The sequence below is a fragment of the Vicia villosa genome, unplaced genomic scaffold (assembly GCF_029867415.1).
Source record: "Vicia villosa cultivar HV-30 ecotype Madison, WI unplaced genomic scaffold, Vvil1.0 ctg.000015F_1_1_5, whole genome shotgun sequence".
Lineage (NCBI taxonomy): Eukaryota > Viridiplantae > Streptophyta > Magnoliopsida > Fabales > Fabaceae > Vicia > Vicia villosa.
In genome coordinates this window covers 442142-514230 of record NW_026704948.1, presented here as the reverse complement: position 1 = coordinate 514230, position 72089 = coordinate 442142, and positions in this window count along the sequence as shown.

The window sequence follows — 72089 nt, the reverse complement described above, 5'->3', positions numbered from 1 at the left end:
AAAATCGGGAATTTTGACTGTATTTTGATCATAATTGACTTATAGGTCAAAGATAGTCGACTGTTGATCATTTGGCGTTTGAGTGAGAAATCCTGTGGATCAAGGCTTGAGATTTGTCATGAGGGTCCTTTGAGGCGTATGAGAGGCCATGGTGCCTATTTGGAGTCTCAGCCTTTGATTATCCTTGAGAAAAAATCAAACCCTGGTTCTGACCTTCATTGCTTAGGAGGAGAGTGAGCCTGTGGAGATTAACTGAGCTCAATTATCTTGAAATGTAATGGGCAAATTTTGGGGTATGACACAGTGCCCCAATCTTGACTTTCTTCCTATCCTCTTCAGAACCCAAGTTAATGACTTCTAACGGATCTTTATATGGTTAAATGGTGTCTTACTCGTGCTCAAGCAGTCGGGAAATCTCATCAGGAATACATTCATCACTTTCTTCTTCTGCCTCATACACAGGATGCTCAAAGTTAGGAGAGGGTGCAGGGTCATTACTTTCAATGGTTTTATTAATTAATCTGCACAAGTGATTATTATTTCAGGAAAAAGAAAGATGTATGCAAACATGTAATTGTGCAGATTATGGCAAATGAAAACATATTTTTAAGGTTTTTTGTGTTACCACTTTCCAGAAAAAGCAAAAAGATATAAAGCATGTATATGCAGAAACAAAATGACTTTTATTGATGATTTTAATGTTTAAAACAAACAGGAAAAAGCCCCAACAACTTCACTTTCATCTTGGGCAGAATGAAAGGATTTTGAAAAACATAAAAGCAAATTACTTTGAAGCATGAGTACAATCAGGAACATCAATGGTGATAAAGTTCTTAATCATCTTTCCATGGGTCACAAATTTTGGCATTCCCGGCTCTGGTTCATCTTCAATGATAGCGTCCACCTCTGGAGGAGTCGGATGTAGAAACCCAGCACTATAGAACATCTCCTGATAAGGACGAAAAGCAGATTCTAGTTTCATCACAGACTTGTCTGAAGCAGAAAATCCCAGACCAGCTCTATGCTTGTTCTCTTGTAGACTCACCACTTGTCCCCACACTCCTGAATGTCCGTTGTGAACTACCAGCTGAGCATCTTTGAAGGAGGCAATGGAAGCTTCATCCTTTTGGAATTCATCATTAACAGACATGGCTTGGAATGCAGTTCCAATGACTACTTCATCAGCCTCTATGGTTCAGAACGAAGAAAGATGACTAATCAGCAAAGCTTGTTCTCCATTCACAACGACCATTTTTCCATCTTTCACAAATTTCAACTTCTGGTGAAGAGTCGAAGTAACTGCCCCAGCTTCATGGATACATGGGCGTCCCAATAAGCAACTGTATGCAGGGAAGATGTCCATCACTTGAAAAGTAATCTTGAAGACAAACGGTCAAATACTAATAGGCAAATCAACCTTTCCAACCACTAATTTCTTCGATCCATCAAAAGCCTTGACAATCACATTGCTAAATCTCATTGGTGTGCCACCATAAGACATCTTAGCAAGAGTGGATTTCAGAATGACATTCAGCGATGAGCCAGTATCGATCAACATATTAGACATTGAGTCCTCTTTGTAACTGACAGAGATGTGCAAAGCCAAATTATGATTTCTTCCTTCCTCAGGCAAATCTTCATCACTGAAGCTCAAATTTTTACACGCAGTAATATTACTCACAACCCCATTAAACTGATCCAGCATCACATCATGATCCACAAAGGCTTGATCAAGTATCTTCATCAAAGAATCCCTATGAGCAGGAGAACTCATCAGCAGCTCCATTATAGAGATCTTGTATGGAGTACGATGCAACTGATCCACAATCTTATAATCACTCATCTTGATAAGCTTCAAAATCTCATCCATCTCCTTTCCTGAAGATGACCCATCATTCACATTTTTCTCATCATTATTGTTCACAGGCACTTGAGTAGAATTCCTCTGGACATCCACAACTTCTCGGGGTTGAGTAAAAACTCGTCCACTTCTAGTCACTCTACTGACATCTGCTATATTCTCCACAAAAGACAGAGGCTTAATCTTGATTTCTTTTCCAGCTTCCAGCATGGTGGCATGGTATCTGTAGGGTACAACTTTATCAGAACTATAAGGTACAGATCCAGGCAAACATATCACAAGAGGTTCTACAGCAGCTTTCCCATAATAACCAATCTCTACACATTCCGGAATTTCAAAGCACGGCTCAATTACATTGACATCATCTTCATCTCTGTCTCTCAGAATCTCAATGAGCCCTTGATCCATCATCTCTTGTAAATCTCTTCTCACAATATAACACCCTCGAGGATTGACCGAACAAATCCTACAAGCAGCGTGATTATGCTCATAATGACTATACTCACACAGAGTGGCATGCATATCTACCAAGGATCCTCTGATGTGTTCCACACGATAAACCTTATTCTTTCCAAGGCACCCATACACCATATTTACAGCAGACGTTTCATGAGTTGGTAATGGATTGTTCTGCACATTTGGGCCAAATATCACGGAAGGAAAGCATACCAGAACGAACCAACCTCTGAACTTCATTCTTTAGAGACCAACAATTCTCTAAATCATGCCCAGGAGCATTCTGATGAAAAGCACAAGTGGCATTAGCTTTGTACCACCAAGGGAGTTTCTCTGGAACAGGGGGTGGTTGTCATACCCCAATTTTGACCTAAGATACCACCTCATATCATCTGCATATGCATCATTTGGATCTCTAACAAATTGCATAGCTTGTGTTTGCTACTTGTGCTCAGCAGGGTTTAATCAAGAAACACTCATCAGTACAAGCAACAACTAATTAGGGTTTTGTTCTCCCTTCATATCAAATGAACCATCTTCATCAACAATCAACATTTGGTCCTCAAAGATTCATTTCAACAAGCTCAAAAGCTTTGAATCAACCAAATTAGGGTTTTGACTGAAGACAACATACTCTTGACTTTTGCTCAGAATTTGACCTAATGGCTTGGGACATGACTTCAAGACCCAAAGTGAATCATCTTGACCTAATCTTTTGGCTCAAGACATCTCTCACACAAGGATTGATCAACAGTGAAAATTCAAGTCATCAGACTAGGGTTTTGAACTATCAGGGACTGAAATCAGGGATCAAATTTGGGAAACCATAAAAAGCTCCAGGGCATCAATCAAAGTTTTCAATCATCTTCAAATAATCCCTATGACAATATCCAATGGAAATTGTATCTCAATTCAAGATCCACAGTCATCAATTTCATCTGGTCGACAATTAGGGTTTTTGACCTAATTCATCTGAACAACTGACTTTTTAATCAGGACATGGTGCCACAACTTAAACCATGGCTCAAGGTCCTCCACTAACTCAATGTGATCCATTCATACCATTCATTTGGTGAAGATAGCTTGGTTCATTTGAAATCTCCAGAAACGCGATTCGTTTGAAAAAGTCAACTATCCAAGATCACTATTGACTTTTTGGAAATTTTGGTCAACCATGACTTTTGAAGTTTTAAATCATCAATATATGATATTTGAAGTCATTTGATCAAGTAAAATCAAGAAAATCAATCAAGAATCAAAAAGTCATAGTTTGACTTTTCATACTTAGAAATATTTCTAAGTGTTTTCAAGTGATTTTTTCCAAACTTTGGAAAGGAATATCTCATAATTTCTCCTACAAACTGAAAATTACTTCAAAAATGAAAGTTGTAGATTTTGATCCAATGAACAACTTTGTCACATATAATTTTTTTCCATAAGATCAACCATTTAAGAGATATGGAGCTTCAAAGTTGGTATCTTTTGAAACTTTCACTTAAAACTTCATTTTCTTCAAAGTTCATGGATCTTTTTCACCCATTTCCTTAAAGATCTTGAAGAAACTTTCAACTAGGGTTTTGAAGTACATAACAAGATCTATCCAAAATGTCCAAGAGCATGAAAAAATATGGAGCATAGCTATGGTTTTGAATTTTGCCATTAGTGATCATTTCACTTGAAATTTCAAGTCATTTTTACAAAGTTATGAACTATTTTACCTTATGATGCAAGCAATGACATAAACAAGAAATAATTGGAAGATATTTGTGGTTTGTGATCATAATAGAAAGAGATAAGAAGCATAGAATATTTTAACCATTTGCATTTAATGCAAAAGATGCTATTCTATCTCTTAATGCCAAATCACCATTTTAAGATCAACTTGTATAGTCTTGAGTTCAGAATCCTTGGCCTATAAATAGAGGTCATTTCCTCATTCATTCTCACACCAAAACCTCAAAAATCATAGGTTTTCTCTTTCTTTTTTAGAATGCAAGTTTCATGAGTTTCAAAGAGGAAGAATTGCAATTTCTATCTCTTGCAATTTCTGAGCAAAGTGTTGCTTCAAACACTTCCTAAATATCATATGGAAGTTGTTTGATCCACTAACACACCCCAAAAACACCTAAAACTCAGAATCATCATCTCACCTCCATGTTTGCCTAAAATGAGCCTTATCATGCCAAATTCAATTCAAGCTCATTTCTGTCCAAGCTAATCATCCAAGCACATTCCATATACCATATATGAACTATCCCAATCATCATCCATGACCTGAAACACCTCCATCATCAAATTCGATTCAAACTTGGCTCTACTGCAGATCAGATATCACCAGTTGATCCAGAGGTTTTCAATTCACTCCAAGCATCCAAACATGTTCCATAAGGTCCATTGAAGTTGTCCAGATCAAGAAACAACATCTGGAACCTCTCATTTGTAGAATTTGATTCTCAATTTTTCCATTTTTAAGGTAAGCGCTCTTGAACTTCAAACTCCATCATACATGCATCATAAATGAAAAATTGATTTGCCATCTTGTTTCTGCACTATCACTAATCATTAACCCTCAATCAATTGCATCATATCATGATCATACATGATTTCACAATGATTTCTCATATTAGGGTTCTTCACGATTTCCAGAAAATTAATGGTCTTAGAGCAAAAATAAATGAAATTAAATGGTACCATCATGTTCCTTGTGAAAAATCGAACAAGTTAGGCAATTCACTTGATCAAATTGATTCAGTTTTTAGAATTTTCAAATTCAAATGGGGATGGTGTTCTTGGCGCCATTTTCTGTTCAGAAATTTCAAACATTCGTTTTTTAATATAATCAATTCAGCGTGTTATAATAACAAGCTGCGCGCGCATCTTAGTTGGCAAGTATTTTGGTTGGTAACCTCAAGGTCACGAGTTCAACACTCATAGGGACCAAACCTTCTTTTTTAACACTTGTTTTTCTTCATTTTCTTTACAACTTCAATCAATTAATTCACCAATCAAAACTCATCATTTTAACTTCATTTTTTTTACACTTCTCATTTAATATATATATATTTTATGAATATCCAAAAAAATCACAAAAAAAAAATATTTATTTGATGCATTTTTATTAAGTTTAAAATGACTTGTTTTAAATGTTTTTAATACTTTAAAAATAGTTTTTTCACTTGATTTTCAAAACTTAATCTCTTGTAAATATTTTGTGATCAAACCCTAATCACTTAGGTCTTAATTAGGCATAAGCTTTTTCTTTATCTTAATTAAGTTGATTTTTCGTCAAAATTCAAACTGTTTTTCAACAAACGATCAAAGTTTTTTCAAAATAATAAACCTCGCGTTTTTTAAGAAAACAATCAACCATGTTTTATAAAATAAAACATGGGCATCCCTTATGGTATAAGTCTCATTCCTTTGTATAAAATTAGGTTTTTTCATTGTATATACGCCTATGTTTTTATACCTCGATCGATTTAATTTAAAACCTCGAAAAACAAATCAAATTAAGGTTTTCTTCAAAATCTTTTCAAAACTTCATGGGCCTCCCTTAAGGTATAAGTCCCAAGCCCTTTTGTAAATATTTGTTTACATAAGCCACGAATAAACTCAATGGGCCTCTCCCCGAGTATAAGTCCCGAGCCCCGTGTACATAAACTGATCATCCTTAAAAGTATATTTCCTTCATAAACTCCATTGTACACACACACCTTGTCATATATAATTGTTCATACTTGTTCATATTTGTCCATGTACTTGTTCATATTTGTTCGTACTTGTTCATATTTGTTTGTTCATATTATATATGCTTGTTCAACTTAGTACAACACTAGGTTCCCCATAGCCTCCTATTGGGCTTCGTGCAAAGAATCTCCTTTAGTTTAGGTTAGGACATAAAGTATGATTTCCCGATGAAATCGCTCTAAGAGCTCAAACCAACTATACCATGCCTCCTCTTGGGCTTACAATGCAAGGACCCTCGATAGTCCCTCCCATAGCCTCCTCTTAGGCTTACAATGCAAGGACCCTCGGATAGCCTCCTCTTGGGCTTTGTACAAGGACCCACGGCCTTCTTATAAGCATCCCCATAATCCAAATCAAATACCCTAGGAGATTAGACAAATATCATCTCTATGATAGGAGTATCTCTTCTATATCATCACAATCAATCAATTAAACTTCTTTTTTTGCCACAAGGCTGGCTAATCAATCAAACCTTTTACCACAAGGCTGGCTGATTAATCAAAGTTTTTTGCCACAAGGCTGGCTTCGTCAAAACTGTTGCCACAAGGCTGGCTGATTAATCAAAACTTTTTGTCACAAGGCTGACTTATCAAAAGTTTTTGCCACAAGGCTGGTTAATCAAACTTGTTTTTGCCACAAGGCTGGCTAGACAAAAATCATCTTTATCATTCTAAGCACCATAAGTGGCACAACCTAGGGCTTATAATGAAAAGATTTCATACAAAAAAAATAGATGTATATGATGATATAGATTAGATACATCGAGCATTAAGATGACATTTGTCTCTTATCCTTTACTTCTACTAGCATAAATGGGAACTACGATTGCTCTGACTTTCTCAACATCCCTTTGAGAATACGTAGGCACAAGGTCTTATTCCTTGGCGAGCAAAACTTCTTCCTCAAACCACTCAAACCCTAGCACCCGTAGACCCCGAGCTACAGATGTTCTGATTCCCTCTAAGGGATATGTATGTAGAAGATTGCGATGATCTTTGCGAGCATAATCAAACAAACACCTTAGTTTCCCACCTATCTCACAACAAAACCTCCCTAATAGCATAGAATGAAATACACAGATGAACATAACAAAGAAACCTATAGAGTACTATAGATATGTTGGGTGCTAATACCTTCCCTTCGTATAACCAACCCTCTTACCCAAGATCTCTCCCCCACTTTTGCATTGCTTTTAATTTTGTGTTATTTGCTTTGCATATCTTTTAAGGTTATTGCAACTTTTTTCCTTTTCCTACTTTGGAAACAATAAAAAGTTTGGTCGTGACAAAAAAACAAAAATCATTTTCTTGAGCCCGAGCCCAAAGAAGGCATCCGGTGTCTCATCCCGATTTTTTTCACGCGACAGAAAAATGGCGACTTCACTGGGGAATATCTTTTTATTGTTACATGTGTGGTTCTGTTACATCTGTGGTTCTATTACAAGTGATACATTATGGACAAATCCTAACCCGGATTAAGTACACATAAGAATTAGGTGGAGGGTATAGTCATGTATGGCATACAAGGAGTTCAGTCCTTAAAAAGCTGGCATGAGAATCCTTCCGCTCAGTGGAGGTTCCTTGTTGGTAGTATATGTTTAGCAAGTTCAGTTGCGAAGACATTATTTCTTTCATTGAACTGTAGAAGCTGAGTTGGTTGTAGAACCCATAACCCATCCTGGCCTTATTAGGTTGTGGCGTAGAAACTATTCAGGTGAAGACTTGGATTAGTTGTCATGCGGAGAGCCACACTCAGACGAGTTTTTCTTGAGAATATTTCTAGCTCATAAGTTCAGTTGTGCAAGTCGGTAATATCCGAAAGAAAAATGTAGACTCTGACGTATCAGTAGAACATGTTGTGCAGGTGATTAACCCCTAGTACTATCCCATGTTTGGTTCTCTAAGCTCATGCTCGTGACGCTGGACCTTTGAACCTATGTGTACCATGTTTGAATTACCATGTTTGTAGTACCATGTTTGCATTACCATGTTTTCATTATCGTGTTTGCTTCACCATGTTTGAATATGTGGCATTCATGCATCCATGCATTCATACATTCATTAAAAATTCATCTTTTTCCATAAAAACATGATTTTTCCAAAAATTTAGAGAATTTTCTTTGCAAACATTTTAGGATTAAGTTATGGAGTGGGTAAAGAGGCATACCAAAAAGTACGGTTTCAAAGTGCCTAATGTGGAAAGACTGAGAGAGTTGATATCTTCTGTACAAGATCCTTCCGATTTTAGGAAAATCCATGGAAAGCTTTTGCCTATCTTGAACACTCATGTTGATGAAGGACTTCTCAAAACTCTGGTTCAGTTCTATGATCCCGTCTACCGGTGTTTCACCTTTCCAGACTACCAGTTGGTACCAACCTTGGAAGAATATGCCAATCTTTTGGGTATTCCTGTGTCTGACAAAATACCATTCAATGGTTTGGAAGCCATTCCTAAATCACAAGTCATTGCAGCAAGTATTCACTTGAAGAAATCTGAAGTAGACAGTAATTGGACTACCAAAGGAAACCTCCTGTGTTTGACTTCGCAGTTCCTAATGAAGAAAGCCTTTGATTTCGTTGAAACTGGTAGTATGATAGCTTTTGAAGCTATACTAGCCTTGCTCATCTATGGGTTGGTTCTCTTTCCCAACGTCAACGACTTTGTTGATATCAACGCCATAAAAATCTTTCTGATTGGAAATCCTGTTCTGACTTTTCTTGGTGACATGTATTTCTCTATCCATCATAGAAATTGCCAAGGCGAAGGGATCATTGTATGTTGTGCACCTCTGTTGTTCAAATGGATTGTTTCACACTTACCTAAGTCTCCTATTTTCACGGAAAACCGAGAAGGCTTGCGTTGGCCTCGAAGACTAATGTCTCTTACTAATAATGATAGTCATTGGTATACCTTGGCTCGCTGTGGTATAGAAACCATAGATAGTTGTGGAGAATTCGCCAACGTACCCCTCATTGGTACACAAGGAGGAATTAACTACAATCCGATCTTAGCCCGACGACAACTCGGGTATGCAAATTCAGCTAAACCTATTGGTCTCACAGTGGAAAGCTACTTCTACCAAGAAGGGGAGGATCCTCAAGGGTTGAAGACAAGAATGGTGAGAGTTTGGTATGACATCCGAAGGAAAGAAAAAGGTGGGGTAAGGAATTGCATTGCCACGGACGCCTACACCTGTTGTGTGAAGAAAAGAGCAAGGGAGTTTCGAATGCCTTATGATTATGAAAAACCCATGTTCCCTGTGGTATCTCAACTACCCAACATTCCCATTGACACTATGGAAGAATACCAAGAGACTTTGGCCAAGATAAGGTTAGAGAAAGACACTTGGGAAGAAAAGTTTCGTAAGACTGATGTGGAAAACAGAAAGTTGAAGAAACGAGTGAAAGATCACGAAGAAACCCTCTACTGTCAAGATGGATGGCTCATGAGTAAAGATGAAAAGATCCGTCGGAAAGATGCTGCAATCCGGAGGTACATCAAAGAAAGCAAGAAAAAGCTTGAAGGCTCAACAAGCAACGCTCCAATTCCTGACGACTGGAAGAATGTTGTTGTCAAGCTAAGGACCAAAAAGGCCGAGTTGAAAGCTTACTATGGGAAAGAAATCATGAAGCTCAAGCTGCACAATGCATTTGGTTCTTCATCTGATGAGGATGCTTAGGATTGTTTAGCTTTATTTATCATTTGCTTTTGTAGGAGCTACGCTCCAATGTTGTAACATTTCCCAATATTTCAATAAAATGATAGTTTGTGTTCAAATGTTTGCAAGAAAATAATCTTTAAAATATTTGGAAAAATCATAAAAAAAATTTTTGCATGCATCATTCTACATATCAAGTCTGTTGTCTTGAGTCTGATCTTTTGGATTTTCCTCCATTAGATCGTCAAGCTGTCGCGTCTCAAAGTTTCTCGACCACGCTCGCAATCAGATCACAGATACAATACTCGTTCAAGCAAAAGAAGAGTGATGGAAAGCTCTGAACAAGAGAATATTGAGCTACGTGGTACAGTGACCACCCTTCAAGAAAAGTTGGAAAGTCTCACTACTCTGGTTGACTCCTTAATGGCCGCGCATAATCAGCCGCCTCCACCCAACAGTCAAGCAAAAGTGATATCAGAGATCACTACTCTAGTCTCTACAGTTGCATTCAGCATTCCATCTTTCTCCATGCCAGAAGGTTGGGGAACGCCTTTCAGCTTCGGTACAGGTTTTTGCCATAATTTCTCTGGGATTCCAACATCTACAACTGAAGCGCCTGCTGCACAAAGTTAAGTGTTCACTCCAAATCAGGGGGTAACCTTCTCTCAAGTCACTATGTCGGTTTCTTAACCCATTATGACGGTTGCTACTCCTATGGTTCACACTGTTCCTTATGAGGGAAACGAGATTTATCATGACCAAGGTGATAGCACAAATCAGCGAAACCTCATGGAAGATCTCCAAGAGCAGTTCAACAAGATTCAGCTAGAAGTCAAAGCTATTCGTGGGAAAGACTTGTTCGGGAAAAATGCCCAGGAACTCTGCTTAGTTCCTAGTGTACAAATACCAGCTAAATTCAAGGTCCCTGACTTTGAGAAGTACAAAGGTATTTCTTGTCCACAAATCCATCTTGTGATGTATGCCAGGAAGATGTCTACTTATGCAGATAATCATCAGTTGCTCATCCATTACTTTCAAGACAGTTTGACTGGTGCCGCACTGACGTGGTACACAGGATTGGATAGCACTAACATTCGGACTTTCAATGACCTAGGCGAGGACTTTGTATGACAATACAAATACAACTCGGATATGGCTCCAGACAGAAATCAGCTTTGATTGATGGCTCAAAAAGACCATGAAGCTTTCAAAGAATATGCCAAACGATGGAGAGAAACTGCTGCTCAGATTAATCCACCGTTAAAAGAGAAAGAGATGACGAAGATCTTCTTGAATACTCTCGGTCCATTTTACTATGAACGCATGATTGCTAGCGCTCCACGTGATTTTACCGAAATGGTGAACATGGGGATGCGTTTAGAAGAAGGAGTCCGAATGGGACGTCTGACTAAGGAAAGTGGATCTTCAAGCGGAACCAAAAAGTTTGGAAGTGGTTTCCCAAAGAAGAAAGAACAAAGTGTTGACATGGTATCCCAAGGGAAGCCAAGAGGAAATGTCAATCGTCAACGACAGATTGCTGCTATCGCACCAGCCGTTAATGCAGCACCGAATCCGGGATTTACCTCGCAGTTTCAATAACAACAGCCTCGGCAACAGGCTCATAAGTTTAATAATAATCAGAATCGTGTGCAAAGAGCTCCACAGTTCAATCTGATTCCAATGATCTAAACAGAGTTGTATCCTGCTTTGATTGAAAGAGGTCTTGTTCAAACTAAAGCACCACCACCAGTACCTGAGAAACTACCATGGTGGTACATGTCATACCCCAAAATTTGCCCGATCAATTCATGTCTTTTAATTCATCAAGGGTCCAAATTAAGAGTCATACGGTTTGACATTCCTATTGTCAAACCCACCCTCTTATAAAATACCCTGAGTTAAAACGGGGTGAAATTAACAAGTATCTTGGGTCCAAACATTTGGCACATCTGTCTCAGGCTAGGATCATGTTTGGGGATATTCCGATGGGTTTTATTTTCAAAAAAATATATTTAATTGGTAAGGTATTGATTTAGTTCTATTAGTATTTAATTTTGCTAAATGTTTATTATTAATATCATTACTAATATTAGGATTATCATTTGGGTTTTTATTACGATCAAATTATTATTTGTTTAATTATTTATAAGTATTATTAATTATCAGGATTAGGATTTATTATTATTATTATTAGAATTATTATTATTGTTGTTCTGGACTGGCCCAAAGGTTGGGCCCAACATGGTTTCGGCCCAGCGAAACCCCAAGAGTCCAATAACCATCCATGGCCCAATCTCATGCCCGAGATGCCCGTCTAAGGCACGCTCGGCAAGATGTCATCCTCGGTTAGGTCACATGGCATCCAGCAAGGTCACACGTTCCCCGTACAAGTAGACGCTCGGATACGGCGTTAGTCCCGAGCGTCGCTCACGGCCGAGGACCCCGCTCCGCGCAGGGCTCCTTCATATCCAACCCTCCGAACAGCACGGATCCCACGTGGCTCCTAAAAGACCGCGTCTCCCTTGAACTTCGGAGCGGTTAACCAGGACAGAGGGCATACACGCACCTCCGATATTTCCGCTCAGGAAACCTGGCAGTCTCCTAGTTGGGCTTCGGAATCCAACCCAATAGCGAGATCATGGCCCAGCGCTGGGGGCTATAAATACCCTCTTTGACTAGAGGGTCAGGTATTCAATTCTTACTCACTCTTAGCTAAGTACTTGCGCTCCTTTGCTCGTCAACTTACTTTGGCATCGGAGTACCTTGCAGGTACACCCCCCCCCTCCTCCTTCCTAGAAGATCCAGTCCGAGCAGCCTACGACGATTCTTCTGATCAGGTACGATCAGTGGCGCCGTCTGTGGGAAACTTGCTTCCCCATCTTTAAAGAACAAAGATCAAAGCTAATCATCTCCAATCGTCATGGCTGACAACAACAACATCCCAAGCGCTGACCCTTTCCTCCTTCACGAGCTGATCGAGGAATCCTCCCGCGAGCTAGCCAATCGTCGTCGGGGGGATCGTCGGCGACAAAGGTCCGGGCATGAAACCCAGGACACCCAGCTGTTGCAGGTCCTACAACAGGTCCAGAATGTTGACCATGTTCCTCCAGAAGGGCACGTTCAGAACGGCGAGCAGATCAGAACGACCAACGTGCCGGAACATGCCCAGAATGTGAATGAGACCGACCCCCGAGACGGGCAACATGCTTCCTCATTCACCCACACCTCCGAGAGGCGGAGAGCCCGTCATGGGGAAGAAGAGGAACCGCTCAACATTCCCGAGGATGCTGACCCCATCACCGTCCGCTTGCTCAAAGAAATACAATTGACGAACAGCCTCCTCAGAATTCAGGATGACCGAATTCACGAACTGGAAAGACAGCGGCGACGTCGCTCTTCTCCACGGAGGCGTTACAGGTCACGCTCCTATTCCTCCTCACGCTCACCGCCGAGAAGATACCGTCGGCGTTCCCCGTCCTCTTCAAGGTCTCCCCCGAGAAGACATCGCCGCCGGAGGACTCGTTCCCGTTCTCCACACAGAAAGAACAGGAAGAACCAGAAACCTGAAACCGCTGAACAAAGAAGCCCCTCCCCCGAACAGGGCCGTCGGGGCCCCTCCAAAGCTGCGACGGGTAACAACCAAGAGGATCCCCGACGAAACAGGCACTACAATTCACCAGGACCGAGCGACGAGGAGGACTTCCGCAGCCCCTTGTCCGCCAGTATCCGGAGAGCCCGCCTCCCTCGGGGGATGGAAAAACCGCCAGTGTTGGACCAATACGACGGAACCACTGACCCCGACGACCATATCCGGAGCATCGAAGCGGTCATGGACTATCACGTCGTCAGAGGCTCGATCAAGTGCCGCATTTTCCCGACTACCCTCAGGAAGGGAGCGATGAATTGGTACAGGAACCTCCCTTCGAACTCCATCCATTCTTGGACCGAGCTCAAAGAACTCTTCTTGAGCCACTTCACAGCCTCCCGACGGCAACCGAAATCGGAAGCCAATCTCGAGGCCGTAGTACAAGGACCCAACGAACCTCTTCGAGATTACCTTGAAAGATTCAACAAGGAGGCCGTCCAAGTGCCGAGAAAGCTGTAAAAGACCTCCTAGAGGCAAATTTTATTTCCGAGGCCAAGTATTCAACTTGGCTCTCAAATGTTGTACTTGTTAAAAAATCTAATGGAAAATGGAGAATGTGCGTTGATTATACTGATGTTAACCGGGCATGTCCAAAGGACGCCTACCCTTTACCTAATATTGATAGACTGGTCGACAACTCGGCCGGCTATAAACTGTTGTCCTTCATGGACGCTTATTCTGGTTACAACCAGATTCCCATGGCGAAATGCGACAAGCAATGCACGGCTTTCATGACCGAATCGGGCAATTATTACTACAACGTAATGCCCTTCGGACTCAAAAACGCCGGAGCCACTTACCAGCGGATGATGAACAAGGTCTTCCGAGGAGAAATCGGCGACACACTCGAGGTGTATATGGACGACATGATCGTCAAATCTCGAGAAGACTCCGACCACACGCTACACCTCGAGCGGGTCTTCGAGCAGGCCAGGTCCTGCAAGATGTGCTTCAATCCAGAGAAATGCACCTTCGGAGTGCGGGCGGGCAAATTCCTCGGTTTCTACTTAACAGAACGAGGAATAGAAGCCAACCCTGATAAATGCCGAGCATTCTCAGACCTACCTACTCCCACCAACAAAAAATCCATCCAGGTACTAAACGGAATGCTCACGGCATTATCCCGCTTCGTCGCGAAATCCGCCCAGCATGCACTCCCATTCTTTAAGCTTCTTCGGAAGGAAGCAGCTTTCGAGTGGTCCGAGGAATGCGAACAAGCATTATCCCACCTCAAACAGGTGCTCTCCAAACCCCCGGTGCTATCCCGACCAGACAGCAACGAGGTTCTCTATCTCTACTTGGCCGTATCTGGCGAAGCGGCCAGCGCGGCCCTGATCCGAGAAACGGAAGACGGGCAGAAGCCAGTGTACTTCACTAGCAAAGCCCTACAAGGGCCCGAGGTCCGCTATCAACAGATAGAAAAAATCGCGCTGGCCCTAATAACGGCCGCCAGAAGACTGAGGTACTACTTCCTCGCCCACACTATTATCGTCCGGACAGACCAACCGATCAAACAGCTTCTCAGCCGACCAGACATGGCCGGAAGAATGCTGAGATGGTCCCTCGAACTGTCCGAGTTCGACATACAATACGAGGGCAGGAAAGCGCTAAAAGCCCAAGCACTCGCCGACTTCGTGGCCGAGATGACGACGATCTCCAACTCCCCAACACCCACCGAGAATAGGTGGACCATCTACGTTGATGGCGCCTCAAGCCACGCGGGCAGCGGAGCCGGTATCATCTTGGAGAACTACGAGGGGCTCGTCATCGAAGTATCTTTAGTCCTCTCCTTCACCACATCGAACAACCAGGCCGAGTACGAAGCCCTCCTAGCGGGCCTACGCCTTGCCGAGGACGTAGGCGCTCGGGAAGTCATGATTTATACCGATTCACAACTAGTCGCGTCGCAAGTTAGCGGCGACTACCAGGCCAAAAACGACACACTAGCCGAGTATCTATCGCTCGTCAAAGAAAAGATGAAAGGATTCGCAAAGGCAGACGTCGCGCACATCCCTCGGGAACACAACTCGAGGGCCGACCTCTTATCCAAGCTCGCAAGCACGAGAAAGAAGGGAGGGAACAAGTCGGTGATACAAGAAATTTTGTCCGACCCGAGCGTAGGCAAAAACGCGCAGGCCATACAAGTGTTTGCCATCGGAGACGACCATTGCTGGATGACTCCGGTATACAATTACCTCATGAACGACGAGCTCCCCGATGATCCAAAGGAAGCTTCAGCCATTAAAAGGAGAGCCTGCTCGTACACAGTCATCGAAAATAAACTCTATCGGCGCGGCTTCTCCATTCCCCTTCTTAAATGCATCGACGACTCACAGGCAATGGAAGTACTGCAGGAGCTTCACGAGGGGATTAATAGCCAGCATCTCGGTGGCCGGTCGCTGGCGAGGAAAGCCCTCAGAGCCGGCTACTATTGGCCGACTATGCAGCAGGACGCCAAAGAGCATGTTCAGAAATGCGACAAATGTCAGCGACATGCCGACATGCACCTAGCTCCCCCCAACGAGCTCAAATCCCTCTCCTCTCCTTGGCCTTTTTCAACCTGGGGAATGGACCTCCTCGGACCGTTCCCGGTCGGCTCGTACCAAAATAAATATCTCGTGGTCGCCGTCGATTACTTCACGAAGTGGATAGAGGCCAAGGCCCTTGCCAAGATCACATCTCAAAACGTGCTCCGTTTCTACAAACGAAACATACTCGCCCAGTTCGGGGTTCCTCAGGCCTTAATCACCGACAATGGCACCCAGTTCACTGACAAGAAATTCCAAGAGTTTGTGGCCAAACTCGGCACGAAACAACACTTCACCTCAGTCGAGCACCCTCAGACGAACGGGCAGGCCGAGGCAGCCAACCGAGTCATCCTCCGAGGACTAAAGAGAAGGCTCGGCGAAGCCAAAAAAGCTTGGGTCGAAGAACTACATAGTGTACTTTGGGCATATCGGACGACACCCCATTCGAGCACAGGCGAGACTCCTTTCAGATTAACCTACGGCACCGAGGCCGTAATTCCCGTAGAAATCCGAGAACCTTCTCGGCGCACCGAATCTCCCCTCGAGGAAGAACTTAACGACGAGGCCATGAGGGAAGAACTCGACATGGTAGAAGAGATCCGAGCAGGGTCAGCCCTCCGAGAAGCTAAACTAAAACAGCAAATAGCTCTTCGCCATAACGCCAAAGTCATAAAGCGCGAATTTGAAATCGGCGCCCTAGTGCTCCGCAGAAACATGAAAGACTCTCGCGAGGGCAAACTAGCCCCAAACTGGGAAGGCCCGTACCGAGTTTATGACAAAACCAAGAACGGCGCCTACTACCTCGAGAATCTTCTCGGTGAAAAACTTGCTCGACCCTGGAACGCTGAAAAACTCAGACGTTATTACAGTTAAACATAAGCTGAAACGCCCGGCCTCCAACCCAAACTCAGGTAACAGGCGGGCACGGATCCACGTCGTCGGTACGGACGTGAGTATTCCACGACAGCAACGATCGATTCCTCTCGTCGGATAGATGGACCGATCCCTCGGCGGATTCTACACCTAGACCCTCCGAGGAAGTACCTGCATGGCAGAACCCCAGCTCGCGATGGGACCGTTCACGCCGCGAACGCTTGGCCGCAACCGCGGTCTCGCGCTCGCTTAAAGCGCATACCTGCTCTGCGCACCCGGCCCGTACTCAACACGCCCGGGCAATCAATCTAGGCCGAGCATAGCCCACAAAACCAATAATATCACAAGTATACAGGTGACTCTCCGGCATTTCCGAGAATAAGTCATCAGTTACCTAGAACAATCGCAAAATACTCTAAGTATAGAGGAAATACCTCGTCATACAAGCACAGCAGGAAAGTTATCAAAAAGAACAAGCATACAATGATAACGCCGAAAGTGAAAACAAACAGATATAAGCAAGCAAAATTGTAAAACATTAAAATTGCCGACCAACTTGGCCGGCGATGTCAAAAGTTACAATCATTGCCGGGCACGCAGGCCCCAAAAATTATCCGGGCATAGCCCAACAAAAAGAATGGCACGCAGGCCAGGAAAGACGGACACGCAGGCCCGGAACTACACCTTCTACTCTTCGCTCCCCGGGGACTCAGGCACCAACACGCCATCCACGATCCTCGAAGAGAGCCCGACATTATCCTCCTTCAAACCAGGGTTCAGAAGCCTCAGCTGGTTAAGAGCACGCTCGAAACCGACGTCGGCCATGTCGGCCAGGCTTATCTTCAGGCTTTCTATCTTCTCCACAAACTCGGCCCTGGACTTTAGAGCTGCCACATCCGGCGACTCGTCAGCCGAGGGAGCCCATTCAAGTCGAAGGTCAGCCAGCTTCTTCTTCTCAGCCGCAACCTCCGCGTCTTTCTGCTTCAGGGCCGCGTCGACCTTCTTCCTCAACTCCTTGCGCTCGGTCTCCATGGCCTTCACCTTGTCCTCGGCCGCCTTCTTAGCCGCCTCGGCCTCCTTCAGGGCCTCGGTCGAGCCCGAACCTCCACTGGCCAACACTTGGGCCATCTCCAAGACCCTCACCACGGCGGCACTGTCGCACGCCAACTGTTTTTGAAGGGACGGGGAGTCCATATCACTGATCCGACGAGCTTCGTCCGGTGAGGTAACCAAGGGGAACTTCTCGAAGTAGCCTCCATCCTTGTAGCAAGAAGGCAACACGAAGGCACGCCCGGGACCTAGGTTCGACTGATCTGGACGTCCCCCCTCGGAAGGACGAGATCTCTTGGGTAACCTCTCGTCGACATGAATCTTGTGAGGAGAGCCTGCCGAGCCTGAATTCTCTCCAGCTCCGGCTCCCTGGTTCTTCTTCTTCTGATTCTTCCTCGCATCCAATGCCTGTTTCAGGATATTATCCTCCTTCTCCGGCATAGCCTCTGCAAAGAAAAAATAAACAAGTTAGCAAAATACCGGACAGAGATCACAAAGCAAGGGAAATGGACACAACCTAACAACGTCCAGGTCTCCTCGGGAGTCCGACAAGCTAGCAAAGCCTTGGTATTAATAGGCCGCTGCTCCGTGATCGGCACCCCGTCCTCGTTCAATATGGGATCTCCATTCCTCGTCACCCAACGAGACAGGGTAAAGCTATCTACGTATTTGCAGAGGACCGAGTATGACTCCCGGTCTTGATCATCCAAATCATCGTCCTCCCAAGCGTAGTATTTCGGAGGAGACGCAAAATGACCCTTCCACCAGAAAAACGGAAACGTCGTGCAGAACTCCCTTACTTCCTGCCCATATTCATCCCTCACTATCTCCCCCTCGGCATCCCGCTCGGCCACCATATCCGACACCGAAGAGTAGGCCGTTGGACTTAGGGGGCGGACAACGAAGTATCGATCCTTAAAACCCTTCACGGAATCAGTATACATTCCGAAGAGTTTACGCTCGGCGTTCCTGAACGAAACCCAGCTGTACCGCCCGTTTGACGCCTGCCGTTGAACACGAAAACATCTTCCGAACAACGCAGACGTTGCGCCTATACCCAAATAATCACAAACAATCTCGAATGCCCGCATAAAAGCAAAAGCATTCGGATGAATTTGGGACGGCGCCAGAGATAGAAACGCCATAACTGAAACCTGAAAATCAGAGAAAGGTAACCGGAAGCCGAGCTCCCTAAACACGTAATCGTACATCGCAAATCCGTCCCCGGCAAACCGAGAGCATATGCGTTCGTCCGGAGACGGGCAACCTATCTGATAATTGGGCGGATCTCCTTCCCCCAGAACCTCAATTTCGGTAAACGCCCCATCCAGAGACGCGGTGTACCGGGAAACAACGGATAGAGCCTCCTCGGCTATCCAATCAGGCGCAACGATATGTTCATAACTGAATAACGGCATAGGGGGAACCCCTCCCTCGGCATCCGAACCAGGGGATCCCGTATGAGCACCTTCGGCCGAGGGAGTGCCGTCTCCCTCAATAATTTCGACGTCGGAACTAGTTGCCGTCGAGCTGTCGGAGTCACTGGTCGTCGAGTCGGTGTCCGAGCCGGATCTCGAGGTAGCACTCGAATCTGATTCACCTGCACGCAGAAGGGAGAAGTGAATTCGATAGTCCATCAAATCCACCCTTCCACCGCAAGGCAAGCGAAAGGGTAGAGCAGGAGCAGCAGAGCCCCCGGCTAAACCCCCATCGAGGAAATACATTCGTCAGCCGAGGACTCTCGACAGCAGTAAAAAGCACGATGTATAAATTTCAGACGAACGCAGTGATCCGACACAGACGATAGCTAACCCGCCGGCCGTCGCATCCCCCGGGCATCGCCTAGATAACCCGAGGGAAGCGCCGACCGCGCGCCTGGCCCAACCGACACGGATAGCTATCGGTAACGGGAACCGCAAGAGTAATCCCATCGAACACTACAAGAAGATAATAAGCTAGGAGGGAAACGTGAACTTACTTGCAGACATGGTGACAGCAACTGGGAAGATCCCTTCGGCGGAAGTGACGGTCGGAGCGACGAACAAGAATGCTAGGCAGCTTAGAAATTGTTCCCTTGATCGTCCACCTAAAGCCGAGCAAATAAACAGACAGAGGAAAATTCCCAAATGAACGTTTTCACCCCCTTTTATAGGAAAGAAGCTCGGAAGGCGAAACGTCGCACCTTCTGACAAGCGCCGTTTCCTATACCCTAGGCCATCATTGCCTATGCCACGTCAGCGCGTGTATCCCACGCGCGACGCCTCAAGCTAGGGAAGGATCCTCGGGGAACAATGAGCAGCCGAGCACCGCCTAGGTCGCGAAATCCGAACACCATCAAAGTCACAGCTTCTTGACCAGAGAGCTCCGACTTGGGGGGCTCCTGTTCTGGACTGGCCCAAAGGTTGGGCCCAACATGGTTTCGGCCCAGCGAAACCCCAAGAGTCCAATAACCATCCATGGCCCAATCTCATGCCCGAGATGCCCGTCTAAGGCACGCTCGGCAAGATGTCATCCTCGGTTAGGTCACATGGCATCCAGCAAGGTCACACGTTCCCCGTACAAGTAGACGCTCGGATACGGCGTTAGTCCCGAGCGTCGCTCACGGCCGAGGACCCCGCTCCGCGCAGGGCTCCTTCATATCCAACCCTCCGAACAGCACGGATCCCACGTGGCTCCTAAAAGACCGCGTCTCCCTTGAACTTCGGAGCGGTTAACCAGGACAGAGGGCATACACGCACCTCCGATATTTCCGCTCAGGAAACCTGGCAGTCTCCTAGTTGGGCTTCGGAATCCAACCCAATAGCGAGATCATGGCCCAGCGCTGGGGGCTATAAATACCCTCTTTGACTAGAGGGTCAGGTATTCAATTCTTACTCACTCTTAGCTAAGTACTTGCGCTCCTTTGCTCGTCAACTTACTTTGGCATCGGAGTACCTTGCAGGTACACCCCCCCTCCTCCTTCCTAGAAGATCCAGTCCGAGCAGCCTACGACGATTCTTCTGATCAGGTACGATCAATTGTAATTTTTCATTATTATTTTTTATCATTTGATTTCTTTTAGTTAAATAAAAAATATATATTAGTATTTTAATGCTATTTTATTGCTACTATTAAGTATTATCATTAGGTTATTAAAATAAATAAAAAAAAGAAGAAAGAAACAAACCAAATTGGCCATGCTGTACAAGCTGTTCACGTTTTCACAGGAAAAAGGACCATATTTGCAAGCCTTCCAATATCACTCCAAATCTTCAACAAATATTGCAACAAATCCCAATCATCCTTAACCTCACTCAATCAACATTTAATCTAATTTAAATCAAGAATTATTTGTCAAAACCTAGACTGATGCCATATATAGAGAGATAAGGATTGTAGGTGAAGGGGGGTGGAAATCGGCAAGGAAGACCCGAAACCGAGACAATTTTTCGTGAAAAAAACAATTTCGTGCTTATAGCTTGGGACGAATTCAGGGACTTTTGAAGGTTTAAAATACGATCTTGGATCTTGCCTGAAGATATACAACCTGTCACAAGGCTCCAGCACCTCCAGAATCGCGTCGTTGGCATTCATAATTTGGACGAGTTCTTTAAGCTTCGATTTCATGCACACACGTATTGTTGATACAATTTGATTATATATCTGTGCTAGTGATGATATTCTAATGCTAGCTGTATAGTTTAATTGAGCTTTTGCTGCAGTTTGAACCATCCACCATTATTAGGGTTCATAACCTTCAAAAGGGGTTTTTTGAAGAGAAGCGATTTCACGCTAAATTAATGTGGCCAATGGATTCGTGAAGATATGTTTATATATTCTGGGTTATTTTCTTGCATTTTTTGACAATGATTTACAGGTTTTTTTGAGAAGGGAGGTCTACGGCAACGGTTAAAACCGTGGGCATATGTCTGTAACTTTTTCCAGAAATTCAACGGGTTAAAGACAAAGCTGGGCGCGCAGCTTTTCATTTAAAATTTTAAACAAAGTCTATTTCTTATATTGGATACGCTTCCACATCAGCGTGAAGTACTTGGCCAGATTGGTTGAAGTGCCTTGGTGATACCTAAAAGGACCTGGGTTCGATCCCAGGTCAGGTGTTTTCTTTTCCTTTTTATTCTTAACTTATTTTGTTATAATCAATTGGTAAATCCTATGCTGCGCATCCGCTACGGACCATCGTGCGTCCCTACACGGAGACCACAGGATCACACCTGTATTCAGATCAAAGGGATAAGAAGACAGAGGTCTACCATGGAGCTTCAAAAGGCTGTAACACAGGATTTCTGCCCAGGTTTCTATATTATTATTATTTATTTATTTATTTATTTATTTGTTTTGTCTAATTATTTAAATTGAATTAATTATGTTTAGTTTAATTAATTAATTAGAATTAGGATTAGAAAAAATTAGGATTAGGCTAGTATTTAGGATTATCCCGATTATCTTTCCGGTTATTTCCTTGATTAATTCGAGTTAATTAATTTTAATCAACTGTAATTATAAAACAATAAAAAACTCTAAAGAAAAAGGTTATATGCATTAGGGTTTGCCCGATCCCATTTCCCATTTGGAGAAACATTAATCTTCGATTAATTCTCTCCTGACCCGACTAAATCTATTAGTCGCATTAGACGAGAGATAAAAATATATATAATTTAAAATACATTTAATTTGCTGCCCACGACGATCGAATCTATCTATCAGAGTAACCATCAATGCCCCTTTAATCCGTTGACTATAATGATCAAACCTATTGATCATCGCAACTAACGGTGACATATTAAACCAGGGTTGTACGCCCAAATCTAAAACACACTAAACCACGCCACTACGGATTTTCATCCCTTCAACATTGCGATGTTCACAACTACGATAAGGTAATTCAAAATACCTTCGAACTTCGCATTTCAAAAAACTACGACAGGCCATTCAAAAAGCCTTCAAACAACCTCATACTAATTCAAAGGCGTACAACCCTGTGCCCGAACTACGTTGACTCTGATTCTCCATAAGGAGATACGTAGGCACTTGGATAACCAAGGCGAGTCCCCCTCCCTAAAATCTCAATTTTCCCCTATTCAATTCTTTAGCTATTAAACCTCAATATTTTAGCCATAAACCTTTACTTTAGATTCAAAGCCAATAGGAAAGGGTTGAGGGTGCCTAACACCTTCCCTCGACCTGATTATAATAATCTTACCCCGAATCTCATATCTGTGTAGGGTTTCCTATTCGCCTTTCAGAATAGGTGGCGACTCTAAACCTTAATTTTTAGGGCAGGTTGCTACAGTACAAAGCTGAGGTCTCATGCCCTTATCATCAAGGAGCACCTGGCCATGATCTCGAGCATTGCATAGCTTTGAAATATGAAGTTCAGAGGTTGGTTAGATCAAATCTTCTCTCCTTCAGAAATTTGAATCCAAATGTGCAAGAAAATCCGCTACCCAATCATGGAGGGCATGCTATAAACCTGGTACAAGAAGGCCCTGGCCAATACCGAATCTATAACATAAACTTATCAAGAGCAGATTTGGTACAAATGCACGCTACTCTCTGTCAAAGGCGGGATTTTCGCCGACATCACTATGGTTCCTGTAGCATATGTAGCATAGATCCTCATGGATGTTCGATTGTGAGAAGATATCTTCAAGTTTTGTTAGATGATGGTACTATTCAAATCTTCAGAAATAGGAATGAAGATGAAGTTAACATGATAGGATGTTATCCGCATGAGCATTTAGTCTCAGATATCAACTCGGAAATGCATAAAGTTAACGTCATTGTTCCTCATTTCAACATGCCTGAGCGCATAGAAGTTACTTACAACAAGCCAAGGGTTCCTATTGCTCCTTTGATCATTTGTCTACATGGACCTGTTCCTTATGACTCTGACATGGCAGTTCCCTACAACTACAACGCAACAATGATAAAGAATGGACAAGAAGTTCCTATACCTACTCTTTCATTTGTCGTGAACATCGCTGATGTGAGTCGAGTTACAAGAAGTGGACGTGTGTACACTCCACTACCTCCAAAGCAGCCAGTTGCTCCTGCAACCAGGCAAAATCCTGTTGATACACCAGTAGGGAATCCTGAGGAAACTCCTATCAGTAATACAAGCACTGATGTTGGCCAATCCAGTGGAACTAATGTCAATCCTGACTTTGATGAAATCTAGAAACTTATCAAAAGAATTGAATATAAAATTGTGGATCAGCTTATGCAGACTCCTTCAAAGATATCAATACTTTCATTGCTTTTAAACTCTGAAGCTCATAGGGAAGCCCTGATGAGAGTTTTGGATCAAGCTTTTGTAGATCATGATGTGACTATTGACCATTTTGAAGGGATAATAGCTTGCGTAACAGCTTGCAACAATTTAAGCTTCTGTGATGAAGAACTTCCTGAGGAGAGTAGAAATCACAATCTTACTCTGCACATTTCTATGAACTGCCAGTCAGACTCTTTGTCTAACGTGCTGGTAGACACTGGATCTTCCTTGAATGTGATGCCAAAGACTACTCTTGCTCGCTTGTCTTACCAAGGAATGCCTATGAAGTTCAGTGGTGTAGTAGTCAAAGCATTTGATGGATCGCAAAAATCTGTTATCGGCGAAGTCAATCTTCCCATGACAATTGGTCCACAAACATTTCAAATCACCTTCCAGGTCATGGACATTCAAGCTGCTTATAGCTGTTTGTTAGGACGACCATGGATCCATGAAGCAGGGGCAGTAACTTCTACACTCCAACAAAAGTTAAAATTTGTAACAAATGGAAAATTGGTGACAATAAGTGGGGAGCAAGCTTTGATGGTGAGCCATTTATCCAATTTCTCTTTCATTACTGCTGACAATGTGGAAGGAACGCAGTTCCAAGGTCTCTCTTTAGAATACGAATCTTCCAAAAAGAAAGCATCAATCTCTTCATACAAAGAGGCAGTAAAGGTAGTAAAAGATGGTACTACCACTGGCTGGGGGCAAGTTGTGATCCCTACCAACAATGAAACCAGAGCAGGACTCGGATGTTCACTGATGTTCTCAAACTGCACCAAGAAGGATGAAACTCTTCGTCCGATCAAAGAAACATTCCTTAGTGGAGGGTTCCTTAACCCAATTCCTCAAGAGGTTAATGTCCTTATCGAAGAATGTATCGAAGAAGGTCTACTCGATCCTGAAGAAGAATGGAAAGGTTATCTCAATGACTCGGGATACATATCTCAGGAAGAACCATATGCACCGTTCTATCCTCCTTCAGAGAAACCCAGAGGCAAAGTCAAAAACAAGTGCTAATGAAACTCCGCCTGTTCCTGCAGAGATTTGGGACACCTTGGGACAACCAAGTGGCAAGTTTGATTATATGTTGAAATATACTGCACCTGAAAGTTCAAAGATTGCGATTGAAGACATCCAACCAACTGGATGGGGAGATCCCTTTGAATATAACTGTCAACCAGAAGAGGCCTACAAATACTCTCAATTTTCACAACAACCTGAAATTACTGAAGATTTTAGCTTCAACGCATCTACAAAAAATTGATAACTCTGAAGACGTTTATTATCACATAAATGCCATTTTTGAAGATAATGGGGAAGATGGCCCCGCAGTTGACTTGGAAAGTGTCTCTGACAATGAGTCTCTTCATCCCGAAGATTGGGAATTACATCCTAGAGATCCTGAAGATTGTAACTCATCTTATGCACTTCAAGAAGCAGAAGAAAACCGTCTCAGCTCTACCAAGAACAAGGTTGACAAACCATGACCTTCAAATCCTGCTCGACCAGCGGTCAATGTCATCACTGAAGAAGATTCTGAGAAAAGTCTGCCTGAATACATAATACACAGAGGAGTTTGTTGCTACTGGAAAGCTGTCGAAGTTCCGAATGTTGTTCGCCGCTCAAAGTAATCACCTCGCTGTTATTTTGACCTCCTGTCTGGCCCAAAGCAGAAAGATGTTTTACAGGGCTTTGCTTTTAAATGTTTTTGTCCTGCCCAAATAACTTTGTGTATAGGGCTTTGTTTTTAAAAGTTTCCCTCTTTGTCCCGCCCAAGGCAAATGAGTTTATGTTTAGAGCTTTATTTCAAAAATGAATCATAAATAAAGTGTCATTTTGAATTCCCTACACTATGTGTTTTTATTTTTTTATTTTTTTTTCTTTTTTTCTAGAAATGGTAATCCTAAAAAACCAAAAAAAAACTTTTCAAAAAAAATCTGCATACACTATTGCATTCATAAATTTTCTAAAACAAGCATAAATCATCTGTGCAGATTTACTATTGATAAACCCATTGAATGCAATAACCCTATGCCCTCTCCCAACTTTGAGTTTCCTGTGTTCGAAGCCGAAGAAGAGGAAGAAGAAGAGATCCCGGACGAGATCTCTCAATTACTTAAGCACGAGGAAAGAGCCATTCTGGCTCACAAAGAGCCTTTAGAAAGAATCAACTTGGGTTCTGAAGAAGACAAAAAAGAAGTGACCATTGGGTCGCTGCTTGATGCTGATATCAAGAGTAAATTGATAGATCTTCTCAAATAATATGTTGACGTGTTTGCTTGGTCCTACCAAGACATGCCTGGGTTGGATACCAATATTGTTCAGCATTACTTGCCATTGAAGCCAGAATGTCCGCCAGTCAAGCAGAAATTGCGAAGGACTCACCCTAATATGGCTAACAAGATTAAAATGGAAGTTCAAAAACAGCTCGACGCAGGTTTTCTTGCCACCTCCGAGTATCCTCAATGGTTGGCCAACATAGTGCTAGTTCCGAAGAAAGATGGCAAAGTCAGAATGTGTGTTGAATACCGTGACTTGAACAAGGCTAGTCCAAAAGATGACTTTCCATTACCACATATCGACATGCTAGTCGATAACACCGCTAAGTTCAACGTCTTTTCCTTCATGGACGGGTTCTCCGGTTATAATCAGATCAAGATGGCTCCCGAAGACATGGAAAAGACATCTTTCATCACCCCATGGGGTACCTTTTGCTACAAAGTGATGCTGTTTGGATTAAAGAATGCAGGCGCAACTTACCAAAGGGCAATGACTACTCTCTTTCATAACATGATGCACAAAGAAATTGAAGTTTATGTGGATGACATGATAGCCAAGTCCAGCACAGAAGAAGAACATATTGAATACCTTTTGAAGTTATTTCAACGACTAAGGAAATATCAGCTTCGTTTGAATCCTAACAAATGTACTTTTGGGGTTAGATCTGGAAAATTTTTAGGTTTCATTGTCAGCCAAAGAGGTATTGAAGTAGATCCCGACAAAGTCAGAGCTATTCAAGAGATTCCTGCACCAAAAACTGAAAAGCAAGTAAGAGGATTTCTTGGACGATTGAACTATATCTCCAGATTTATCTCTCAAATGACTGCTACTTGTGGTCCAATTTTCAAGCTTCTCCGCAAAGATCAAGGGGTTATATGGACTGAAGATTGCCAGAAAGCGTTCGACGGTATCAAGGAATACCTGTTAGAACCACCAATATTGATTCCTCCAGTTGAAGGAAGACCACTAATCATGTACCTTACCGTGTTAGAAGAATCCATGGGTTATGTGCTTGGACAGCAAGATGAAACCGGTAAGAAGGAGCATGTCATCTATTACCTGAGTAAGAAATTCACAGATTGTGAGTCTCGTTACTCCATGCTCGAAAAAACATGTTGTGCTTTGGCTTGGGCTTCAAAACGTCTCCGCCAATACATGATCAACAATACTACTTGGTTAATCTCCAAAATTGATCTGATCAAGTATGTCTTTGAAAAGCCTGCCTTAACAGGAAGGATTTCCCGATGGCAAATGTTGTTATCCGAATATGACATCAAGTACCGTGTTCAAAAAGCGGTCAAAGGAAGCATTCTCGCCGATCATTTGGCGCATCAGCCAATTAATGAATATCAATCTCTCAAGTTTGACTTTCCTGACGAAGATGTCATGTACTTGAAGATGAAATATTGTGACGAACCATTACCTGAAGAAGGTCCTGATCTTGGATCAAGATGGGGCCTAATATTCGATGGAGCAGTTAATGCTTTTGGTAATAGAATTGGGGCAGTTATCATCGCTCCCAAGGGTACTCATATCCCATTCTCCGCCAGATTGCTATTTGATTGCACCAACAACGTCGCAGAATATGAAGCTTGTATCATGGGTCTCGAAGAAGCCATTGACTTAAGGATCAAAATCCTCGACATATATGGAGATTCAGCCCTTGTGATCAACCAAATCAAAAACAAGTGGGAAACGTACCACCCTGGCTTGATTCCTTACAGAGATTATGCAAGACGTTTGTTGACTTTCTTCAACAAGGTGGAATTGCATCATATACCTCGAGATCAGAATCGAATGGCAGACGCCTTGGCTACTCTATCTTCCATGTTCAGAGTCAGTCATTGGAACGATATGCCTAAAGTCAGAATTATGCGCCTTGAAAGGCCCGCTTATGTGTTTGCAACTGAAGCAGTCATCAATGATAAACTGTGGTTTCACGACATCAAACGCTTCCTTCAAACTCAAGAGTACCCGCTTGGGGCATCAAACAAAGATATGAAAACTCTAAGGAGGCTTTCTGGCAGTTTCTTCCTGAACGGAGATGTGCTATACAAAAGAAACTTCGACATGGTTTTGCTCAGATGCGTGGACAGACACGAAGCAGACATGTTAATGCATGAAGTGCATGAAGGGTCCTTTGGAACCCATTCAAATGGGCATGCAATGTCCAAGAAAATGTTAAGAGCATGATACTATTGGTTGACAATGGAATCTGATTGTTATAAACACGTGAAGAGATGTCACAAGTGCCAGATCTATGCAGATAAGATCCATGTGCCACCGACTCTACTCAACGTTCTCTCATCTCCATGGCCTTTCTCCATGTGGGGTATTGACATGATTGGAATGATCGAACCGAAAGCTTCAAACGGTCATCGTTTCATCTTAGTGGCTATTGATTACTTCACCAAATGGGTCGAAGCAGCATCTTACGCCAACGTTACAAGACAAGTGGTTGTAAGGTTCATTAAGAACAATCTTATTTGCCGATATGGTGTTCCAAGCAAGATCATTACTGACAATGGTTCGAATTTGAACAACAAAATGATGAAATAATTGTGTGAGGAATTCAAGATTGAGCATCATAACTCTTCTCCTTACAGACCAAAAATGAATGGCGCCGTTGAAGCCGCTAACAAGAACATTAAGAAGATCGTCCAGAAAATGGTCGTCACTTACAAAGAATGGCACGAAATGTTGCCATTTGCTTTACATGGGTACCGTACTTCAGTGCGTACTTCAACAGGGGCAACTCCCTTTTCTCTAGTATACGGCATGGAAGCTGTGCTCCCCGTAGAAGTTGAAATCCCATCAATGAGAGTCCTCATGGAGACTAAGTTATCAGAGGCTGAATGGTGTCAAAGCAGATACGATCAGTTGAACTTAATCGAAGAAAAACGTATGACTGCTCTATGCCATGGACGGTTATACCAAGCAAGGATGAAACAAGCCTTCAACAAAAAGGTTCGACCTCGTGAATTTCAAGAAGGTGACCTTGTGCTTAAAAAGATCTTGTCTTTTCAACCAGATTCTAGGGGCAAATGGTCTCCTAATTATGAAGGCCCGTATGTTGTCAAAAGAACATTTTCTGGCGGCGCCATGACTCTTGCAACCATGGATGGTGATGAACTCCCACATCCTGTGAATGTTGATGCAGTCAAGAAATACTTTGTCTAAAAAGACAAATGAACAGCTCGGTAAGTCGAAAACCCGCAAAGGGCGACTTAGGCAAAAATGAGCGTCTCGGTGGACTGAAAACCCGAAAGGGCGGTCCAGGTAAAAATTAAAGACAATAAACAGAAAAAAATCATCCTGGTAGATTGAAAACCTGAAAGGGCAATCTAGGAAAAAATTAAGGATTTATGACAAAGTAACTGCATCAGTCTGTACTTCGTCACCTGAAGAGTCTTTTCCATCGAAGGATCTTCCATCAAATCATCGCCAATCTGAAGCGACAAGCACAGTTGGAACTCAAAGTTGTTAGGGAGAATAGTGGTTATTGCTTTTAATGTAGCCTTTTCCGCATATTTACCATTTCCAACTTTTGTAAATACTCCATGGAATCACGCCTTTAGCTGATTACCATCCTATTAAATATATTTGAGCCTTGTGCCCATTTGTTTGCGATTCTTGATTTCTTCTAGCTTGCAAAATGACGCTTTAATTGTGTTATTCACTTTTGAAAGAAAAAAAGAAAAAAGTTTTAAACGAATTTACTTTTATTTTTCAAAATAAAAGCGAAACTTTCCTTTGAGTTGTGAACAACAGAAGGAAACATTAACAGTTGTCTCCATAGGATGAACACAAGGATTCTCCCTAAGAATTGTTCTCTTCCTTAAGAGAGGTTATGAAACAACGGTATTCTTATCCCAAAAAGAATTCCTGAACCAATTACCCCTCGTGGTAGAAGAAGTTCTTTTATCCCCAGTGGAGAAGATCTTTCATCTCCAATGAAGAAGTTCTTCCACCCCAGTGAGAAAATTGTTAGAACAAGATTTGTTCTGATCAATATTCTTAGTTTTGATGATAACAAGGATATGAATTTTTTGTGAGATAATGTGGTACTCTAATACATTGCAATTTCCCTTTCAGGAAATATATAAAGAGTATGCACAAATCAACGCTCAGAAGCTCTGTCTCAGAAGGTTCAGCATGCAACATCAGAACATGGTCTGGCAAGACATCAAAAGATGGTCAAAGCAGAATCAGAACATGGGTCTATGGAAGCATCAGAAGAACTTGAGATCAGAAGCAGAAGCACTGAAGTTCTCATGGTATCACGCTCAGAAGCACTTCAAGGTCAGAAGACAAGAAGATGCTATGCACCAAGCTGTTTGACTCTGATGATATTCAAACGTTGTATACACAAACATCAGATCATAAGAAAGTATAGGTGGCAGGCTACGCTGACTGACAAAAGGAACGTTGGAAGCTATTAAAGGCAACGTCAGTAGACACAGCGTGAACAAGGCTCGAGGTAGTTGACAAAAGCGTGAAACATTAAATGCAATGCTGTACGGAATACGCAAAGCATTAAATTCTCCCAACAGTCATCTTCTCAAGTGCCTATAAATATGAAGTTTTGATGAGAAGCAAGGTTAACAATTTTGAACGAACTTTTTTCTGAAAAACTTGCTGAAACGCTGTTCAACTCAAAGCTCAGAAACTTCATCTTCATCAAAGCTCACTACATTGCTGTTGTAATATATTAGTGAGATTAAGCTTAAACGTTAAGAGAAATATCACTGTTGTGATTATAGCTTTACAGAAGCATTTGTAAAACTCTTATTTGATTACATTAATTTTTAAGTAACTAGAGTGATCAAGTGTTGATCAAGATACTCTAGGAAGTCTTAGCTTGTGTCTAAGCAGTTGTAATTAGAGTGATCACGTGGTGGTCAGGATACTCTAAGAAAGTCTTAGCTTGTGTCTAAGCATTTGTTCCTAGAGTAATCAGGTTGTGATCAGGATACTCTAGAAGACTTAGTCGCGGACTAAGTGGAAAACCATTGTAATCTGTTGCAATTAGTGGATTAAATCCTCAGGTGAGGTAAATCACTCCGTGGGGGTGGACTGGAGTAGTTTAGTTAACAACGAACCAGGATAAAAATAACTGTGCAAATTGTTTTTGTCATTCAAGTTTTTAAACTACACTTATTCACACCCCCCCTTTCTAAGTGTTTTTCTATCCTTCAATTGGCATCAGAGCGCCGGTTCTGAGGTGCAAGCACTTAGCTGTGTTTAGAAAAGATTCAGGAAGAGAAAAACGCTTCAGTAAAAGATGGCTGGTGAAATTCCAACAAATCCATCTGCATCTACATTTGGCTCTGCTGAGCAATACAATGGTAACAATGGTTATACTAGACCACCAGTATTTGATGGTGAAAATTTTGAATACTGGAAAGATAAACTGGAAAGTTACTTTCTTGGTCTAGATGGTGAACTATGGGATCTTCTGATGGATGGTTACAAACATCCAGTGAAAGCTAGTGGCGTAAAGCTTACGAGGCAAGAAATGGATGGTGATCAGAAGAAGCTTTTCAAGAATCATCATAAATGTAGGACTGTTTTACTGAATGCTATCTCTCATGCTGAGTATGAGAAGATATCTAACAGGGAAACTGCCCATGATATATATGAGTCATTGAAAATGACCCATGAGGGAAATGCTCAAGTCAAGGAGACTAAAGCTCTTGCTCTAATCCAGAAATATGAAGCCTTCAAGATGGAGGATGATGAAGATATTGAGAAGATGTTCTCAAGATTTCAAACTCTAACTGCTGGATTGAGAGTTCTGGATAAAGGCTACGCCAAGGCTGATCATGTAAAGAAGATTATCAGAAGCTTACCCAGAAGATGGGGTCCAATGGTGACTGCATTCAATATTGCCAAGAATCTGAATGAAGTTTCTTTGGAAGAGCTTATCAGTGCCTTGAGAAGCCATGAAATAGAGCTGGATGCAAACGAGCCTCAGAAGAAAGGTAAGTCTATTGCATTAAAATCTAATGTTAAAAAATGCACTAACGCTTTTCAGGCTAGAGAAGAAGATCCTGAAGAATCAGAATCTGAAGAAGAAGATGAACTGTCCATGATCTCCATAAGGGTAAACCAACTCTAGAAGAGCAAGCAAAGGAAGTTCAGAGGCTTCAGAAGTTCAAAGAGATTTGAACATGGAGAATCTTCTGGTGATAGAAGATCTGACTAGAAGAAGGCTGTCTGCTATGAGTGCAATGAGCCTGGACATTACAAGAACGAGTGTCCAAAACTTCAGAAGGAGAATCTCAAAAAGAAGTTTCATAAGAAGAAAGGTCTTATGGCAACATGGGATGATTCTGAATCAGAATCAGAATCAGACTCTGAAGGAGAGCAAGCCAACTTCGCGCTGATGGCTACAGAAGATGATGGATCAGAATCTACATCAGAATCAGATTCTGAAGAGGTATTTTCTGAACTATCTAGAGAAGAGTTAGTTTCCAATTTAACAGAACTTCTGGAACTCAAGGCTCATCTTAGTATCAAATACAAAAAGCTGAAGAAGCAGTTTGAATTTGAAACTAAGAAGCTGGAAATGGAAAACTCTGAACTGAAGGAAAAAGTTTTAAATCTATCCAAAGATAGTGGATCTCCTTCTGAAACAGAAAAATCCATTCCAAGTCTCAATCATATTCTGAAAGAATATGACTCGAGCTTCAGAAAGTTCTTATCTAGAAGTATTGGCAGAAGTCATCTTGCTTCTATGATATATGGTGTTTCTGGAAACAGAAGGTTTGGCTTTGGCTATGAGGGTGATACCTCACATAAATTTGAACCTATTGATGATCTGAAGATCACATACAAGCCATTGTATGATCAGTTCAAATATGGCCATGCTCATGATATTAGGCTCACTTCACATGCACAGAAGTTTAACACTGTTCACACCAAGAAGCATGTGACACATCCTAAGAAATATCATGCTGACAAACCTAAAGAATATCATGCTGTTCCTCCTGTTAAATATTTTGCTAAACCCAAGTTCAATTAGAACTTGAGGAGAACTAACAAGAAAGGACCCAAGAAATTGTGGGTACCTAAGGAGAAGATAATTTCTGTTGCAGATATCCTTGGCGGCAAAGAGGACAAAAAGCAAAATGTCATGGTACCTGGACTCTGGGTGCTTGTGACACATGACGGGAAGAAGGTCTACATTCCAAGACCTGGTGCTTAAACCAGGTGCAGAAGTCAAGTTTGGAGGAGATCAGAAGGGCAAAATCATTGGCTCTGGAACCATAAGTCTTGGTAACTCTCCTTCCATAACTAATGTACTTCTTGTAGAAGGATTGACGCATGACTTATTGTCCATAAGTCAATTAAGTGACAATGGTTATGATATAATCTTCAATCAAAAGTCTTGCAAGGCTGTAAGTCAGAAGGATGGCTCAATCCTATTTACAGGCAAGAGAAAGAACAACATTTATAAGATTGATCTTTTTGATCTTGAGAAGCAGAAGGTGACTTGTCTTATGTCTGTTTCTGAGGAGCAATGGGTCTGGCACAGAAGATTAGGACATGCTAGTTTGAGAAAGATTTCTCAGATTAACAAACTAAATATGGTCAGAGGACTCCCAAATCTGAAATACAAATCAGATGCTCTTTGTGAAGCATGTCAGAAGGGCAAGTTCTCCAGACCCGCATTCAAGTCTAAGAATGTTGTTTCTTCCTCAAGGCCGTTAGAACTCTTGCACATTGATCTGTTTGGCCCAGTCAAAACAGCATCTGTCAGAGGGAAGAAATATGGATTAGTCATCGTAGATGATTATAGCCGCTGGACATGGGTAAAGTTCTTAAAACACAAGGATGCGTCTCATTCAGTGTTCTTTGAATTCTACACTCAGATCCAATCTGAGAAGGAGTGCAAGATCATAAAGGTCAGAAGTGATCATGGTGGTGAATTTGAGAACAAATTCTTTGAGGAGTTCTTCAAAGAAAATGGTATTGCCCATGATTTCTCTTGTCCTAGAACTCCACAGCAAAATGGAGCTGTAGAGCGAAAGAATAGGACTCTACAAGAAATGGCCAGAACCATGATCAATGAAACCAATATGGCTAAGCATTTCTGGGCAGAAGCAATAAACACTGCGTTTTATATTCAGAATAGAATCTCTATCAGACCTATTCTAAATAAGACTCCTTATGAATTGTGGAAGAACAAAAAGCCCAACATTTCTTATTTCCATCCTTTTGGATGTGTATGTTTTATTCTGAATACTAAAGATCATCTTGGTAAGTTTGATTCTAAAGCACAAAAGTGTTTCCTTCTAGGATATTCTGTACGCTCTAAAGGCTACAGAGTATACAATACTGAAACGTTGATTGTAGAAGAATCAATCAATATCAGGTTTGATGATAAGCTTGGTCTTGAAAAACCAAAGCAGTTTGAGAATTTTGCAGATTTTGATATTGATATATCAGAAGCAGTAGAACCTAGAAGCAAAGCTGTAGAAGCTGATAGTCTCAGAAGCAATGAATCAGAAGATCAAGTTGCTGCATCTTTAGAGAATCTCAGGATTTCTGAAGAGCCAACAGTCAGAAGATCACCTAGACTTGCATCAGCTCATTCAGAAGATGTGATCCTTGGAAAGAAAGATGATCCTATCAGAACAAGATCATTTCTAAAGAATGACAATCAGAAGCAGTGATAAGAATCAGAAGGCGTAAAGTCTATTCAGGAAAATTACAGTTGTCATCTATTTTCGGATGGTGAACGCGTGTCTGTACGGTTAGTAAAAAGCGTGCAGTTGAAAAGACGCCGATCTAGGTAACTGTGTTAAATCATTTCATTTACCACGTTCTCTCACCTAACGTCACTCACCATTTAATGTAATTGATTTCTTTTGATTCTGTAACTGTTCATTCTCAAAATTTTATTGCATATTGTTTTAAATCCGTCTCTATATATTCTTTTCAAATCATATCATTTATCTTTTTCGCTCCCATTCTCTCTTTCTTCTTGCATACCTTCTTTTGAAAACTTCTTAGTCTCTTCTAAAAACCCTAACCGAAAACCCAGAATTTGTTCTTCTTACTTGTTCATTCTGCTTCAATGGCTGCTTCTTCATCTCAAAATGCTGGTTCATCTGCTCCTCTCCATATTCAAGATGAAGAAAATCAGAAACTTAGTCCAGTCGCTGCGTGCTCCATTCCTAAGGATAAATTAGAAGTTCTATGTGAACTCATGGTTGACTTTGATAACATTGAAGAACACCAATTTCATCTCAAAGAAGATATAATTTTTCAGGGATGGACTTCGTTGTTCGCTGAGTTCTGTGGACCAGTCTACCCAGATCTTCTCAAGGAATTCTGGGTACATGCAGTTGTCGCCCCTAAATTAATCTTGTCTTTCGTCCATGGAATGTTTGTGGTAGTGACTGAGAACATCCTAAGGATGATGTTTGATCTGAGAAACCCTGAGGGAGCTTTTGAAATCGATCAAAGGGCTAATTGGAAAGATGTTTTATCTACTCTCTACACAGACGTAAATGAAACAAAGAATGTCAAGGACATGAGACACCTCTACAAAATCTGGACTAAGATTCTTCTTGGGTGTTTTTATCACAGGAAAGGGACACATGCTTCTGACTTCGTCAGCAATGAGCAAAAATACATTCTGTATTGCATTGCCACTAAGAAGAAGGTTGATGCTATCTACATTATCTTCAACCATATGTGGAAGGCTATGAAGGATTCCAGAAATGCCTTCAGAGAAAAAAGTTGTACCACCATTCCTTTTGGTAGAATTATCACAAATCTTCTGGTTCATTCCAAGATTGTTGAGAACCTGGAAACTGAAGGTATTATCAAAGATCTTGCTGTCACCTCTGGGGCCTGCTTGAATGCTTTCACCTTAAAGAAGATGAAGGTGATTAAGACTATCATCAAGACTCCCCAACCTCTTGCTGGAACAAGAATCAGAAGAGAACCTGTTCTAGCTGAATTTGAAACCTTCTTCAATAGTGAGGTACCAGAAGTCAGAACTAGGTATCTGAAGTCACAAAAAGAGGATAAAAGTCTTAAAGATCAAGAGAAAGGTGCTCCTATTAAAGTAAATTGCAAGAAGGAAGAAAGAACCAAAAGAAAGTTTGATCATCCTTTTGTTAATCAGGTGAAGGTAGTTCAGAAAGTTGCTGCTACCACTGAGAAAGAAGTAGTTCCGGAAGAAATCATTGCGAAGGTTGTTAAAGCTGTTTCTGTTGATTTTGAGAAGAATAAGAAGGAAGCTGAGAAGAAGAAGAAGAAGTCAAATAACAATGCTGAGATTGTTGAAGTTGTTGAGAAGGAGAAAACCAGAAAAAGGAAGCTGATAATTCAAGACTCCGATGAAGAAAATGATGTTCAAGAGGCTGTGAATCAGCAGGAAGTTCTGGCGAGCGTCAGAAGGAAAGAGATCTCTAGCGGCAAAACAAAGATTGTTGAAGAGCCGAAGAGTAAGAAACAGAAGAAGATTGAGGCTGTGGTCAAAGCTATTCAGAAAGCATCCAAAGGTATATGTATTTCTGAACCTGATTCTACTCCTGCTGGTATTTCAGAAGTTGCACCAATAGCGGTTGCCCCCATTCCTTCTTCTCCACCCACCATCAATCCTATTTTGGATATACCACCACTTCAAACTCTCTTTCCACCTCACACGAATATCTCCATCTCTCTACCTCCTCCCCATGCCAACTTTGAACACATTCCTTCCACCTCTCAAAACAACCATAGTGGTTCTAATCTTCCAACCTCTGCATCACTTGAGCAACTGCTCCGTGACTGCAACTACACTCCAAAGCCTCGTCCTGAAGCTGAACTGGTTGTGTTAGAATCCGATAATGAAGCAGAATCATCTTATAGGTTGGATAGAGAACCTCAACCTTATTTCATCCCAAACCCTGCCTCTTCAAAAACCAAAATAAAATCCCGCCTTGTCTACCCTATTGGTGTAATTTTTGAAAAGGGAAAGAGGAATCTCAGAAGTATCTTTGATACCCTCAGAATTGCTGAAAGTTCTGGCTTGAATAACGTTGCTATGAGGAAGTTCTGGAGGATCTTACGCAGAGAATCAGATGCTCTGTTTTTAGAACTTCAGGAAGCCTGTGTAGAAGCTGCTCCACGGCCTCGTGGAATTCTGAGAAATTACAAAGAATTCTGGTTTGCTCGTCTCGGAGGGAGATATACCTTAGAAGAGAAGCAGTTTGTGGATGAAATGGAAGAAGCAAGACTGGCTGCTGCATTGGAAGCTAACCCTTGCAGGGAGATTGTGGTCTGGATACCTCAATATCCTGTTCTACTTGGGGATTTCAAGACTCTCTTTGACTTTTTGAGGGAAAACCCTTCTAAGAAAGACCCAAGCTTGGTCATTCCAGAATTTGTTGACCCACCAGAAGTTGAAGGTCCTTCTGCCCCCAGGAATCTAGCTGCCATTCTTCAGGCACTTGAGAATGGAGATTCTGAGATTCCAGCTGCAGAATATGAAGATGCTTCTATGCAAGAAGCAGATGTAGAAGATCATGTTGCTGAATCAGTTCCTGTTGTGGAAATCCCTGCAAATGATCTATCAATGGAAGCTATAGATCACAATGCCATCCCGTTGGATAGAAGCTGTGAAGCTTCTTCTGATGAACCTTCCCGTCTTGCAAGGACTCTGGAAGTTCTTCAGAAGAACCAGGATGAGCAAAGCTCAGTCAATGCTGAGTTTAGAGCTTTCATAGAGAAGCAGAATGAGCACAACAATGGGGTTCAAGAGATGTTGGCCAAGATCTTGTCAATGCTAGGGTCATCTTAGATTGAGTCTTAGTTGTTTTGTTTTTGCTTTTGCTGCATCTGTTTTGTGCATCTTCTCTTCCTTATCTTCTTGTACTTTTGTACTTTTGTCTGCTTGAACTTCAATGAAAATTATCTTTTTCTTCCATGTGTTTCTTTTTGTTTTTCATCTGAATCTTTTATGTTTTTGATGTTATGACAAAAAGGGGGAGAAATATGTGATAAATGATCTGATTTAATCAGTTGCTTTACTAACAGAACTTGCAAAGTTCTATGCTTTAAGTTGTGTTGTTGCAGGAATTGAAGATTCAAGATCAATATAAGAAGCAACAAGATGAATCAAGTTCTTGGATTCTTGAAGCAAGCTGAGTGCTATGAAGCTTCAGAATCAGAATCAGAAGCAAGAAGGAAGAATGTTCAAATATTCTGATGATAGAATTTGATCTGAAACATTATGTCTATCTGTTCTGATACATTCTATATGGCTCTGATACATATTATGTGTTCTGAAACATATTCTATGTTCTGACTCATTCATGCTGACTTTTGTCGTTTAGTTTTGTTCTATAACATTTCAGGATGTAGAGATGCTCTGATGATGCTCTGGTACATTCAACAATATTCTGATACAATCTAGCATGAAGTGATGAAAGAAGAAATTCAAGCTCTGAAGCTGTCCCAATGGAAGCAAGAATCAGAAGCTGTGGATGTTCTGAAGATCTAAAGAAATTCAAGTTCTGAAGCTGTCCGATGGAAGCAGAAGTCAGAAGCTGTGAATGTTCTGTAGATCAAAGAAATTCAAGTTCTGAAGTTGTCCGATGGAAGCAGGAATCAGAAGCTGTGAATGTTCTGAGGATCTAAAGAATTTCAAAGTTCTGAAGCTGTCCTATGGAAGCAAGAATCAGAAGTCATGAATGTTCTGAAGATCAAGCATATGTGAACGTCTCTACTGAAATACTCAGGGAAGTCTTTTATTTATAAAATTCTTCGAGTATTTATTTCAGGGGGAGATTATTCATCTCAGGGGGAGATTGTTAATCTCAGGGGGAGACATATTCACATGCTTATGCTATAGCTGTGTAATTTTTCTTTAGCCGTCTTCTCTTTCTGATCGTAAATTCATATCATTTATATATGTTTTTGTCATCATCAAAAAGGGGGAGATTGTTAGAACAAGATTTGTTCTGATCAATATTCTTAGTTTTGATGATAACAAGGATATGAATTTTGTGTGAGATAATGTGGTACTCTAATACATTGCAATTTCCCTTTCAGGAAATATATAAAGAGTATGCACAAATCAGCGCTCAGAAGCTTTGTCTCAGAAGGTTCAGCATGCAACATCAGAACATGGTCTGGCAAGACATCAGAAGATGGTCAAGGCAGAATCAGAACATGGGTCTATGGAAGCATCAGAAGAACTTGAGATCAGAAGCAGAAGCACTGAAGTTCTCATGGTATCACGCTCAGAAGCACTTCAAGGTCAGAAGACAAGAAGATGCTATGCACCAAGCTGTTTGACTCTAATGATATTCAAACATTGTATGCACAAACATCAGATGAGAAGAAAGTACAGGTGGCAGGCTACGCTGACTGACAAAAGGAACGTTGGAAGCTATTAAAGGCAACGTCAGTAGACACAACGTGAACAAGGCTCGAGGTAGTTGACAAAAGCGTGAAACATTAAATGCAATGCTGTACGGAATACGCAAAGCATTAAATGCTCCCAACGGTCATCTTCTCAAGTGCCTATAAATATGAAGTTCTGATGAGAAGCAAGGTTAACAATTTTGAACGAACTTTTTTCTGAAAAACTTGCTAAAACGCTGTTCAACTCAAAGCTCAGAAACTTCATCTTCATCAAAGCTCACTACATTGCTGTTGTAATATATTAATGAGATTAAGCTTAAATGTTAAGAGAAATATCACTGTTGTGATTATAGCTTTTCAGAAGCATTTGTAAAACTCTTATTTGATTACATTAATTTGTAAGTAACTAGAGTGATCAAGTGTTGATCAGGATACTCTAGGAAGTCTTAGCTTGTGTCTAAGCAATTGTAATTAGAGTGATCACGTGGTGGTCAGGATACTCTAAGAAAGTCTTAGCTTGTGTCTAAGTGTTTGTTCCTAGAGTGATCAGGTTGTGATCAGGATACTCTATAAGACTTAGTCGCGGACTAAGTGGAAAACCATTGTAATCTGTTGCGATTAGTGGATTAAATTCTCAGGTGAGGTAAATCACTCCGTGGGGGTGGACTGGAGTAGTTTAGTTAACAACGAACCAGGATAAAAATAACTGTGCAAATTGTTTTTATCATTCAAGTTTTTAAACTACACTTATTCAAACCCCCCCCCCCTTTCTAAGTGTTTTTCTATCCTTCAAAAATATGCTTTTCTTCACCAGAGAAGTTGAAAGCATGCAACACCATTCATCACCCGTGTTATCTACACCGTGTTGAATAACATTAACCGAGTATCTGGTTGTATTGCGACGTCGGTCCTTCTCCAGTATATACCTCTTTGTCTGTCAGTATCATCAGCATGCATACAACATTCATAACATTCATCTTTCATACATACTTGCATCATTTATGCATTCTTGCATTTTTTTAATGTCTGCTTTAAAATCACTTGTTTAGGATGTATCTATCTCCAAAAAGAAACAGGTATGGGCGTGTCATCTCTCAAGTAGGTTGTCACCCATAAGCAGAAAGAACATCTTCTTTCTCCAGTTCCCCACTGAGATCATTCCTCGTGGAAGAAGGTTGCTTTAGTTTCTCCTCTCAAAACGAAGGAGAAAATACCCATTCGAGTTCATTCCTCATTGGGTACAAAGTCTTTTTTGACCGTTTCTTTCCAATTCATTCTTGGATAGAACCCTGTCTTTACCAAAGATTCAAATTCTGATTCCCTAAACAGAGTCGTGAAAAACAGCCATAAGCAATAGTCTCATCATCCGAGCAGCTTATGTCTCTTCCAAAAGACTTTTCCTCTCTAGGAAATCAATCATGAATACCATGTGACAATCAGGGCTTATTACTGCTCACAAGGCTGAATAACCAATAATTTCCCTAGCAAAGTCTCCAGAATCATTTTATCACTCGGCTAATAATTGATCATGTCTTCAAAACCGCTATCACGAGGCTGGTAGTCGGTAACCTTTTGTTCTGGTTATATTACTTTATCATGTCTATCACAATGCTGATAGTCGGTAATATTAACCGAACCTTTGAAACTCTTTTTACCTTGTCAAGTCTATCACCATGCTGATAGTCGGTAATATAGTTTCATACCTTTCACCTTCGCATTATTTAACAAGTCTATCACCATGATGATAGTCGGTAATGTCGATAGGTAAGCTTTTCTTACAAAGCTATCATTCCCCGGTGAAGCATACACTTGCTTTCCCGAAAAGAAAAAACGGATTCTCTTCCTAAAATGGATTGAGATATCCTTCCCGATCTCTTGTCCCCAGTGGAGTCAGTTCTTGATATCCCCTCGGTAAGAGATATCCTTGCAATCATTCGCAATTTTGGTATCTTAGGTCCAAAATTTGCGTCTTCTGGTATTTAAGTCTCTTCCACCCTATCAAAACGAAGATTTCCAATCTTCATATTTAGGTTGACGAAACTTAAATAGGGGCATCTGTCATACCCCAATTTTTGACCTAAGATACCACCTCATATCATCTGCATATGCATCATTTGCATCTCTAACAAATTGCATAGCTTGTGTTTGCTACTTGTGCTCAACAGGGTTTAATCAAGAAACACTCATCAGTACAAGCAACAACCAATTAGGGTTTTGTTCTTCCTTCATCTCAAATGAACCATCTTCATCAACAATCAACATTTGGTCCTCAAAGATTCATTTCAACAAGCTCAAAAGCTTTGAATCAACCAAATTAGGGTTTTGACTGAAGACAGCATACTCCTGACTTTTGCTCAGAATTTGACCTAATGGCTTGGGAAATGACTTCAAGACCCCAAGTGCATCATCTTGACTTAATCTACTGGCTCAAGACATCTCTCACACAAGGATTGATCAACAGTGAAATTTCAAGTCATCAGACTAGGGTTTTGAACTATCAGGGACTGAAATCAGGGATCACATTTGAGAAACCCTAAAAAGCTCCAGAGCATCAATCAAAGTGTTCAACCATCTTAAAATAATCCCTATGACAATATCCAATGGAAATTTTATCTCAATTCAAGATCCACAATCATCAATTTCATCTGGTCGACAATTAGGGTTTTTGACCTAATTCATCTGAACAACTGACTTTTTAATCAGGACATGGTGCCACAACTTAAACCATGGCTCAAGGTCCTCCAATAACTCAATTTGATCCATTCATACCATTCATTTGGTGAGGATAGCTTGGTTCATTTGAAATCTCCAGAAACGCGATTCGTCTGAAAAATTCAACTATCCAAGATCACCATTGACTTTTTGGAAATTTTGGTCAACCATGACTTTTGAAGTTTTAAATCATCAATATATGATATTTTAAGTCATTTGATCTAGGAAAATCAAGAAAATCAATCAAGAATCAAAAAGTCAAAGTTTGGAAGGGAATATCTCATAATTTCACCTACAAACTGAAAAAAACTTCTAACATGAAAGTTGTAGATTTTGATCCAATGAACAACTTTGTCACATATAATTGTTTTCCATAAGATCAACCATTTAAGAGATATGGAGCTTCAAAGTTGGTATCTTTTGAAAATTTCACTTAAAACTTCATTTTCTTCAAAGTTCATGGATCTTTTTTACCCATTTCCTTAAAGATCTTGAAGAAACTTTTAAATAGGGTTTTGAAGTACATAACAAGAGCTTTCCAAAATTTCCAAGAGCATGAAAAAATATGGAGCATAGCTATGGTTTTGAATTTTTCCATTAGTGATCATTTCACTTGAAATTTCAAGTCATTGTTTACAAAGTTATGAACTATTTTACCTTATGATGCAAGCAATGACATAAACAAGCAATAATTGGAAGATATTTGTGGTTTGTGATCAGAATAGAAAGAGATAATAAGCATAGAAGATTTTAACCATGGTTAGTCATTTTTAACCATTGGCATTTAATGCAAAAGATGCTATTCTATCTCTTAATGCCAAATCACCATTTTAAGATCAACTTGTATAGTCTTGAGTTCAGAATCCTTGGCCTATAAATAGAGGTCATTTCCTCATTCATTCTCACACCAAAACCTCACAAATCATAGGTTTTCTCTTTCTTTCTTAGAATGCAAGTTTCATGAGTTTCAAAGAGGAAGAATTGCAATTTCTATCTCTTGCAATTTCTGAGCAAAGTGTTGCTTTTAACACTTCCTAAATATCATATGGAAGTTGTTTGATCCACTAACACACCCCAAAAATACCTAAAACTCAGAATCATCATCTCACCTCCATGTTTGCCTAAAATGAGCCTTATCATGCCAAATTCAATTCAAGCTCATTTCTATCCAAGTTAATCATCCAAACACATTCCATATACCATATATGAACTATCCCAATCATCATCCATGACCTGAAACACCTCCATCATCAAATTCGATTCAAACTTGGCTCTACTGCAGATCGGGTATCACCAATTAATCCAGAGGTTTTCAATTCACTCCAAGCATCAAAACATGTTCCATAAGGTCCATTGAAGCTGTCCAGATCAAGAAACAACATCTGGAACCTCTCATTTGCAGAATTCGATTCTCAGTTTTGCCATTTTTAAGGTAAGCGCTCTTGAACTTCAAACTCCATCATACATGCATCATAAATGAAAACTTGATTTGCCATCTTGTTTCTGCATTATCACTGATCATTAACCCTCAATCAATTGCATCATATCATGATCATACATGATTTTACAATGATTTGTCATATTAGGGTTCTTCACGATTTCTAGAAAATTAATGGTCTTAGAGCAAAAATAAATGAAATTAAATGGTACCATCATGTTCCTTGTGAAAAATCGAGCAAGTTAGACAATTCACTTGATAAAATTGATTCAGTTTTCAGAATTTTCAAATTCAAATGGGGATGGTGTTCTTGGCGCCATTTTCTGTTCAGAAATGTCAAACATTCGTTTTTTAATATAATCAACTCAGCGTGTTATAATAACAAGCTGCGCGCGCATCTTAGTTGGCAAGTATTTTGGTTGGTAACCTCAAGGTCACGAGTTCAACACTCATAGGGACCAAACCTTCTTTTTTAACACTTGTTTTTCTTCATTTTCTTTACAACTTCAATCATTTAATTCACCAATCAAAACTCATCATTTTCACTTCATTTTTTTTACACTTCTCATTTAATATATATATATATGTTAGACGCTGGCCTTAGGATCTAGAGGGGGGGTGAATAGATCGTTCACAGTTTTACGGATTTAAACGACTTTTCAGCGGAAGTGATTCTGAATCGACTCGCGTCTATTCCGAACCACTATCGAAACGATTATATATGTGTTTAAAAACCAGTCAAAGACTTAAGGTAAATGATAAGAGTATGTGTTGCAGAATCAAGGCGTTTCTCTTATTGAAAATCAGATTAACTTTTTGTATGATGGACAATGTTTGCAATGCAGTAAGAGTGATAGAAACAATTATACAAACACTTGGTGATAATGATCAAATTGAAGGTAATTCAATGTGTGATGGATTGTGATGTTTATGTACGTTCTTAGTTCACAATCTTAACACTCGAATCGTTGATCAATTTGCTATTATAACCAAATATGAACAGAATGTAAATGAAAAAGTAAAAGCGACAAGAACACGATATTTGTTTAGGCAGTTCGTCGATCGTCCTCGCTACGACTACGTCTGCCCCCAATTCCATATTGAAATTGGGTAATCTTTCATTAATGTTGAAAGTAGTATATACAAAGAAGATAACAAAGCGATAAACGATAAACCAATTATGTCGATCCTTTGAATCTTCTTCCCCCTTAATCTTGAACAAGATCAAGGTTATCCAAGAGCTTCACTTTGATTCCCTTCTGCAGTGTCTTGATTCCTTGAACTCCCCGTTCCTCAATCGTTACACTCAGCCGAATCCTCAATGAACGCCTCTTGATAAAAACCCCCAAGAACCACCCGTCGTGGAGGACAAAACCCGCAGATTTTATTCACCAACAAACCCCACAAACCTTCACCCACTAGGAATCTTCAATTCCGTTCCATGGACGTTATCGAACTCATCACTAACCCGCAACGCAAGAATGATTATGTGTAATTGTGTTGGAGATGATGAAGAACGAAGATGAGAAGCGTTTGTGTATCTTTCAGTCGTTGGTGTTACTGAATAATTAACATGGAATGATATATATAGTTGCTGGTGTGTTGGAGCAGAGAAAACACATAATTTGGGAAGTTTTCAGCAATTAGGTTGACCTACTTTAGTGCTTAGGTCGACCTAACAGAAGCAGAGTTGAAGTTGTCCCAGTTAGGTTGACCTGTTAGGTTGGCCTAAAATCTGTTAGGTTGACCTGGTGAAGGTTTAGGTCGACCTAAAGTCAGTTAGGTTGACCTGTTGAAGGTTTAGGTCGACCTAAATGCAGTTGTTTCCAGTTAGGTCGACCTGTTGAAGGTTTAGGTCGACCTAAAGTCAGTTGAAATGCATTTTTGTGACTTTTCTTCAGTTTAGGTCGACCTAAGAGTGTGGGTAGGTCGACCTAACAGTGACATCTGTAAATCCCTTCAGTTTAGGTCGACCTAGGAGTGTGGGTAGGTCGACCTAACAGTGACCTTGTCAGTTTTGCTGAGTTTGCTCTAGTTTTGAGTCGACCTAGGGCTTTGCTTGGTCGACCTAACAGATGCAATACCATTTTCTGAGTGATTTGAGCTTCATAATCTTCCATTGTCTTGAGTCATTCATTTATGCTTTTGTATTTGGTTGCTTGTGATGTTTGCCATGAATCAAAAACTCATTTGTGAGTGTATGCTTGTTCTTACAAACTCCCCCTTTTTGATGATGGCAAACATTTGATTAAATGACGAAAGCTCCCCCGGTCTTGTATGCGTAAGCTCCCCCGTACTAAGCTCCCCCGTACTAAGCTCCCCCGTACTCTCAACTCATCTCCCCCTTTGTCAACATCAAAAAGAAAGAAACCAGGAGAATAGTAGAAGAGAATAACAAAATAATCTAAACAAAACAATGTCTTACATAACACAATAGTAAAGAAATATAGCATAATATCCAAACATATTTAAAGGTACAAACCAAACTTAAGTTCAAGTAATAAAAGACATAATAACATGACAGAAATGAGATGCAATGCAATGAAATGAACTAATGCAATACTCGCTAACGTTTGCCCAAACATGTTAGATGTATGCTTATTCTACTATTTTTATGTCCAAACATGATGTGTTATGAGTAATGATGAACAACATATACATGTAAATGAGATAGGTGGAGAAGCATATAAGAAGTCACTATAAACATGTTAATTGATAGCATATTATAGCATCAATGATATTTTTGGAAGTGAACAACAAACATGTTACCACTTTCTCAATTGTAGGTATCTCGTCATCATTTCGTATAATGAAGTATATTCCTCTAGTCAATGTGGAATGATGCTTGATTTGATGATGAACTACCTTCATACTGAAAGAGATGTTAGCTTGAGCATAATCAATATATATATATAAAGTAAAGGAATAAAATTAAGAAAACAAACGCATTTAGCTCAAAATTAGAGATATCTAATATCCCTAATTCCCTATGAATGTTGAAGAACTGCTCCGTTGCAAGAGGTTTGGTGAAGATGTCAGCTAGTTGCTTCTTGCTCTTCAAGTTTATGGCACTTGTGTTGTCGCACATGATAGGTATACGATCAAGCTTAATACCAAAGTCAATAAGTTGTTGCTTGAGCCATAATATCTGCGCACAGCAGCTTCTGGCAGCTACATATTCTGCCTCAGCAGTAGATAATGCAACCGATACTTGTTTTTTTTTTTTGCTATGCCAACTTATCAATGAATTTGAGAATAGATGACATGTTCCACTGGTGCTCTTTCTATCGGATTTGCAGCCAGCAAAATCTGAGTCGGAGAATCCTACCAAATGACACTCATTTCCCTTCGGATACCATAGGCCATATGTAGGAGTTCAACGTAGATGTCGCAGAATTCTTTTGACAACTTTTAAGTGAGATTTCTTTGGACAAGATTGATATCTTTCTCATCTTTGTCTAGGTTAGTATTTGTTGCCATAGGTGTGTCAATCTCCTTCGCTTCACTCATTCCAAATCTTTTGAGCAGCTCCATGAGACTCATCTCAAATTCACTCTGCATAAGCTTCGAAAATTCTTTGACAAGTTTTGCATTAGTCGACCCAAATATAATATCATCTACATAAACTTGGACTAAGAGTACATCTTTATCATTTCTTTTAATAAAGAGAGTAGTATCAACTTTACCCCTAGAGTACCCTTGGCTAAGAAGAAATTTGCTCAAACGTTCGTACCAAGCCCGAGGGGCTTGTTTAAGACCGTATAGAGCACGTTTCAGCTTATAAACATGATTTGGATGCATGTAATTCTCAAAGCCGGGTGGCTGAGCAACATAGACTTCTTCATTTATATAGCCATTTAGAAAGGCACTTTTAACATCCATTTGGAATAGTTTGAAGTCTTTAGAACAAGCATAAGCAAGTAAGAGACGAATAGCTTCGAGACGTGCTACAGGAGCGTATGTCTCTTCATAATCAATACCTTCCTCTTGATTATAACCTTGGGCAACTAATCTAGCTTTGTTTCTAGTAATAACGCCGTTTTCATCAAGTTTGTTACGAAAAACCCATCTAGTGCCTATTACTTGATGATCTCCCGGATGAGGGACTAAGTCCCAAACATCATTCCGTTTAAATTGGTTTAATTCTTCTTGCATGGCCATTAGCAAATGCTCATCAAGTAATGCATCCTTAGCGTTTTTTCGGCTCAACTTGTGAAACAAAAGCAAAATGATGACAGAAGTTACTTATCTTTGAGCGTGTTGTAACGCCCCTTGAGATGTCTCCTATTATATTGTCAATTGGATGGTCTTTCACATTTGTCCAGGCCTTGGGAAGTTCTTCATTGTTTGAGATGCTTTCTTTTTCATTTTCATAGTGAGACTCATCTTTCTCTCTCTCAGCATCTTTCTTTACAATACTTTCATTCTCGTCTTCCTTATCCTTGACAATGTCTTCAGTGGACGGACCTGCACCATTAAATGAAAGACCTTTCTCGACATATTTTGCATAAGATTCATCAAAAGACACGTGTACTGACTCTTCTACTATAAGTAATCTCTTATTATATATCAGATATGCTTTGCTAGATTGTGAGTAACCAAGGAATATGCCCTCATCAGCTTTAGCATGTAGATGTTGTTTACTCTTAAGCCCTTAAACATAATGTCTCTTTTCTTAGTATGTTCTATTGTGCAGCCAGAATTTGTAAACATTACTTTAAAATCTTTGTCACACAATTGACTTATACTTAAAAGATTATGTTTAAGACCTTCTACTAGCAGCACATCAGTTATAGTAGTGGTAGAAGGGTTACCTACACTTCCTTTACCAAGTATGGCTCCCCGATTGTTATCTCCATAGGTGAGATACCCCTTTTTCTTTGCTTGAAACTCAACGAAAAGAGATAGGTCTCCAGTCATGTGTCTTGAACATCCGCTATCAAGGAACCACAACCTTTCGGCAATGTCAAGACACTTTTCCTGCAAGATTAATTTAAAGAGGGAGGTCCCCAATTTTCATTGGGTCCTTGGTAGTGAGTACACAATTTGTTGCACTTAGGCAACCATTGAAATACTCCTTTAGGAACTAAAATTCTCCTAAATTTGCATTTTTCAATGGTATGTCCCTTTTTGCAACAATAATGACAGGTAATATGATGAGAATATGGAGTTTTGCTAGTTGATACTTTTGGTACAAAAGTGTATTTACTATATAAAGGAGTATACGATCTTTTGCCTTTGTCGGAATGTTTTGCTCCATTTTTCTTTAGATATTTGTTGTATCTTCGCACAAACAGTCCCATTTCCTCATCATCGGAGTCTTCGTCATCACTTGTGTCACTATCCTTTGGCTCTCGTTTTGAGGTCTTGGAGCTCGAAGCTTTTAGAGCTATTGACTTCTTCTCTACCTCTTTCTCCATGTTCTTTTCTTTCTTTGTCCTTTTCTCATGCATGTCAAGGCATTTAAGGTGTTGTTCATGTTCCTCTAGTTTACCAAATAGTGTTGTGATATCTAAAGTGTTTAGATCATTTGCTTCCTTTATTGCTGTAACTTTGGGTTGCCATTCCCTGTTCAAACATCTTAAGATTTTGTTAGTAGCAACTGCATTGGAAACAGGTCTATCAAGAGAATTTAACCGATTTTTCAGATGAACGAATCTCTTATGCATGTTTTCGATGGATTCACCATCTTCCATGTGGAAGAGTTCGAACTCTTGAGTTAACGTATTGATCCTAGCTAGTTTGACATCATCCGTTCCCTCGTGGGCAACTTGCAATGTGTCCCACATAGCTTTAGCTGATCTACAATGGGAAACACGATAGTATTCATCAACTCCTAGAGCTGAGATTAGAATATTTCTCGCTTTCCAATCGTATGCATATCTCTTTTCATCTTCAGCATCCCAAGTATTTTCTGGTTTTGGAACAACTGCACCAGCTGCATTTGTCATGGTGATCTGAAAGGGACCATTGACAATAGCTGTCCAGATGTTCCTATCAATTGCATTGATGTGGACACACATACAATCCTTCCAATAGCCATAGTTTTCACCGTTGAAAACTGGAGCTCTATTGTGAGCCCCTTTAGGTCCGGAAGCCATCTTTCCAATAAGTGTTTCACGTAGCACGGAATAAACCAGAGCTCTTGATGCCACTTGTTAGACGCTGGCCTTAGGATCTAGAGGGGGGTGAATAGATCGTTCACAGTTTTACGGATTTAAACGACTTTTCAGCGGAAGTGATTCTGAATCGACTCGCGTCTATTCCGAACCACTATCGAAACGATTATATATGTGTTTAAAAACCAGTCAAAGACTTGAGGTAAATGATAAGAGTATATGTTGCAGAATCAAGGCGTTTCTCTTATTGAAAATCAGATTAACTTTTTGTATGATGGACAATGTTTGCAATGCAGTAAGAGTGATAGAAACAATTATACAAACACTTGGTGATAATGATCAAATTGAAGGTAATTCAATGTGTGATGGATTGTGATGTTTATGTACATTCTTAGTTCACAATCTTAACACTCGAATCGTTGATCAATTTGCTATTATAACCAAATATGAACAGAATGTAAATGAAAAAGTAAAAGCGACAAGAACACGATATTTGTTTAGGCAGTTCGTCGATCGTCCTCGCTACGACTACGTCTGCCCCCAATTCCAGATTGAAATTGGGTAATCTTTCATTAATGTTGAAAGTAGTATATACAAAGAAGATAACAAAGCGATAAACGATAAACCAATTATGTCGATCCTTTGAATCTTCTTCCCCCTTAATCTTGAACAAGATCAAGGTTATCCAAGAGCTTCACTTTGATTCCCTTCTGCAGTGTCTTGATTCCTTGAACTCCCCGTTCCTCAATCGTTACACTCAGCCGAATCCTCAATGAACGCCTCTTGATAAAAACCCCCAAGAACCACCCGTCGTGGAGGACAAAACCCGCAGATTTTATTCACCAACAAACCCCACAAACCTTCACCCACTAGGAATCTTCAATTCCGTTCCATGGACGTTATCGAACTCATCACTAACCCGCAACGCAAGAATGATTATGTGTAATTGTGTTGGAGATGATGAAGAACGAAGATGAGAAGCGTTTGTGTATCTTTCAGTCGTTGGTGTTACTGAATAATTAACATGGAATGATATATATAGTTGCTGGTGTGTTGGAGCAGAGAAAACACATAATTTGGGAAGTTTTCAGCAATTAGGTTGACCTACTTTAGTGCTTAGGTCGACCTAACAGAAGCAGAGTTGAAGTTGTCCCAGTTAGGTTGACCTGTTAGGTTGGCCTAAAATCTGTTAGGTTGACCTGCTGAAGGTTTAGGTCGACCTAAAGTCAGTTAGGTTGACCTGTTGAAGGTTTAGGTCGACCTAAATGCAGTTGTTTCCAGTTAGGTCGACCTGTTGAAGGTTTAGGTCGACCTAAAGTCAGTTGAAATGCAGTTTTGTGACTTTTCTTCAGTTTAGGTCGACCTAGGAGTGTGGGTAGGTCGACCTAACAGTGACATCTGTAAATCCCTTCAGTTTAGGTCGACCTAGGAGTGTGGGTAGGTCGACCTAACAGTGACCTTGTCAGTTTTGCTGAGTTTGCTCTAGTTTTGAGTCGACCTAGGGCTTTGCTTGGTCGACCTAACAGATGCAATACCATTTTCTGAGTGATTTGAGCTTCATAATCTTCCATTGTCTTGAGTCATTCATTTATGCTTTTGTATTTGGTTGCTTGTGATGTTTGCCATGAATCAAAAACTCATTTGTGAGTGTATGCTTGTTCTTACAATATATATATTTTATGAATATCCAAAAAAATCACAAAAAAAAATTTATTTGATGCATTTTTATTAAGTTTAAAATGACTTGTTTTTAAATGTTTTTAATACTTTAAAAATAGTTTTTTCACTTGATTTTCAAAACTTAATCTCTTGTAAATATTTTGTGATCAAACCCTAACCACTTAGGTCTTAATTAGGCATAAGCTTTGTCTTTATCTTAATTAAGTTGACTTTTCGTCAAAATTCAAACTGTTTTTCAACAAACGATCAAAGTTTTTTCAAAACAATAAACCTCGCGTTTTTTAACAAAACAATCAAACATGTTTTATAAAATAAAACATGGGCATCCCTTATGGTATAAGTCCCATTCCTTTGTATAAAATTAGGTTTTTTCATTGTATATACGCCTATCTTTTTATACCTCGATCGATTTAATTTAAAACCTCGAAAAACAAATCAAATTAAGGTTTTCTTCAAAATCTTTTCAAAACTTCATGGGCCTCCCTTAAGGTATAAGTCCCAAGCCCTTTTGTAAATATTTGTTTACATAAGCCATGAATAAACTCAATGGGCCTCTTCCCGAGTATAAGTCCCGAGCCCCGTGTACATAAACTGATCATCCTTAAAAGTATATTTCCTTCATAAACTCCATTGTTCACACACACCTTGTCGTATATAATTGTTCATACTTGTTCATATTTGTTCATGTACTTGTTCATATTTGTTCGTACTTGTTCATATTTGTTTGTTCATATTATATATGCTTGTTCAACTTAGTACAACACTAGGTTCCCCATAGCCTCTTATTGGGCTTCGTGCAAAGAATCTCCTTTAGTTTAGGTTAGGACATAAAGTATGGTTTCCCGGTGAAATCGCTCTAAGAGCTCAAACCAACTATACCATGCCTCCTCTTGGGCTTTGTACAAATGACTGTCCCTCTCATAGCCTCCTCTTGGGCTTACAATGCAAGGACCCTCGATAGTCCCTCCAATAGCCTCCTCTTGGGCTTACAATGCAAGGACCCTCGGATAGCCTCCTCTTGGGCTTCGTACAAGGACCCACGGGCTTCTTATAAGCATCCCCATAATCCAAATTAAATACCCTAGGAGATTAGACAAATATCATCTCTATGATAGGAGTATCTCTTCTATATCATCACAATCAATCAATTAAACTTCTTTTTTTGCCACAAGGCTGGCTAATCAATCAAACCTTTTGCCACAAGGGTGGCTGATTAATCAAAGTTTTTTGCCACAAGGCTGGCTTCGTCGAAACTTTTGCCAAAAGGCTAGCTGATTAATCAAAAAATTTTGTCATAGGGCTGACTTATCAAAAGTTTTTGCCACAAGGCTGGCTAATCAAACTTGTTTTTGCCACAAGGCTGGCTAAACAAAAATCATCTTTATCATTCTAAGCAACATAAGTGGCACAGCCCAGGGCTTATAATGAAAGATTTGAAACAAAAAACAAACAGATGTATGTGATGTTATAGATTAGATACATCGAGCATTAAGATGACATTTGTCTCTTATCCTTTCTTCCACTAGCATAAGTGGGAACTACGATTGCTCTGACTTTCTCAACATCCCTTTTAGAATACGTTGGCACAAGGTCTTATTCCTTGGCGAGCAAAACTTCTCCCTCAAACCACTCAAACCCTAGCACCCGTAGACCCCGAGCTACAGATGCTCTGATTCCCTCTAAGGGATATGTATGCAGAAGATTGCGATGATCTTTGCGAGCATAATCAAACAAACACCTTAGTTTCCCACCTATCTCACAACAGAACCTCCCTAATAGCATAAAATGAAATACATAGATGAACATAACAAAGAAACCTATAGAGTACTATAGATACGTTGGGTGCTAATGTCTTCCCTTCGTATAACCAACCCTCTTACCCAAGATCTCTCCCCCACTTTTGCATTGCTTTTAATTTTGTGTTATTTGCTTTGCATATCTTTTAAGGTTATTACAACTTTTTTCCTTTTCCTACTTTGGAAACAATAAAAAGTTTGGTCGTGACAAAAAAACAAAAATCATTTTCTTGAGCCCGAGCCCAAAGAAGGCATCCGGTGTCTCATCCCGATTTTTTTCACGCGACAGTGGTGACCTTGGTTGAACCAACTTCTTATGAATTAGTGCAGGATACAGTTCAGTGTATGTCGTGGGGATAGGATCAACATTAACTCGAGGATACGGATTCCGCCTTGCTGGTTGTTGATTAACAGGAGCTACAGGCACTGAATTCACAACAAGAGTCACCGACGCCATTTGTTGAGATTGATTTCTGAATCGACTATTCCTCCCATGAGAAACAACATTAGCATCTGATTCCTTCTTCTTCTGGAATGTAGAACCATACTTCTTCGCACCACCAGCCGGATTGTCATTCCGAACCAAACGACCTTCTCGCACAGCTTCTTCCAGCCTGACACCCATACCCACCATTTCGGTGAAGTCTACAGGAGCACTCGCAATCATTTTCTCATAGTAAAATGGACCAAGAGTCTTCAGGAAAATCTTAGTCATCTCTTTCTCTTCCATTGGAGGGATTACTTGGGCGGCAACCTCACGCCATCTCTGATCATATTCCTTGAAGGATTCCTTCTCTTTCTGCATCATAGCTCGCAATTGATCTCTATCAGGAGCCATGTCCACATTATACTTGTATTGCTTCACAAACGCCTCAGCTAAATCATTGAAAGTGCGAATATGGGTGCTATCAAGGCCCATATACCACTTAGAAGCAGCTCCAGTCAAACTGTCTTGGAAATAATGGATCAACAGACATTGATCATCAGTGTGAGTGGACATCTTCCTTACATACATCACCAAATGTGCCTGAGGACAGGAGTTTCCCTTATATTTCTCAAATTCACGCAACTTGAACTTAGCAGGTACTTTCACATTGGGAACAAGGAAGAGATCATGCACATTCTTTCCAAACAGTTCTTTCACACGCAAGGCTTTCATCTCTTTCTGCAATTCTTCAAACTGATCTTGGAAACCATCCATTCTGTCATAAATTTCATTTGGCGCAGCATCATAAATGGGCTCTGGGACAAAAGGAACAGTATGAACAACAGGAGACGTGTTAACCATAACAGGAGTCAACAGACGAGTCATCTCAGGAACAGACATATAACCTTTAGGCATACCCCAGGGATATCCATTAGGCATACGTTGCTGAGTAGCACCAACAGGAACAGCAGGAATTGTTGTAGCAGCGATTTCAGAAATCACAGTAGCCTGACCCTGAGCTTGGGCATTGGGAGTAGGAACTTGATTCTGATTTTGATTCTGAGTGGTCATCAATGTCTCAACTAGAGTAGTGAGACGCTCCACACCAGATCTCAAAGTAACAACCTCTTCACGTAGCTCATGATTCTCTTGTTCAAGACCTTCCATCTTCTTCTTGCAGTTAGCTCGAGTGTTATACCGGTGAGACAGCTTGATTCAATTCTGTATGAAGAATACTGAATAAGACCTCGGGAAAAATCTTAGAAGCAAGACCAAAATGCAGAATGATGCATGAAATGCAATGCAAATGATTTTTATTATTTGGTTTTCAAGGAACTTTAAGACATTAATTGTAAACATTAGTAAAAACAACATAACAAAATTCTTCATTAATAATAGAAAAGCTTACAAAAGGATTCAAAGATCCGAAATTACAAAACAATGGAAAAGCTAAAAACTAGAAGGGAACACTTCTGACGAAGATCCAACTCCTCTTTGCAGCTTCCTACGGAGCTTCTCTAATTCATCTTCATAAAAGGCCTTCAAATGAGCATTCTCGACCATCAGCTTATCAGTGTTAAGTGCCAAAATGTAGTTATTTTGTGTTTGTAAATAGTGGCACTTATCGATACTTTTTGTTAATACCGTTTGAATAATTCCCCGTTTTGTGTATATTTGTATCGTTTGTGTTTTGTTACGTTTTCGTGTAAATGTATATCGTTTGATAGTTTTGTTGTCTTTTTGTAGGTATTTATGTGTGTTCGAAGCTTTGAGGAATAAAGTGTCGAAGACACGGCGGCGAACAAGCGATTTTACCAATTCATCGGCGGGCAAGGCTCAAAATAAGGATGATCAAATTCATCAATTTGGTTGCAATTTGTTCATTGTTAGATAGAGCTTGGAATAAGCTTTCCAACGCTTCGAACCGGGCGCAAATCGGAGTTACGGTTCTCAAGATATGACCAAAATAAGATTTCCATTTTCTGTTGAGCGGGCTAAGCGGGCTTGACCGCGCTAAGCGCGGTCTGAGAGCATTTTTGACCCGTTTGGCAGAAAGTTGGGCGCTTAGCGCGGGTTTTTGGCGCTAAGCGCGGTCTGGAGGTTTCAAAACAATAAAAAACAGCCCGCTTAGCGCGCTGGGCGCGCTTTGCGCGGTCTGCGACTTCAGTTTTGGTATATATGTTGTAAAATCACATTTTTAGGGTTTTTTATCATCCATTTCCCCCATGGAGTGGCTCTGGTCCAATTTTGATAGTTTAGAGGCTTAGGAAACACCATTGGGTGCGACGTCATGTGGATTGATCATGGATCTGTCTCGATTTCATTGTACCGGTGAGATCTTTCCGGTTCATCTTCTCTCTTCCCTTTGTTTCATTCCAATGGTGGGTGTTGTATGTATGTTTCTACTCTTATTGTATGTATATTTGTGGATCTTGGGATCGTTTATATATTCGCTTTACAAATCATCATTGTTGTTGTTCTATATCTTTTTGCTTAAATGCTCTGGATTTGTGTTGTTGCAGACATGGACACCATAGATCTTGATTAGGAATAATAACTGTTAGTTTCTGGGTTGCAGACATGGATTTAGGACTAACAATCGTAGTGGGTATCGAGTCTAATGCCTCCGTGTTGTTTGTGTCTGTGGAGAAATCGCTGATGTGAATAGTACGGTTGAGCTTTTGTCGGTGTTGCAGACATGGACACCGATGTGGCATCTCGAGTGATGCCCGGTGATGTTGATGCGTATTGTGAGTGTCGAGCGATAGATCTTCAGATTTAAGTATTCGACGGGTAGAACGAAATGCAATTCCATAACTATTTCTCTTAGATTATTGAGATTGTTTATCTGCTTTTATTTACTTTTCCCGCATTTACCTTTCCGCAACCAATCATGAAACTTAGAACGCGAGATAGTCGAACGGCAGTTCTTCTCAACCAATCTCTGTGGACACGATAATTCCCGGATAAATATTTCCAAATCTTTTGTTGCTTGCCCTCTACCGCTTCAAAAAAATGGCGCCGTTGTCGGGGATTGGTTTTGAGATTAATCGCATTGCGATGGTTTCACGTTTTAAGTTTCGTAAATATGTTCATATGGTATATTTTGTGCATATTCTCATACTTGTGTGTTTTTGTATAGTTATACATGTTTATGTTTTCATACTTGTACATGTTTGTGTGTTTGATTTTGTTCCTCTTTACTTTTGCTATTTAGCAAGGTGAAGTTGGCTAAACAAATTGAACTCGGATAGTTCGTAAATTCTAAATCTTCACTTTTCAATTTGTTTAGCCAATTAAGGATTTTGTAAATTTTGCGTTTTATGTAAATTTGTGTTTTTACACATACTTGTATATACTTTTGCTTTTGATTCGCTTGTTAAGTGTTTGGGCAGGACGTTTTCTTTAGGTGGCGTTTGAGGCGAAAGCATTGACGTACCGCGAGGAAGTTACTTACCATTCGCGAAACAATAAAAGGCATCGAGCTAACGACGTAAAATGAGCGCTTGTTGGGAGGCACCCCAACGGTTTTATTTTTCTGTTTTTCTGTAAATGAGATGTATAGGTGTTAAGTGGAGGCACACTGGAATTTCTGTTTTGTTGCACTAGTTTTTGTCTTTCTGGTGTAGCGCGCTAGACCGCGCTTAGCGCGGTCTGTAGCTTTTGGCTAATGAATTCTTTTTAATGATTCATTTGCCTCACCTTTTTCCCACTTACACCAAGGCTTTATAGTATGTATTTTATAGTTATAATTTTAATTCTTTTGTTGTTGTTTAGACTCAAATTTTGGCTCGATTACTTGAAGTCGCATTTGGTAATTCTCCAATTTTGATTGATTCAACATGCCAATTGTGCGGTAATGATTGTTCGAATTTGTACATAGCAAGGTACTCGTTTATCGCTTTCTATAGCTTAACATGTTTAGGAGACTTTTCATTTGTACATTTTTCATATTATTCATTCTTTTTGCATAACTTGTTCATGACTTGAATCACATTAGTTTCCCCTTTTTACCATAAATGTGAGGTGGCTTTCCATTGTATACATATGCGAGTGACCGACATTTCTTGTTTTAACTGGATATTATTATGTTTAATCTGTCGTTTGTATTGATTTTGTGAATGCACGAAAGTGATCAAGGCACTTGTTTGATTTTGAGCACAACTACCTTAGCCAAGTATCAATTCACCTTGTGAGTGTGTGACCATTCGTAACCCCTTTGCACCTTTTCGTCATTGTCCATTTTGTTTTTGAACTTGAGACATAGTTCACATTTTTGATGGATTTTGATTATCGTTTTTCTTGAACCTTTAACTATGATGTTTAGTTGTATTTTTACCTTGCCTTAGAAAGTAGGGAGTATTCACTTTATATTGTGGTTCAATTCAAGTTGGAGAGAGGATGTTTGCTTGTTTATGTTGTGATTGATGTGAGGTTGAGGAAAGAAAAGAAAAAAATGTGAAAAAGAAAGAAAAGAAAAAGAAAGAAAAAAGAGAAAAGAGAAAAAAATTTGAAATAGAAAATAACAAAAAGAGTTGGGAATAAGATTGTGCTAATAAGTATTGGGTTTGGTGTGAAACATGTGATGAAAAAGAAAGTTTGATTGAAATTCCTTTGTTTGGAACTTTGTGGAAGTAACTACTCCCTTAGGTTTAGGCAAGTTTTTGTTTCGATTAGCTTTAGGACTTATCGCTTGTTTGTTAACCGAGCCACATTACAACCTTTAAAGCCCTTGTGATTCGTGCCGTTGCATTTTTGATACTATTTTTGGATGAATGCATAATTTTATCTATTGTTTGCAAGATTGTCGGGTGTGTGTCAAAGTCCTCGCCTTTCGGTGTTTTCCATCTACCGATGAGTTTTTGCTAGGCGTGATTCATTATTGAGCTTGTTTTTGTTTAGAATGTTTTGTATGATTATTGTACTTACGATTGGTTTCATTTTCACGCGTCGTTGTAGGATTGTGGTAAGTTTTTACTTTGTTTGTATGTTTTTGGTTTGAACTGTGCAATTGTTTCGTTTTCTAAACTGTGTTGATTCTTGATTCTTTGGATTTTTACTTTTGATTCTTTGAGTGTTTGGCCTTGTTTGAGGACAAACAAATTCAAGTTGGGGAGAGTTGTTAAGTGCCAAAATGTAGTTATTTTGTGTTTGTAAATAGTGGCACTTATCGATACTTTTTGTTAATACCGTTTGAATAATTCCCCGTTTTTGTGTATATTTGTATCGTTTGTGTTTTGTTACGTTTTCGTGTAAATGTATATCGTTTGATAGTTTTGTTGTCTTTTGTAGGTATTTATGTGTGTTCGAAGCTTTGAGGAATAAAGTGTCGAAGACACGGCGGCGAACACGCGATTTTACCAATTCATCGGCGGGCAAGGCTCAAAATAAGGATGATCAAATTCATCAATTTGGTTGCAATTTGTTCATTGTTAGATAGAGCATGGAATAAGCTTTCCAACGCTTCGAACCGGACGCAAATCGGAGTTACGGTTCTCAAGATATGACCAAAATAAGATTTCCATTTTCTGTTGAGCGGGCTAAGCGGGCTTGACCGCGCTAAGCGCGGTCTGGGAGCATTTTTGACCCGTTTGGCAGAAAGTTGGGCGCTTAGCGCGGGTTTTTGGCGCTAAGCACGGTCTGGAGGTTTCAAAACAATAAAAAACATCCCGCTTAGCGCGCTGGGCGCGCTTAGCGCGGTCTGCGACTTCAGTTTTGGTATATATGTTGTAAAATCACATTTTTAGGGTTTTTTATCATCCATTTCCCCCATGGAGTGGCTCTGGTCCAATTTTGATAGTTTAGAGGCTTAGGAAACACCATTGGGTGCGACGTCATGTGGATTGATCATGGATCTGTCTCGATTTCATTGTACCGGTGAGATCTTTCCGGTTCATCTTCTCTCTTCCCTTTGTTCCATTCCAATGGTGGGTGTTGTATGTATGTTTCTACTCTTATTGTATGTATATTTGTGGATCTTGGGATCGTTTATATATTCGCTTTACAAATCATCATTGTTGTTGTTCTTGATCTTTTTGCTTAAATGCTCTGGATTTGTGTTGTTGCAGACATGGACACCATAGATCTTGATTAGGAATAATAACTGTTAGTTTCTGGGTTGCAGACATGGATTTAGGACTAACAATCGTAGTGGATATCGAGTCTAATGCCTCCGTGTTGTTTGTGTCGGTGGAGAAATCGCTGATGTGAATAGTACAGTTGAGCTTTTGTCGGTGTTGCAGACATGGACACCGATGTGGCATCTCAAGTGATGCCCGGTGATGTTGATGCGTATTGTGAGTGTCGAGCGATAGATCTTCAGATTTAAGTATTCGACGGGTAGAACGAAATGCAATTCCATAACTATTTCTTTTAGATTATTGAGATTGTTTATCTGCTTTTATTTACTTTTCCCGCATTTACCTTTCCGCAACCAATCATGAAACTTAGAACGCGAGATAGTCGAACGGCAGTTCTTCTCAACCAATCTCTGTGGACACGATAATTCCCGGATAAATATTTCCAAATCTTTTGTTGCTTTCCCTCTATCGCTTCAACAATCAGCAACTTCTTTCCATGCAACTGGATCTTCATGACTACCAGAGGAAAATAAATCCTCTTGTTGTCTCTTTCGCTTTTCACCATGTTGTTGAAGTAACTCTTCTTGACGACGAATCTGATCATCCTTCTCCATCAAACAACCATCTTAGATATAAAGCATTTCATCCTTTTCTTTCAAATGTATCTTCAGCTCTTTCTTTTCAATTTCCGAAGCATGAAACTTCTTCTCCCAAGCATCTCTTTCCATTCTCATCTTAGCCACGAGCTCTAGATGCTCCTCACTACTTTCAACAGGATTAGTGAAAGACAATGGTGGAGCAATGGGTAGAGAAGGCTCCTCGAATAAATAAGGCATCTGAAAGGTGTGAGCTCTAGCTTGGACCCAATCAGTGTAGTCGTTGGGAGCAACACATTGTTTCTTTCCCAAATGTCTCTTCCTATCAATATGGTGCCAAGCACGCACAAACCGATTTCTCATATCCGAATTTCCATCCTGATTAAGATAAAAGATTCTTGACATAAGAATACTAGCGGGTCTCTCCTTCATGGGGTAATAGAATTGACGCCTTGCAAGAATGGGGTTGTAGGTAATTCCTCCTTGTATACCAAGAAGAGGTACATTAGGGAATTCTCCACAAGTATCAATAATCTCACCAATGTCATAAGCAGGATTGTACCAATGGATATTCCCATTAGTAAGAGGCATGATCTTCTGAGACCATGCGAGACCATCATGATTGCTCAAGAAATTCTTAGTCTGGGGTAAGTGCGAAATAAACCACTTATAGAGCAAAGGAGTGCAATAGTTGATAAGTCCACCTTTCTTATCAGTCCTATGGTGAATGGAGTGATAAGTATCCCCAAGCAAAGTAGGCACAGGATTCCCAATCATGAAGATCCAAATAGCATTAACATCGACAAAGTTGTCAATGTTGGGAAAGAGTATCAAACCATAAATGAGCAAGGCCAAGAATGTCTCAAAAGCAATCATACTTCCTTTACTAGCCAACATAGAAGCCTTTCCAATCAAGAACATTGAAGTCAACCCCCAAATTCCTCCTTTTTTGGTCATGTTTGCTTTCACATCTGATATTTTCAACTGAAGAAGCTCTTCTATCTCATCAACCTGAGGATCTTTCTCTAGACCACTAAACGGTATATCATTCGTAACTGGCAAACCAATCCAATAAGAATACTCCTCTAAAGTGGGCATAAGCTGATAATCCGGAAAGGTGAAACAATGACAAACTGGGTCATAAAACTGTACAAGAGTATCAAGAATCCCTTTCTCCACTTTGGTCTTCAAGATAGAGATCAATTTCCCATAACGGTTTTTGAAGTTGTCAAGATTAGGAACCAAAGTTGCTAGCTCTTTCAACTCTTTTGCACTTGAATTCTTGAAGGTGTACTTCTTGATGCTTCTCTTTTGATCCATAATACCTGTGATGTTTACAAAGAAAGTCTCTAAGTTCCTTGAAAACCATTTGTGAAGGACATTTTTATGAATGCATGAATGCATGGTTTATGCATCAATCACAATCAAGAGCACACAAGATCACATCAAATCACACAAAATCACACAATCAAGGTTCAAAGGTTCGACGTCACGAGCATGGAGCCATGGGTCTACCCATCCCACAAGGCGTCATCTAAGGAATTTTGTACCTGCCGATCGGGTTCTACAAAGGTTCCCAGAGTTTTCAATCTTCTATCGGATATTATCGGCACGCACAATTGCTCATGGGCGCCAATAATATGCCTAAAAAGACCTCGTCTGAGCGTAGCATCACATGACAATAAGCTCAAATTGGTACTTGACCTTGTTTTTGCGCTATATCCTAAAAAGGCTTAGATGGGTTAAAAGGTTCTAGGCCATTCAGCTTCTACGGACACTCATTATTGAAAGTAATAGTGTTATCACGATGGTTCGTAACAACCTCTACTACCTTCCATGAGGCCTCCACGGATTGGGGTTCCACCATATGACGCTCATGGTAAGGATTGCTCCTGACATGCGACTATTGGTCTTACCACCTTCTATCTCAAGTTACTCACCAAAGTCCGGGTTAGAACATTATCTCATCACAGAGGAACCATCGAGCACCAAAAAGAAAAAAAAAAAAATAAACTAACAAAGCACACAACAATATATACAGATAAAACACACAGATAAACAAAAATAGGCTTAACACACTTAAAACTGGATCCCCAGTGAAGTCGCCATTTTTCTGTAGCGGGGAAAATTTGAGATCGAAGCCATAGGATTGACTCGACTCAATATTTCAGTGAATGTCGCCACCGCGCTTTATTATTTCCAAAGGAAAAGGGAAAAGAACGAAGAAAACCCAAAGTTTGTTTTTTAAAACAAAAGAGAAGAGATCTTAGGTACAGGTGTTGTTTATACAAGGGGAAGGTTTTAAGCACCCCTCATATCTGTGGTACTCCACAGGAACCTTTTTGAAAATCTGTGTCGCGTGTGCTAAAAATCGGTTTGTTTTATTTATAAAATAAGCTCGGCAAAGCATTAAGCTTTGTGCCTACATACCTCCTCGGTGAAATGGAGAAGTCAGAGCTAATGTAGTTCTGTTTAAAAGGGAAAACGTTTTAAAAACGAATAAACACTTTATTGTCGTCAGAGACAAATACTCAACCATTGATCTTGAGCATGAGAACAAATGAGTTCTTTGCATCGCAAATGAAAGAAAGGCTCCAGCTCGGATAGAAATCAACGAGTATGCCACTAGCTCTCTCACGCGGAAAAGATCTCGTTATATCAATCAATTTCAAAATCAATGGGGTATCGCCACTCGTTTCGACAATTAGTCGTATCTAAATTTTTGAAGAAAAGCCACTAAGGGCGGAAGATATTTTTTTAAGAAAGGTTTTGAAAAGGTTGCAAACATAAGAAGGTTTGTAAAAAGAGAGAAGATTTTGAAAATTAAAGAAGGGGAGGAGATGAAGAGGCTAGCCTATTGCGTAAAATAAAAGCTAAGGAAAAGAACGGTCTAACCGGAGCAGAAGCCAACACTTTGAAGGGTAGAAAAACACTTAGAAAGGGGGGGTTTGAATAAGTGTAGTTTTAATACTTATAAGATAAAAAACAACTTGCACAATTATCTTTATCCTGGTTCGTTGTTAACTAAACTACTCCAGTCCACCCTTGACAAGGTGATTTACCTCAACTGAGGATTTAATCCACTAATCACACGAGATTACAATGGTTTTCCACTTAGACAACTTCTAAGTCTTCTAGAGTCTTCTGATCACAACCTGATCACTCTAGGAACAAACTGCTTAGATAACCTCTAAGACTTTTCTAGAGTATTCTGATCTAACTGATCACTCTAGTCCTTTACAAGTTAATGTAAACAAATTCTAAGAGTATTACAATGCTTCTGAAAAGCTATAATCACAACTGTGATATTTCTCTTAAAGTTTAAGCTTAATCTCACTATATTATTACAACAGCAATAAGTAAGGTTGAAGATGAAGTTTGAGAGCTTTCAAATTGAACAGCGTTTCAGCAAAGTTTTCGTTAAGAGTTGTATGCAGTTTCGTTAACATTTGCTTCTCTTCAGAACTTCATATATATAGGCGCATGAGAAGATGACCGTTGGGAGAATTTAATGCTTTGCGTATTCCGTACAGCATTGCATTTAATGTTTCACTCTTTTGTCAACTACCTCGAGCCTTGCTTTCGCTGTGTCTACTGACGTTGCCGTTAATAGCTTCTAACGTTCCTTTTGTCAGTCAGCGTAGCCTGCCATCTTGTACTTGATTCTGATTGATCTTTTGTAGATACAATGTTTGAATATCATCAGAGTCAATACAGCTTGGTGCAGAGCATCTTCTTGTCTTCTGACCTTGAAGTGCTTCTGAGCGTGATACCATGAGAACTTCAGTGTTTCTGCTTCTGATCTCAAGTTCTTCTGATGCTTCCATAGACCATGTTCTGCTTCTGCTTGACCATCTTCTGATGTCTTGCCAGACCATGTTCTGATGTTGCATGCTGAACCTTCTGAGTCAGTGCTTCTTGCGCTGATTTTGTGCATACTCTTTATATTATTCCTTAAATGGAAATTGCATAGTATTAGAGTACCACATTATCTCATACAAAATTCATATACATTTTTATCATCAAAACTAAGAATATTGATTAGAACAAATCTTGTTCTAACAATCTCCCCCTTTTTGATGATGACAAAAACATATATAAATGATATGAATTTGCAATCAGAATATCAGACGGCTAATGACATTTACACAGTTATTTGCATAAGCATATAAACATATAGTGTGAATATGTCTCCCCCTGAGATTAACAATCTCCCCCTGAGATAAATAATCTCCCCCTGAAATAAATACTGGAAGAAATTTATAATAAAGGACTTCCCTAAGTATTTTCCATTTCAGCTGAGATGATCACATATGCTTAGATCTTCAGAACATTCATAGCTTCTGCTTCTTGCTTACATAGGACAGCTTCAGAGCTTGAATTTCTTCTTGAATCACTTTATGCTAGATTGTATCAGAACATTGTTGAATGTACCAGAGCATCTTCTGAGCATCTCTACATTCTGAAATGTTACAGAACAAACTTCACAACAAAAGTCAGAGCATGAATGAATCAGAACATAAAATATGTATTAGAGCATACAAAATGCATCAGAACATATAATATGTATCAGAACTAAAAATATTTAGTATCAGAGCAAATGAGGGCAAAGAATGAGTCAGAACATATTCTGAAATTAGAATATCAAGACATTCTTCCTTCTTGCTACTGATTTTGAAGCTTCATAGCACTCAGCCTGCTTCAGTTTCCATTATTATTTCTTCATGGTTTTGCTTCTTATGTTGAGCTTTGAAGATTATCTTCCATCCTGCAAAACACTTAAACACACAAAACTTGAAAGTTCTTGTTAGAAATATGGAGACTTTCTCCTAGCAACTGATAAAATAAATCAGATCATTTATCACATTTTCTCCCCCTTTTTGTCATAACATCAAAAAACGTAAAGATTCAGATGAAAAACAAAATGCAATGAGAGAAAAGAAGATATATTTCATTGATTTTTGGAGAAGTACAAAGAGGATGCAGGAGGAAAGAAAACAGATGCAGAAAACAAGGAGACTGCTAAGACACTAAGACTACCCTAGCTTGGACATAATCTTGGCCAGCATAGCTTGAATCCCAGCATTGCTCTCATTCTGACTCTGGATGAAAGCGCGGAACTCAGCATTGGTTTCATCTTGCATTTGCATCCGAGAAGCCATCTCAGCCTGGGTCTTCTGAATGACCTCCAGAGTTCTTGCCATAACAGAGGGTTCACCAGAAGAAGCCTCACAGCTTCTGTTCAGAGGATCAGCATTAATCACCATGGCTTCCATGGCAGTCTTCTGAGAGAGATCATTAGAAGGATTTTCCTCAGCAGGAATTTCTTCAGCAGAATGATCTTCAGCTTCAGCATCAGCATCTTCCATGACAACATCTTCTCCGTACACAGGAGCAGGAAGATCAGAATCTCCATTCTCAAGAGCTTGCAGAATGGCAGCTAGATTCCTTGGGGCAGAAGGACCTTCAACTTCTGGAGGAGCAGCAACTTCTGGGATCACCATATCAGGATCCTGTTCAGAAGGATTTGCTCTCAGAAGGTCAAATAGCCATCTGAAATCCCCAAGCAGCACTGGATACTGAGGTCTCCAGACCACAATATCTCTGCAAGGGTTATCCAGCAGCTCATCAATAAATGGCTTCTCTTCAAGACAGAATCTTCCACCAAGATGAGTAAACCAGAAATCTTCTGATTGCCTTAGAAAGCCATTTGGTCGAGGAGCAAGTTCTACGCAAATTTCCTGCAGTTCTTGAAAATAAGCGTCTGCTTGTCTTCTGAAGAACCTCCAGAATCTTCTCATAGCAACATCATTGAGTCCTCCTTGATGAGCTATTCTGAGAGTGTCAAAGACCCTTCTGACATTCCTCTTTACCATTTCAAAAATTACACCAATAGGATATGCTCGACGAGATCTTATTTGTGTACGGGCAGAAACAGGTGTTAGAAGGGAATAGGGTTGAGGTTCTCTATCAAGACAAAAAGATGATTCTGCCTCATTGTCAGAATCCAACACTACAAGCTCAGGCTCAGGACAAGGCCTGGGAGTGTAGTTGCAGTCATGGAGCAATTGCTCATGTGATGCAGAGTCTGGTAGGTCAGATGAGGGAGAATCATTTTGGGGTTGAGAAGAGATGGGTTCATAGTTTGCATGAGGTGGGGGTTGAGAAGTGGATATATTTGTGTGAGGAGGAAAAAGAGTTTGAAGGGGTTCAATCTCAAGGATAGGATTATCAGGGGTTTGGTCAGAAACATGGTTTGTTTTGGATGGAGAAGGAGGGATGGGATCATTTGTGGCAGGTGAAAGAGAAAGAGCAGGATTATTGGTTACAGGGGAAGAGGGAGGTGTGAGAACACGGACATTGATGGGTGATTCTGATGGGGCTTTTTCTGGTTGTTTTACTGGTTCAGGGGTTTGAGCAATATTAATTGGTGCAATTTCTGAACGTAAAGCAGGAACAGAATCAGGTTCAAAAAGATGTATACCTTTGGACACCTTCTGAAGAGCTACAGTCACAACCTCCAGTTTCCTTTGCTTCTTGATTTTTGGTACTTCCACAACCACTGACTTCCCAAGGGATATTTCTCTTCTCCTAGCAGACTCCGGATTCTCCTTCTCACACTCAGCAACCTTCTGACCTTCAACAGATTGAGTTGATGGTCTTTGAACATTGCCTCTTGGCTGATTCTGAGTTTCTTCTTCTTCTTCTTCAGAATCTCTTAGGATCAATTTTCTTCTTTTCTTAGTTGTCTTCTTCTCAGCAACTACCTTCTTTGATTTCTTTTTCTTCACCTCCACTTCTTCTTCTTCTGCTTCTTGCTCAGGGACAGGATCTGCTTCAACAACAGCTTCTGGCTCAGCAACATTAATAGTAGCAACAGTAGCAGCTTTTACCTTTTCCTGAGTATCAGAAGAAGGATCAAACTTTCTTTTTGTTCTCCTTTCTTTGTTGACAGCAACAGTTTGAGCAGGATCAGAGGCTTCTTCTGTCACAGCAGTGCTAGAAGTGGATGGCCTTTTTCTTTGGACTTTCTTTGGAGCATCTTTAGATTCATCAGTATTGAGAGAGTTAAGATACTGAGTCTTAACTTCTGGAATTTCACTTCTGAAGAAATCTTCAAATTCAGCAAGAACAGGATCTCTTCTATCAGTAGTTCCGGAAGGAGGTGTTGGAGCATGACTGATAGTTTTAATAATATTCATCTTTCTCAAGGTGAATGCATCCAAACAGCTTCCAGTACAAACAGCAAGATCCTTGATGGTTCCTTCAGATTCCAATTCTTCAATAATCTTGGAATGGACAAGAAGATTTGTAATGATTCTTCCAAAAGGAATGATATTACTTTTCTTTGTTCTGAAGGCGTTCCTGGATTCCTTCACAGTTTTACACATGTGTTTGAAGATGATATAGATGATATCAACTTTCTTCTGAGTGGCAATGCAATACAGAATATATTGTTGTTCTTTGTTGATGAAATCTGCAGAATGAGTGGCTTTTCTGTGGTAGAAACAACCTAGCAGAATTTTTGTCTAGATTTGATAAAGCTCCTTCAAATCTTTGACAGGCTTGTTATACTTCCCATTTGTATACAGAGTAGTCAGAACATTATCCCAGTTTTCTCTTTTGTCAAGCTCGTAAACTCCTTCGGCGGTTTTGAGATCAAACATTACTCGCAGAATGTCTTCAGTAACTGCCACAAACTTCCCATGAACAAAAGATAAAATTGATTTGGGGCCAACAACAGCATGCACCCAGAATTCCTTTACCAGTTCTGGATAAACTGGTCCACAGAACTCAGCGAATAGCGAGGTCCAACCTTGGAAGATCATATCATCCTTGAGATGATAACCATGGAGTTCGATATCATCAAAATCCACCATGAGTTCACAGATAACTTCTAACTCACTTCTGGGGATGGAGCAAGTGATAACAGGAACTATTGGTTGTTCTTCTATCTGAGTGCTTTGAGGAGCAGCAGAGCCAGGACTTTGAGATGATGAAGTAGCCATTTGAGAAGTACTGAGATTCTTAGAACACTTTTTGGGTTTTCGCTTAGGGTTAGAGAAGACAGCAAAGAGGTTGCAAAAGTGCATGCAAGAACAAGGGAGATGAAAAGAGAGCGAAAAGGAACCCTAATGAATTTGAATGAAATATATAGAGACGGATTTGAAAAGAATATGAAATGCATTTATGAGAATGAACAGTTACAGAATCAATTAAAATCAATAGCATTAAATGATGAATGACGTTAGGTGAGAGAACATGGTAATTGAAATGATTTAACACAGTTACCTAGGGCGACGTCCCGTCAGATTCACTCACGCTTTTACCATCCGTGTAAACACGTGTTCACCATCAGAAAATACTTGATGACAGCTGTTAGACAAAGAAGTAACTTCTGATGCAAGGTAATCTCTTCATCTTCTAATTCTGATTACTGATTCAGACTGCCATTCTTTATAAATGATTTGGTTCTGATAGGATCATCCTTCTTTCCAAGAATCACATCTTCTGAGTGTGCAGAAGTGAGTCTGGAAGATCTTCTGACATTTGGTTCTTCAGAAATGCTTAGATTCTCTAAAGAAGCTGCAACTTGATCTTCAAATTCTTTACTTCTGAGAAGCTATACTTCTGATGCTTTGCTTCTTGGTTCTACTGCTTCTGATATATCAATATCAAAATCTGCAAAATTCTCAAACTGCTTTGGCTTTTCAAGACCAAGCTTATCATCAAACCTGATATTGATTGATTCTTCTACAACCAATGTTTCAGAATATCCAAGAAGGAAACACTTTTGTGCCTTAGAATCAAACTTGCCAAGATGATCTTTAGTGTTCAGAATAAAACATACACATCCAAAAGGATGGAAATATGAAATGTTGGGCTTTCTGTTCTTCCACAATTCATAAGGAGTCTTATTTAGAATAGGTCTTATAGAGATTCTATTCTGAATATAACAAGCAGTGTTTATTGCTTCTGCCCAGAAATGCTTAGCCATGTTGGTTTCATTGATCATGGTTCTGGCCATTTCTTATAGAGTCCTATTCTTTCGCTCTACAACTCCATTTTGCTGTGGAGTTCTAGGGCAAGAGAAATCATGGGCAATACCATTTTCTTTGAAGAACTCCTCAAAGAATCTGTTCTCAAATTCGCCACCATGATCACTTCTGACCTTTATGACTTTGCACTCCTTCTCAGATTGAATCTGAGTGCAGAATTCAAAGAACACTGAATGAGACTCATCCTTGTGTTTTAAGAACTTTACCCATGTCCAGCGGCTATAATCATCTACGATGACTAATTCATATTTCTTCCCTCTGACAGATGCTGTTTTGACTGGGCCAAACAGATCAATGTGCAGAAGTTCTAATGGCCTTGAGGTAGACACAACATTCTTAGACTTGAATACAGGTTTGGAGAACTTGCCCTTCTGACATGCTTCACAAAGAGCATCTGATTGATATTTCAGATTAGGGAGTTGTAATACGGTGAACTGACTTTTATAATCGAAAAATGTACGGTTAAGCATGAGTCGCCACCGACTTTTATTTTATCCAAATATCGGAAAGGCTAAAAGAACAGGAAAATACCTTTAAAAAGATTTTGAGTTCGGGGGATAATTATGCAAAGGGAAGGTTTAAAAAGCACCCTTTGCATCCATGGTTTTCCATGGGCTCTTAATTGCTTTGCTCTTTTGTTTTCAGAAATGTAGAAGAAGAAGAAAAGTGGACTTTAGCTCGTAAATGAGCGTAGCCATTTTTGAAGAATTTTGAGAAAGAATATAGAAAAATTTCAGAGCAAGGCAAAGCAATTAAGGGCAATTTACCTTATAGTTTGAAAATCAGTTCTTTTAGCCTTTCAGGGTGAAATGGTCTATCCTTGCCATAAGAGGGCAGGAAGCCTTTCATTTGGAGGTTGAAGGGTCGTCGAATTATCGTTCGCCTTAAGACTGTCCCATGCCATAGAGAGGCAGGTAGTCTAAAGGGAAGGATCAGAATAACCTTTCGTAGGCAGCCAGAGGATACCTCAGCCTTTTTCGTAGGCAACTTCCGAGGGTCGTGGTCATATCAGTGTATCGAAGGCAGCATCATTAGGGTCGTATGACCTTTATTTATCGAGGCAGCATGGCTGAGGTATCCTCGTATTCGAGGGACATGGCTATTCTGCAAAAAAACACAAGGCAACAGGCAACAAGGCAACAGAGAGGTTACCCCAAAAGTGTGCGTGGGTGCAACAATCACGTGGTTAATTCAATTAAATTATCTTGTAAATTTAAGCGATTCTAATTCAATTAATAAGAGTTGCACTCCCTAGAATTACTAACCACACAATATTATAAACAATTACGGGAAAGGGGAAAATGAAACCAGCGGAGGAGAGGGGAATTGAAACCAGCGGGATATAATTAAAAAGCAAAAGGTTTAACACAAGTAATAATTGAGGATAGGGTTTAGGGTTACCAATACTCGTAGCTTTGGCAGTCGACAAACCTTGAAAATTGGAAAAGAAAGAATAAACAGAGGGGTGAGTGCATTATCGGTTCGGAGGCAAACGAAATTAACCCTAAAAATAACAGGATAAAGAGTTTAAAAATAAGTAATTAAATGAAAAATACTTAGCTTTGCATTTGATCTGATATGGTTGGCGATCGGAGGAAAACCTCGGAGGTAACCCTAAAAAAAGGGGCAAAGGCAGAAGCAAAAGAGTGAATGTATGCACAGTTCATTAAATGACGAACCCTAATAAAAGGAAACAACATAGACTTTTAAATTTAAGTGAATACTTAGCTTCGTGTTTTTGATCAGATGCGTAGTCGGAAGGTATCTGGAAAGTCGACCCTGAAAAAGACATGGAAAAGAAATATATCAGTGTATAGCTTGATCTTCGTAAACCCGGATTAGGGTACGAATTAAATAAGAAAATACAAATGATTTAATTAATTATTGGTCTCACGACTTAATTAATTAAATCGGGATAAGAAAATTAAATCGAGTGTAAAAATAATTTTTAAGAATTTTTGTGAATTTTTTAGAATAAAATAAAATATAAATAAAATGTAATTAAAATAAATAAATATAATATTAAGTAAATAAAATAATTTAAACAAAATGAGTATTATTACTTATAAATAAATAAAAAAGAAAATAATAAATAATATATAAATAATTTTTGAATACTATATACATATATATGAAATAAATAAAATAAGAAAAGAATAAATAAAAAAAAATTAAAAAATACTTAGCTGAGACTTGTGTGTGGTGTGACTGAGGATGCACAGTATGGTCCTTCAGTTTGGAGCCTTGGATCTTAGGCTTTTATGATCCGGCGGCTGGTATGCAGAGGCGCATGATGGTCCTTCAAGCATGAGAAGCGTGGGATCTGAAACACAGAAAATACACAAAATTTTTGCAGGAGCCAAGGATCGATCCCATGACCCCTTGGTGACTAAACACGCACTCGTACCAACCAACCAAAGGCGCTTGCCTGTTTGTTG